Genomic DNA, 72,089 nt, shown 5'->3' with positions numbered 1-72,089 from the left:
AGTGGGAAACTAGCACTTCTGTTCACCTGAACAAAGAGGTTCAGAGGCCGTACGCGTGCGCGAGGGAGGCTGCGCGTGCTCATCGAACTTCGTTCTTTTTTACAGGTTTTCCCGGGAGGGTAAGTCTGCAGAATTTAGAAATGTAAAAAGCAGGCATTAGGCCTGCTTTTTACAAGTTAAGTGGTTAATTAATTAAAATTAAAGTATTTGTTCCACAGGTTTATTATTTGTAAATACTTTAAAGCAAGGCAAATTGATTTGTAGCCCCGTTAGAAAATAACATTATTTTTTTCAAAAATTTAAATTATTGTTTAATATAGTTATTTCATGTAATATATAGTTCATTTAAAAAATTTGATTTTTTTGTAAATTTATTTGAAGATTTATTGATATTTTGGGGCGGTAGTATTTATAAGTCTTGACAGCACTTCCTGTCAGACTTACGAATGGAGCATTCCCTGTCCATGGCTGCCCATGACGCACTTGATCCCAGGGGACGTATCAAACTAACTGCACCCCTGGGATACGCAAGCACTGTGCGCTGGCAGCTGGACTAGGCGACGGATCGGAATTCCACGGGAGCCCACAGCTCAATGGCCGGTGCACTAGGTAAGTGCAGATCGGGGTCTTGCACCCAGGGGAAGCCCCCGACCTGAATTTCTGGGCCAATATTTACATGATGATCGAATACATTTGGACTCCCTTTTATGTTACCTGCAAGTCTATTCTTATTTTCTCTCTTTGCTCCTCTTATTTCTTTTTTCACTTCCCCTCTGAAAGTTCTGTATTCAGTCTGGATTTCACTTGTTTTCTCAAATTGACGTCGGTCATACACGCACTTTTTCTGCTTCATCTTACTCTCTATATCTTTTGTCATTCAGGGTGTTCTGGCTTTGCTTTACCCACCATTTCCCCTCGTGAGAATGAACATCGACTGTGCCTGAAACATCTCCTCTTTAATGGCAGCCCATTGCTCGATTACAGTTTTGCTGCCAATCTTTGATTCCAATTTACCTGGGCTAGATCTGTTATCAACCTAGAGAAATTGGCCGTCCTCCAATAAAGTATTTTTAACACTAGATTGCTCCTTGTCCTTCTCAATACCTAATCTAAACCTTATGTTACTATAATCACTGCTCCTCAAATGTTACTCGACTGACACTTGCTCAACTTGACCCACCTCATTCCACAGAACCAGATCCAGCAATGCCTCCTCCCTCAATGGGCAGAAAACGTACTGATCAAGAAAGTTCTCCTGAACACATTTCAGAAATTATTTCCCCTCTCTGCCATCTCCACTATTACTATCCCAGTCTATATTAGGATAATCGATGGCCCCCGTTATCACTACTCGATAGTTATTGCACCTCTCTGTAATTTCACTTCAAATTTGCTCCTCTATATCCTTCCCAGTAGTTGGCGGTCTATAGATTACTCCTAGTAGTATAATGGCACATCTATTGTTTAAGAACTGTAACTAAATATATTCTGTCATTGACCCCCTCCAGGACATCTTCTCTCTCTCTGTAGCACTGTATTGTTCTCCTTATTCATTACTGCCACCCCGCCTCCTTTCTTTTTTCCCCCTGTGACGAGTGGCACTGGGTGAACCCAACTGCAGGAAGGCAAACTGAGGCAGAGGATAGGCTGCAAACACAAAGATAGACTTAACTAGAAACAAACAAAATAACAACAGCACAGATATAGGCTAGCAGGCCGGCAAGAGGATCACAAGGCAATGTGAAACTCAAGACTGAGCACCGGATATAAAACTAAGCACCACTTAAATAGCAGGCATATAACTATGCACAGGTGAATACGATTAGGAAGAAAGAAGGAAACAATTAAGAGTTCATGGTGCTCTCTGGTGGCGAGGTGAGGCAGTAACTGGGCCATTCCTGACAGGACATCCCCATAGGAAAGACCCCCGACATGCCCCCAGACGGTCCATGGCGACGACAAAGAAAGTCCTGCACCAAGTCACGAACCAGGATGTTCCAGTCCGGGACACAGGAGCGTTCCTCCAGACCATATCCCTCCAAGTCCACCAGGAACTGGAGACCCCCGCGAACCCGGCAAGAGTCCAGCAGGCGACGGACTGTGTAGGCAGGCTGGCTGTCAATGATGCGGGCAGCAGGGGGAGGCCTTGTGGTGGGCGCCAGGGAACTGATGACCACTGGCTGGAACCAGGAGACCTGGAAGGTGGGATGAATCCGCATGGAGCGAGGCAGCTGGCGATGGTAGGACACTGTGTTGACCTTCCTCAACACCGTGAAGGGACCAATGAAACAGGGCACTAGCTTGTGGGACTCTACCCGCAGTGGGAGATCCTGAGTAGAAAGCCAGACCCTCTGACCAGGATGGAATGAAGGAGCCAGTCTGCACCGGTTGTTGGCCTGGATCCGTCGTTGCCGAGAAGCTCGTTGTAAAGCCAGCTGCACTCTCCTCCAGGTCCGTCGACAGCGCTGGACAAACTTCTCCGCAGAGGGTATCCCCACCTCGAGCTGCTGCTCCTGGAACATTGGAGGCTGAAACCCGAACTGGCACTCGAATGGCGATATTCCTGTGGAGGAGCAGCGCAAGGTGTTGTGCGTGTACTCAGCCCAGACAATGTGATGGCTCCAGGTTGCAGGTATAGTGGACACGAGACACCTCAGGGTTATCTCCAGCTATTGATTAACCTGTTCCATTTGACCGTTAGACTGAGGGTGGAAACCCGAGGAAAGGCTGACAGTAGCTCCAATGAGCTTATAGAAAGCTCTCCAAATGCGGGGGGCGAATTGTGGACCACAGTCAGAGACGATGTCAAGAGGCAAACTGAACAGCCTGAAAACATGTTGGACTATGAGCTCGGCTGTCTCTTGTGCTGAGGGTAGCTTGGGCAAGGGCAGAAAGCGACAGGCTTTGGAGAAGCGATCCACGATGACCAGAATGACAGTGTTGCCTTGAGATGGTGGAAGGCCTATGATGAAATCCACAGAGAGGTGTGACCAGGGGCGGGTGGGAATGGGGAGAGGATGCAGCAAACCCTGGGGGCGGGATCGAGGGTACTTGTTTCGTGCACAAGTAGCACAAGCTGCCAGGAATGCCTTTACGTCCCTCTCCATGGTGGGCCACCAAAACCTTCTGCGAAGAAACTCCAGCATCCTGGATGTGCCTGGATGACCAGTAGTCGAGACGAATGCCCGCACTGCAGAACTTGTGAGCGTGCCGTGTTGGGAACAAAAAAGCGACCTGGTCGGCCGTTGCCACAGTCTGCCTCCCTCTGTTGCAACTTTCTGACCAGCGTCTCGATCCCCCGGCGAACCGGTGCTTCAATTTGAGAAGTTGGAAGAATAGGTTCCGGTTGTCTCTCCCACTCAGGTGGATCAAATTGCCTGGAGAAAGCATCAGGTTTGAGATTTTTGGATCCTGGACGATATGACAGGACAAAGTCGAAATGATTGAAAAACAGTGCCCAGCGAGCTTGATGGGAGTTAAGCCATTTGACTCCTGGATATAGGCCAGATTCTTATGGTCTGTCCAGACAATGAACGGGTGTTTAGACCCCTCCAGCCAATGTCTCCACTCCTCCAGTGCCAACTTAACTGCTTGTAGTTCCCTGTTTCCAATATCATACTTTCGCTCTGCAGGAGTGAGTCGGCGAGAAAAGAAGGCGCAAGGGTGCAGTTTGTTGTCGTTAGACCGCTGGGACAAAATGGCACCCACTCCTATATCAGAGGCATCCACTTCGACAATGAAGGGGAGTGAGGGTTCCGGAATCATGAGGACAGGAACGGATGTGAAGCACCGCTTGAGATCCTTGAAAGCCTGTGCAGCCTCAGCGGACCAATTGAACCGGGTGGAAGCGGTTTTGGTGAGGGCGTTGAGAGGGGCAGCAATGGTGCCGAAGTTCCTGATGAATCTCCGATAGAAATTAGGAAACCCCAAGAAACGTTGCACCTGTTTGAGAGAGGTGGGTGTTGGCCAATCTCGGACAGCTTGGATCTTGCCAGGGTCCATTTGGATATTGCCGCTAAAAATAATGAAGTTCAGGAATGAAACCATGGAAGCGTGAAACTCACACTTCTCAGCCTTGACAAACAAAAGGTTGTTAAGCAGATGTTGCAGGACTTGCCTTACATGCTGGACATGATCGTGAAAAGTTTTGGAGAAAATGAGAATGTCATCCAGGTAGACAAAGACAAAGCGATTCAGCATGTCTCGGAGGATGTCGTTGATGAGCGCCTGGAACACAGCAGGGGCGTTGGTCAACCCAAAGGGCATGACCAGGTTCTCATAGTGCCCAGTGGGTGTGTTGAATGCCGTCTTCCTCTCGTCCCCTTCGCGGACACAGATGAGGTTGTAGGCATTGCGGAGATCCAGTTTTGTGAAGACTGTGGCTCCCTGTAGTAGCTCGAAGGCCGTCGACATGAGCGGAAGAGGATAACGGTTCTTTATAGTAATCTTGTTAAGGCCACGGTAGTCGATGCAGGGGCGGAGACCTCCATCTTTATTGCTCACAAAGAAAAAACCGGCACCAGCAGGAGAGATGGATGGACAGATGAAGCCAGCGGCGAGGGCGTCACGGATGTAATCCTCCATGGCGGCGGTCTCTGGAGCAGAAAGAGAGAAGATCCTACCCCTAGGTGGGCATGTCCCAGTCAGGAGGTCAATGGCACAGTCATATGGCCTATGAGGGGGAAGTTATGTGGCTCGAACCTTACTAAAAACCTCCCTTAAATCCTCATACTCGGGAGGCACTAGGGACAATTCAGAGTGAGATGGGGGCTCCTGGGGCTGGGAAGGAGGCTTGGAGCGAAGACAGGTGGTGTGGCGAGCAGAGCCCCATTCCGTAAGCCGGCCAGCGGCCCAATCTATGCGTGGATTATGGCAGGCCAACCAAGGGTAACCCAGAACTAAAGGAAACTCGGGAGAGTGGATAAGGGAGAATTGGATGGTCTCGAAATGTTGTCCTTCCACGCCCAAACACAGGGGGGCAGTAAGATGGTGAATAGTTCTGGAGCCCAGGGGTCCTCCATCCAGGGCGATAACAGTCAAAGGGTGAGCTCGATGGGTCAGGGGAATCTTAAGCTGTTTAGCTAAACCCAGATCCATGAAGTTACCATCGGCCCCAGAATCCACCAGGGCCTTAAGATCATGTTGTTGATTGCCCCATAAAAGAGAAGATGCCAGCAGGACCCTAGAAACAGTGGGGCCGGGAGGGACATTTACGCTCATCTCAGGGCCCTCCATCCTGGATGAGCCCTGGCTTTTCCCACCAAATCTGGACAAGAGGAGCGAATGTGGCCCGGTTCCCCACAATAGAGGCAAGATCCCTCTCTCATTCGGCGATCACGTTCAGGCTGCGAGAGACGAGCTACTCCCAACTGCATGGACTCCTCTGGAGCAGTCAAAGATGGACTTGGGATGGCTCGGAGGCTCTCGGATGGCCTCGAAGCAGGGAAGGCTCTTGTTTCCGGAAGTGCAGTGAAAAAGGAGCTGCGTTCTCTTCGCCTCTCACAGAGATGATTATCCACTCGAATGGACATATCAAAGAGAGACTCCAAATCACTCACCGAATCTCTGGAAGCCAGTTCATCCTTGATTTCATCCATGAGACCGTGGCGAAAAGTGACGATGAGCACCTCCGAATTCCATTGGCTCTCCGCCACGATAGTGCGAAACTCAATGGCGAAGTCCGGAACGCTACGAGCCCCCTGGCGAAGCCGAAGCAGTTTGTTAGATGCCTCTCTCCCACTGACAGGATGATCAACGGCCTTTCTCATTTCCTCAGTGAAAAGTTGGTAGTTTGAACATGCCGAAGTTTGCTGTTCCCAGACGGCCATAGCCCAGGTAAGTGCTTTGCCAGTGAGTAGCGAAACGATGTAGGCAACTCGGGAACGGTCAGTGGGAAACAATGAACCTTGCAGCTTGAAAGCCAGGGAAAACTGGGTTAGAAAGCTTCGACATCCTCCCGGGTTACCGTCTTAGCGCTCAGGTGCAGGTAATCGCGGTTCTTTCAGGGGGGAAGCGAAACCGAAGGAGCGGGTAATGGTCCTGGAGTAGCTTAGGTTGCCTGACTCTGGCTCTGATGGAAAGCAATGACGAGGGCCTCCAGCTGTTTCTGGCTTCGGGAGAATGACGTGGCGAAACACCGCAGTTCATCCAAGATCAGTTGTAGATGTTCAAAACTCGTTTTGGCCATTGGTGCCTCTCTGCTGGGTCCATGTTTGGCTCAGTCTTGCTGTGACGAGTGGCACTGAGTGAACCCAAGTGCAGGAAGGCAAACTCAGGCAGAGGATAGGTTGCAAACACAAAGATAGACCTTATTGAAACTAACAAAATAACAACAGCAAAGATACAGGCTAGCAGGCCGGCAAGAGGATCACAAGGCAGTGTGAAACTCAAGACTGAGCACCGGACATAAAAATAAGCACCACTTAAATAGCAGGCATATAACCATGCACAGGTGAGTACGATTAGGAAGAAAGAAGGAAAACATTAAGAGTTCATGGTGCCCTCTGGTGGCGAGGTGAGGCAGAACCTGAGTCATTCCTGACACTATCCTTTCTGAACACTATATTTACGAGATAACACTGCCCTATTTTGAGCCACGGCATCATGTTATAATGGGGTATTTGCAGCTGCAGCACACCAACCCTATTCTCCACACTTCGTGCTTTCGCAACCATGTGCTATAAACCTATCTTAGACCTTCTTGTAATCTCTCTTATTCTGACCCTTCCTGATACCGTACTGTCTCTTACTCTAGTGCTATCCGTCTTCCATAGCCGTTGTGCACCTTCTTTCTCCTTTCTAATGCTACTTCCTGTTGTCCACCCCCCTGCCAAATTAGTTTAAACTCTCCTCTCGTTAGTTGATTAATTGTCCTCCACTATTAACGAATGGATTGGGCACAACTGCAGATCCTTGATCTGATATGTTGGTTGTGTGATCGCTTAGCTGTCTATAGCCTGCTGCTTCTGATGGTTAGCATGCAAGCAGTCTTGTGTTGTTGCTTCACCAGGTTGGCACCTCATTTCAGGTAAGTCTGTTACTGTTCCTGGCAGGATCTTCTGCACTGCTCATTGAACCTGGCTTCATGTTAATGGTAGAGTTGGTGACATGCCCGCCATAAGCATACAGATTGTGGTTTAATATCATTCTGCTGCTGCTGATGGCTCACGGCGCCTCACGGATGCCCAGTTTTGAGCTGCTGCATGTGTTCTGAATCTAATATAAAAGCAGTACATTCTGGAAATACTCAGCATCCGTGGAGAGAAATCGAGGTATCGTTCCAGGTCGATAACCGTTCATCAGTACTGAAACAAATTGAAGAGATATAATAAGTTTTAAGCAAGTACAGAACCAGGGAAGTGGAGGAGAAGAAGAACGAAACGGAAGCTGTATGATAGGTTGGAAGGCACCAGTTATCTGAATCCATCCCAGTTAGCACGGTGTTATTGCCACACAACTCATTGGAGGGTGATCTTAATGTGAGGACGGGGCTACAGCTCCACAAGGACTGTGCAGTGGTCACTTTTGCCTCTCCTACTCCTCATTAACAAGTGCATCTGAGACAGGTCGATGTGTGAAGATGTGTTCAAGCAGTTGTTTTAACCTCCTGTTGGTTCTCACCTCACCTGCCGCAAGCCCGGTCTGTCAATTACGTCCTTCAGGACTCGGCCAGCAGTGATGCGGCCGAGCCAATCTTTATGATGGATATTGAATTCCCCACCTAAATTTCATTCTGTGCCCTTGCTACCCTTTGCGCTTCTTCAACATGGAAATGCACTAATTCATCAGCTGAGGAACGGCGGTAGGTGGAAATTAAATGGAACTTTTCTTGATCATATTTTACCTGATTCCATGAGTCTCAGAAGCAAAGCTTTGGATTCCCAGGACAACTCCCTCCCGACTGTATATACTGTGCCGCCAGCTCTGTGGTTCTGTCCTGCTGGTGGGGCAGGACATACCCAAGTATACTGATGGAGAAGTTGGAGAATGATTCTGTCAGGATGTTGCTTGTCTTGTCTTTGCAGCAGCTCTCCCAATTTTGCTATAATGCCCTAACTGCTGGTGAGGAGGCACTTTCAGTGCCGACTGGGGTGGCTGTGCTCTTGTTGTGGCTGAATACCATGCATCGTTCAATGATGGGTTATCTGTCCGGTATTCTTCTTCTTGTACATTGTTTGCAGCAGCTCGCTAGGCCATTTCTAAGGGAATTTAAGAGACAATGGCGTTGCTGTTGGTCTGGAGTCATACAAAGGACAGACCAGCTAAGGATGGTTTTTGCACCATTCATGGTCACCACTACTGACACTAGCCTTTTAATCCAGGTTCATGTTTGGGATTTGAATTTACGTTTCTGGATCATTGTCGATGCCTTTGGATTACTATACCATTAGCATAACCATAATACTACCGACCCGTGTCCATATACTAACATTGCTGGTGGTGATCTCAATAGTAGCATTACTGGTGGTGATCTCAATGCTAACATTACTGGTGATGATTTCAATACAAACATTACTGGTAGTGCTCCCTATACAATCATTACTGCTGGTGATCTCAATAATAACATTGCTGGTGGGGATCTCAATACTAATATTACTGTTGGTGATGTAAATAATAACATTGCTGGTGCTGATCTCAATGCTAATATTACTAGCGGTGATCTCAATAAACGTAGAAACATAGAAACATAGAAGATAGGAGCATAGAAACATAGAAACATAGAAGATAGGAGCAGGAGTAGGCCATTCGGCCCTTCGAGCCTGCTCCGCCATTCAATGTGATCATGGCTGATCATCCAAACTCAGTACCCTGTCCCCGCCTTTTCCCCATATCCCTTGATCCCTTCAGCCTCAAGAAACATATCCAACTCTTTCTTGAATATATTTAATGAACTGGCCTCCACCGCCCTCTGTGGCAGAGAATTCCACAGGTTCACCACTCTCTAGGTGAAGAAATTCCTCCTCATTTCAGTCCTAAATAGCTTAACCCTTATCCTTAGACTATGACCCCTGGTTCTGGACTCCCCAGCCATCAGAATCATCCTTCCTGCATCCAGTCTGTCCAGACCTGATAGAATTTTATAGGTTTTTATGAGATCCCCTCTCAATCTTCTAAACTCCAGTGAGTATAAGCCCAATCGACACAGTCTCTCCTCATACGTCATTCCTGCCATCCCAGGTATCAGCCTGGTGAATCTTCGCTGCACTCCCTCCATGGCAAGAACGTCCTTCCTCAGGTATGGTGACCAAAACTGCACACAATACTCAAGGTGCGGTCTCACCAAGGCCCTGTACAACTGTAGCAAGACATCTTTGTTCCTGTACTAGAACCCTCTTGCTACGAAGGCCAACATACCATTTGCCTTCTTAACCGCCTGCTGCACCTGCATGCTTACCTTCAGCGACTGGTGCACAAGGACACCCAAGTCTCTTTGCACTTCCCCTTCTCCCAATCTATTGCCATTCGGCCCCTCGAGCCTGCTCCACCATTCTATGTGATCATGGCTGATTATCCAAATTCAGTATCCGATCCCTGCTTTCTCCCCATACCCCTTGATCCCTTTGGCATTAAGAAATATATCAAACTCCTTCTTGAATATATATAATGTGTTGGCATCTACTGCCTTCTGTGGTAGAGAATTCCACAGGTTCACCACTCTCATGTGAAGAAATTCCTCCTCATTTCTGTCCTAAATAACTACCCCTTAGCCTTTGATGCTCACGGTGATCACATTTGCAGTAAGTGTTGGCTGCTCGAGGAATTCCGGCTCTGTGTTGAAGAGCTGGAGTCCGAGCTTCAAGCACTGAGACACACCAGGGAGGGGGAGAGTTACCTGGACTCTGTGTCTCAGCAGGTAGTCACATCAATTAGATTAATTAATTCAGATGTAGTCTATGGCCAGGGTCAGGATGGTGTGACTAGAAGTGAGGCAGGTACGGGAATCCAGGAGGTAGTGTTGGAGGAGACGCATCCCTTGCTCTTGTCAAACAGGTTTGAGGCTCTTACTCCATGTGAGGATGGGAACGGAAACTGTGGGGAGGATGAGCAACCCGGCCACAGCACCGTGGAGCGGGGGGCCATTCAAGTGGAGGGAGATAAAAGAAATGATGTAGTGGCAGGGGATAGTATCGTTAGGGGGATAGATAGTGTTCTTTCCAGCCGAGAGCGAGAGTCCCGAAGGCTGTGTTGCCTGCCCAGTACCAGGGTTAAGGACATCTCCTCTGGGCTGGAGAGAAATTTGGAGTGGGAGGGGGAGGATCCAGTTGTCGTGGTCCATGTTGGTACCAACGACATAGATAGGACAAGGAAGGTGGTTCTGCTGAGGGAGTTTGAGCAGCTAGGGGCCAAATTAAAAAGCAGAACCACAAGGGTAATAATCTCTGGATTACTACCTGAGCCACGTGCAAACTTGGCTAGGGTAAATAAAATTAGAGAATTAAATGCGTGGCTCAAAGTCTGGTGTGGGAGAAATGGATTTTGCTTCCTGGGACACCGGCATCAGTATTGGGACAGGAGAGAGCTGTTCCATTGGGACGGACTTCACTTGGCCAGTGCTGGGATTAGAGGCCTGCCGAATCGAATAAATAGGGCTGTAGAGAGGGCTTTAAACTAATTAGTGGGGGGGAGGTTTTAAGAGAGCAAAAAATAAAAATGACAGCAGAGAAGGCAATAGAGCAAGGTAGCAGTGGGGGAATTAAAAACCAGAGAGTGTCAGGAAGGGAAAGAATGTATAATGATAAAGGTAAAGTAGTAAAATTGGTAAAAGCAGGAATAAATTGTCAGAAAACATATTTGAATGTTCTTTATCTGAATGCGCGCAGCATTCGTAAGAAAATTGACGAGTTGACGGTACAAATAACTACACATGGGTATGATCTGGTGGCCATTACGGAACCATGGCTGCAAGATAATCATGACTGGGAACTAAACATACAAGTGTATTTGCCAATTAGGAAGGACAGACAGGAAGGAAGGGGAGGTGGGGTTGCTATATTAATCAAGGGTGGAATCACTGCAATAGTCAGAAATGATATTGGGTCAACGGATCAGGATAGTGAAAAAGTTTGGGTGGAGATAAGGAATTATAAGGGGAAAAAGTCACTAGTGGGCATAGTATATAGGCCTCCTAACAGTTGCAACTCTGTTGGTCGGAGTATAAATCAGGGAATAGTTGGGGCTTGTAATAAGGGAACAGCTATAATCATGGGGGATTTTAACTTTCATATTGACTGGACTAATCAAATTGGGCATGGCAGCCTTGAGGAAGAGTTCATAGAGTGTATTAGGGACGGGTTCCTTGAGCAGTATGTAACTGAACCAACCAGGAGGCAGGCAATCTTAGATCTGGTTCTGTGTAATGAGACAGGATTAATAAAACAATATCCTAGTAGAGGATCCCCTTGGAATGAGTGACCATAATATGGTTGAAAATCAAATTCAATTTGAGGATGAGAGAGTTGGATCTCAAACCAGCGTACTGAGCTAAAATAAAGGAGACTCTGAAGGTATGAGAGTAGAATTGACTAAAGTGGACTGGGAAAACAGATTAAAGTGTAAGACAGTACAAGAGCAGTGGTCTACATTCAAGGAGATATTTCACATTTTTCAAGATAAATATATTCCACTGAGGAAAAAGGAGAATAAAAGAAAAGACAGCCATCCGTGGCTTAGTAAAGTAATAAAGGATAGTATCCGACTGAAAACAAGGGCATATAAAGTAGCCAAATCTAGTGGGAGGATAGAAGATTGGAAGGCATTTAAAAGCCAGCAAACAATAACTAAAAGATTAATTAAGAAAGGGAAGATAGATTATGAAAGTAAACTGGCAAAACATATAAAAACAGATAGCAAGAGTTTCTACAGCTATATAAAAAGAAAAAGGGTGGCTCAAGTGAACGTTGGTCCCTTAGAGGATGGGACCGGGAAACTAGTGGTGGGGAACATGGAGATGGCAAAGACGCTGAACAAATATTTTGTATCAGTCTTTACAGTAGAGGACACTAAAAATATCCCAACACTGGACAAACAGGGGGCAATGGGGGGGGGGAGGAGCTAAACACGATTAAAATCTCTAAGGAGATGGTACTCAGTAAATTAATGGGACTTAAGGCAGATAAAACCTCGGACCTGATGGCCTACATCCTAGGGTCTTGACAAAAGTGGCGGTAGGGATTGTGGATGCATTGGTGATTATTTTCCAGAACTCCCTGGACTCAGGAAAGGTCCCGGCAGATTGGAAAACTGCTAATGTAACACCCTTATTTAAGAAGGGAAGTAGACAAAAAGCTGGAAACTATAGACCAGTTAGCCTAACATCTGTGGTTGGCAAAATGTTGGAGTCCATTATTAAGGAAACAGTAACAGAGCATTTGGATAAACATAATTTAATAGGACAGAGTCAGCATGGTTTTATGAAGGGGAAGTCATGTTTGACAAATTTGCTCGAATTCTTTGAGGATGTAACATACAGGGTGGATAAAGGGGAACCAGTGGATGTAGTGTATTTGGACTTCCAAAAGGAATTTGACAAGGTTCCACACAAATGATTACTGATCAAGATAAGAAATCACGGGATTGGGGGTAATATATTGGCATGGGTGGAAGATTGGCTATCTAACAGAAAACAAAGAGTTGGGATAAATGGTTCATTCTCGGGCTGGCAATCAGTAACTAGTGATGTTCTGCAGGGGTCAGTGCTGGAACTCCAACACTTTACAATCTATATTAACGATTTGGAGGAAGGGACTGAGTGCAACATATCCAAGTTTGCCGACGATACAAAGATGGGAGGGAAAGCAGTGAGTGAGGAGGACATAAAAAACCTGCAAAAGGACATAGGCAGCCTAAGTGAGTGGGCAGAGATTTGGCAGATGCAATATAATGTTGGAAAGTGTGAGGTTATGTACTTTGGCAGAAAAAATCAAACAGCAAGTTATTATCTAAATGGAGAGAAACTGCAAAGTGCTACAGTAAAAAGGGATCTGGGGGTCCTGGTGCATGAAACACATAAAGTAAGTATGCAGGTGCAGCAGGTGATCAGGAAGGCCAATGGAATCTTGGCTTTTATTGCAAGGGGGATGGAGTATAAAAACAGGGAAGTCTTGCTGCAGTTATACAGGGTATTGGTGAGGCCACACCTGGAATACTGCCAGTTTTGTTTTCCATATTTAAGAAAAAATATGCTTGCTCTCGAGGCGGTTCAGAGAAGGTTCACTCAGTTGATTCCGGAGATGAGGGGGTTGATGTATGAGGAAAGGTTGAGTAGGTTTGGACTCTACTCATTGGAGTTCAGAAGAATAAGAGGCGATGTTATCGAAACATATAAGATTGTGAGGGGGCTTGATCGGCTGGATGCGGTGAGGATGTTTCCACTGATGGGTGAGACTAGAACTGGGGGGCATGATCTAAGAATAAGGGGCTGCCCTTTCAAAACTGAGATGAGGAGAATCTTCTTCACTCAGAGGGTAGAAAATCTATGGAATTTGCTACCCCAGAGAGCTGCGGAAGCGGCAACATTAAATAAATTTAAAATGGAGATAGACTGTTTCCTAGCAGATATGGGAATTAGGGGTTACGGGGAGAGGGCAGTGAAGTGGACGTGAGTCTAGATTCGGATCAGCCATGATCCTATTGAATGGCGGAGCAGTCCCGAGGGGCCGTATGGCCGACTCCTGCTCCAACTTCTTATAGAGTCATAGAGTCATAGAGTTTTACAGCACAGAAAGAGGCCCTTCGGCCCATCGTGTCTGCGCCGCCCATCCATCCCTGTCCAGTCTAATCCCATTTTCCAGCATTTGGTCCATAGCCTTGTATGCAATGGCATTTCAAGTGCTCATCCAAATGCTTCTTGAATGTTGTGAGGGTTCCTGCCTCTACCACCCTTTCAGGCATTGAGTTCCACATTCCAACCACCCTCTGGGTGAAAAAGTTCCTCCTCAAATCCCCTTCTAAATCTCCTGCCCCTTACCCTGAATCTATGCCCCCTTGTTATTGACCCCCCTACTAAGGGGAAAAGTTCCTCTTTGTCTACCCTATCTATGCCCCTCATCATTTTGTACACCTCAATCAGGTCCCCCCTCAGCCTTCTTTGCTCCAAGGAAAACAACCCCAGCCTGTCCAGCCTCTCTTCATAGCTGAGGCGCTCCATCCCAGGTAACATCCTGGTGAATCTTCTCTGCACCCTCTCCAAAGCAATCACATCCTTCCTATAGTGAGGCGACCAGAACTGCACACAGTACTCCAGCTGTGGCCTCACCAGCGTTTTGTACAGCTCCATCATAACCTCCCTGCTCTTATATTCTATGCCTCGGCTAATGAAGGCAAGTATCCCATATGCCTTTTTAACCACCTTATCTACCTGTTCCGCTGCCTTCAGGGATCTATGTACATGTACACCAAGGTCCCTCTGACCCTCTGTACTTCCTAGGGTCCTACCACTCATTGTGTATTCCCTTGCCTTATTTGTCCGTCCAAAATGCATCACCTCGCACTTTTCAGGGTTAAATTCCATTTGCCACTTTTCCGCCCATCTGACCAACCCGTTTATATCGTCCTGTAGCCTGAGGCTTTCCTCCTCACAATTTACCACCCCACCAATTTTCGTGTCATCTGCGAACTTACTGATCATACCTTTTACATTCTCATCCAAATCATTTATGTAGATCACAAACAACAAGGGACCCAGCACCGATCCCTGAGGTACCCCACTGGACACAGGCTTCCAGTCACAAAAGCAACCTTCGACCATCACCCTCTGCCTCCTGCCACTCAGCCAGTTTATGATCCAACGCGCCAAGGCACCCTAGATCCCATGGGCTCTTACCTTCTTGACCAGTCTCCTATGCGGGACTTTGTCAAAAGCTTTACTGAAGTCCATGTAAACCACATCCACAGCATTTCCCTCATCCACCCCCCTAGTCACCCCCTCGAAAAATTCAATCAGATTTGTCAGACATGATTTACCCTTGACAAAGCCATGCTGACTATCCCCGATTAATCCTTGCCTCTCCAAGTGGAGACTAATTTTGTCCCTCAGAATTTTTTCCAATAATTTCCCTACCACAGATGTTAGGCTCACTGGACTGTAATTCCCTGGTTTATCCCTGCTACCCTTCTTGAATAATGGTACTACGTTAGCTGTTCTCCAGTCCTCTGGTACATCCCCTGTGGCCAGAGAGGTTCTGAAAATTTGTGTCAGAGCCCCTGCAATCTCCTCCTTTGCCTCCCACAGCAGCCTGGGATACATCTCGTCTGGGCCTGGGGATTTATCCACTTTTTGGCCTGCTAAAACCGCTAGCACCTCCTCCCTCTCGATGCTAATATGTTCAAGTACGTCACAGCCCCCTTGCCCGATTTCTATGTCTGCATCGTCTTTCTCCATAGTGAACACAGATGCAAAAAATTCATTTAAAACCCCGCCTACATCATCTGGCTCTACACACAGATTGCCACTTTGGTCTGTAATGGGCCCTACCCTTTCCCTGGTTATCCTCTTGCCCTTAATATACTTATAAAACATCTTAGGATTTTCCTTTATTTTGCTCGCCAGTGTTATTTCATGGCCCCTCCTCGCCCTCCTAATTTCTTTTTTAAGTATGCCCCTGCATTTTTTATACTCCTCTAGGGCTTCTTCCGTCTTTAGTCTTTTGTAACTGCCAAAAGCCCCCCTTTTATTTCTAATGCATTTTTGTATGTCCCTTGTCATCCAAGGTTCCCTTTGCTTGTTGGTCCCACCCTTGACCTTTACAGGAACATGTTGGCGTTGTACTCTCTCTATTTCCCTTCTGAAAGTCTCCCACTGTTTTGATGCGGATTTTCCTACAAGTAGCTGCTCCCAGTCCAATTCTTATGTTCTTTTGTTCTTAGACTGTGTCCCCTGGTTCTGGAATCCCCGACCATCGGGAAAATCCTTCCAGCATCTAGTCTGTCCAGTCCTGTCAGAATTTTATAAGTTTCAATGAGATCCCCTCTCATTCTTCTAAACTTCAGTGAGTACAAGCCCAATCGACCCAATCTCTCCTCATGCGTCATTCCTGCCATCCCAGGTATCAGCTTGGTGAATCTTCGCTGAACTCCTTCCATGGCAAGAACATCCTTCCTCAGATAAGGCGACCAAAACTGCACAGAATACTCAAGATGTGGTCTCCCCAAGGCCCTGTATAACTGCAGCAAGACATCCTTGCTCCTGTACTCAAACCCTCTCGCTATGAAGGCTAACATGCCATTTGCCTTCTTAACCGCCTGCTGCAACTGCATGCATACCTTCAGCGACTGGTGCACAAGGACACCCAGGTCTCGTTGCACTTCCCCTTCTCCCAATCTATTGCCATTCAGATAATAATCTGCCTTCTTGTTTTTGCCACCAAAGTGGATAACCTCGCATTTATCCACGTTATATTGCATCTGCCATGGTTTTGCCCAATCACCAACCTGTCCAAATCATCCTGGAATTTCTCACAGCACACACGACCACCCAGCTTTGTGTCATCTGCATATTTGGAGATATTACATCTAGTTCCCTTGTCTAGATCATTAATATATGTTATGAGTGGCTGGGGACAAAGAGCGGTCCTGCGGTACCCCACTAGTCATTGGCTGCCACTCAGAAAAAGACCCATTTATTCCAACTCTTTGCTTTCAGTCTGCCAACCTGTTCCCTATCCAGGTCAATACTGTGCCTGCAATCCCATGTGCCTTAACTTTACATGCTCATCTCTTATGCGGGACCTATTCGAAAGCTTTATGAAAGTCCAAATACACCACATCCACTGGTTCTCCCTTATTTATTTTACCAGTTACATCCACAAAAAATTCCAGTAGATTAGTCAAGCACGATTTACCTTTTGTAAATCCATGTTGACTTTGTCCGATCCTGTCACTGTTTTCGAAGTGCTCTGCTACTACATCTTTTATAATGGACTCTAGCATTTTCCCCACTATCAACGTCAGGCTTACTGGTCTGTAATTCCCTGTTTTCTCTCGGACACCTTTTTTGAATAGTGGGGTAACATTAGCTACCTTCCAATCCATGGGTACTGTTCCAGATTCCACCGAATGCTGGAAGATGATCAGCAAAGCATCAACTATTTCTAGGGCCACTTCCTTAAGTACCCTGGGGATTTATCGGCCTTCAATCCCATCAATGTCCCTAACACCATTTCCCTACAAATACTGATTTCTTTCAGTTCCTCCCTTTCATCAGACCCTATGTTCCCCAACATATCTGGGACGTTATTTGTGTCCTCCTTTGTGAAGACAGAACCAAAATATGTATTTAATTGGTCAGCCAGTTCTTTGTTCCCCATTATAATTTCCCCTGATTCTGACTGCAAGGGACCTATGCTTGACTTCACCAATCTTTTTCTCTTCACATATCTGTAAAAGCTTTTCCAGTCAGTTTTTATGTTCCCTGAAAGCTTACTCTCATATTCTATTTTCCCCTTCTTAATGAATCCCTTTGTCCTCCTTTGTTGAATTCTAAACTGCTCCCAGTCCTCAGGTTTACTGCTTTTTCTGGCCAATTTATATATCCTCTCCTTGGACCTTATGCTATCCCTAATTTCCCTTGTTAGCCATGGTTGAGTTACGTTTTTGTTTTATTTTTATGCCAAACTGGGATGAACAAATTCTGTAGTTGATCCATGCGGTCTATGAATGTTTGCCATTGCCTATCCACCATCAACCCATTGAGTGATATTCCCCAATCAACCCTACCCAACTCACACCTTAGACCATCGTAGTTCCTTGAATTAAATTCAGGACCCTAGACTCCGAGTCGACTATTTCATTCTCCATCTTAATGAAGAATTCGATCATATTATGATTGCTCTGACCCAAGCGGCCTTGTACAACAAGATTGTTAATTAATCCTTTCTCGTTACATAATTCGCAGTCTAAGATGGACTGATCTCTGGTTGGTTCTTCGGCATATTGGTCCAGTAAACCATCCCTTAAACACTCATGGAATTCCTCCTCCACAGCATTGTTTCTAATTTATTTAGCCCATTCTATATGTAGATTAAAGTCACCCATGAAGACTGCTGTGGCCTTATTGCACGCTTCTCTAATTTCCCTTTTAATGCCATACCCAACCTTTGCATTACTGTTTGGATGTCTATACACCACTCCCACTAACGTTTGCTGCCCCTTGGTATTTCTCAGTTCTACCCATTCAGATTCCACATCATCAGAGCTAATATCCTTCCTTACAATTGTGTTAATCCCTTCTTTAACCAGCAATGCTACCCCACCTCCCTTTCCGTTTTGCCTATCTTTCCTGAATATTGAATACCCCTGGATGTTGAGTTGCCAGCCTTGGCCACCCTGGAGCCATGTTTCCGTGATCCCAATCAAATCATATTTGTTTACCTTCATGCTTGTTTTCTTAACGCTCTTACACCTATTAGAATTATTATTTACTGTGGCCATGTTTGATTAAACCCTTGATTTCTCTGACAGTCACTTTTGTTTTTCTCCTTCCCATCTTTTGCTTTTATCCTTGCTTCCCTTTCCTCTGTCCCCTTGCTCAGGTTCCCAACCCCTTGCCAGCTTAGTTTAAACCCTCCCCCAGAGCACTAGCAAACACTCCCCCTAGTACATCGGTCCTGGCCCTGCCCAGGTGCAAACCTTCCTGTATGAACTGGTCCCACTTCCCCCAGAACCGCTTCCATATCCCAGGAATTTGAATCCTCCCCCTTGCACCATTCCTCTAGCCACATATTCATCTGAAATATGCTTCTATTTCTACTCTGACTGGCACGTGGCACTGGTAGCAATCCTGAGGTTACTATTTTTGGTGTCCTATTTTTTAATTTAGCTCCTAACTCCCTATATTCCACTTTTGGACCTCATCCCGCTTTTTAACTATATCGTTGGTACCTATATGAACCACGACAACTGGCTGTTCACCCTCACCTTCCAAGATGTTCTGCAGCCGCTCTGAGACATCCTTGACCCTTTCACCAGGGAGGCAACACACCATCCTGGAGTCTCATTTACGGCCGCAGAAACACCTATCTATTCCCCTTACAATAGAATCCCCTATTACTATAGCTCTACCCCTCTTTATCCTCCCGTCCTGTGCAGCAGAGCCACCCCTGGTGGCAGGAAGTTGGCTGCTGCTGCCTTCCTCTTGTATGCCATCCTCCCCAACAGTACTCAAAGTGGTGTATCTGTTTGAGAGGTGTATGTCCACAGGGGACCCCTGCACTACCTGCCTGTGCCTAGTACTCTGTCTGTTGGTCACCCATTCCCTTTCTGGCTGTCCAAACCTTGCCTGCGGTGTGACAAACTGATCAAACGTGCTATTCTCGAAGTTCTCAGCCTCGCAAATGGTCCAGAATGAATCCAATCGCAGCTCCAGCGCCGCAATGCGGTCTGCCAGTAGCTGCAGCTGGACACACTTTGTGCACACTTAGTTGTCAGGGACACAGGAAGTGTCCCCAAGTTCCCAAATAGCGCAGGAGGAGCATGTCACGGCCCCGGGCTGTCCTGCCATGACTTACCCTTTATTTAATTGAAATTAAATTAAATCAAATGAATCCCACAAATTACATTACAGTTAAATAGTTTATTTAAGGGCCCTGGTTTATAAACAGTCCCCGCTACACAAGAGACTTTTGAAACTATAAACCACAGAGTTAAAGTTTAAAAAGAGAGAAATACTCACCAACCAATCACTTACTTGCTTTCTGGTGACGTCACACCTCGATTACTTTTTACTTCTCTCCTTCCCTCTGAGTTCTGAGTTCGGAGAGTGGTAAACCATCCAGGGTCTCTGGAGCCTTTTATAGCCCCTCTGCTGCCGCTGACATTCCCGCCGACGCACTGAGGCCTACCTGGGTCTCTGGAGCCACTGACATTCCCGCCGATGCACTGAGTCCTACCTGGTCTCTGGAGCCTTTTATAGCCCCATTGCCACCGCTGAAATTCCTGCCAACACACATTGCTGGTGGTGATCTCAATACTAACAGTACTGATAGTGATCTCAATACTAACATTACTTGTGCTGATTTCAATACTATCATTGCTGGTGGTGATCTCAATACTAACATTTCTGGTGGTGATCACTATACTTACATTACTGGTGGTGATCCCAATACTAACATTACTGGTGGCGATCACAATACTAATATTACTGGTGGTGATCTGAATACTAACATTACTGGTGGCGATCACAATACTATCATTACTGGTAGTGATCCAATACTAACATTACTGGTGGCGATCACAATACTAACATTACTGGTGGTGATGCCATTCTAACATTATATATGGGTGTGGAGTCACATAAAGGCCAGATCGAAAAAGGCATCATGTTTCCTTCTCTGAAGGACATTACTGAACCAGTTAGTTTTATACAAAAATCCGATAGCTTCATGGTCACCATAAATGATATATTCCGCCCCCCCCCCAGATTTATTTAATTAACTGAATTTAAATTCACAGACTGAAATCTGTGGAATTTGAACTCACGTCCCTGCATAATGAGCCCAGGCTTCTGGATTACTCTGTCAGAAACATAACCCTATTCTAACGTAATCTGCTGCTGTTCCTGAAAACATTGATATTTATAATCCTTGACTAGACTCATCCATTTATCTATCCCAGTCCATTCATTTTCCCATTACATTTATATATCCCAGTCGATTGATTGTCCCAATCCATTTATATATCCCAGTCTATTGACTTTCCAAATCCATTTATATTTTCCAGTCGATTCATTTCCGCATGTATATATTTATATTCCATGTATCATGAATATATCCCAGTCCATTGACAGATCCTAGTCCATTGACTTTATCAATCCTTATATGCCCCAATGCATGGAACTTTCTCAATCTTCTGATCTTTCAATAGGCCTTTTATAAGCTACCACATAATTGACTGGTGACTAAGTTCAGAGCTTGTGGAGTCAGGGTACAAATAGCAGAATGGACTGCACGCTGGCTATAAAACAGAAAACAGAGTGGAGGTTACTCAGACTGGTGGCAGATGGAAAGTGGTGCTGGCCAAGGATTGGTGCTGGGACCACTGTTGTTCACCATTTACACAAATTGGTTGGACTCAGGATTCTGAAGTATAATATCAAAACTTGAGATATTAAAACATTGGGAGGTATAGTTAATACAGAGAAAGATTGTGATAAAATGCAATCAGATGGTAACAAACCTGTAGAATGGGAGTGTAAATGGCAAATTAATTTCATATAAATTGTGTGAGGTGTTTCATTTTGATAGGAGGAATAAGGAGGCCACATAATCCGATAGAGAAATTATATTAAGCTTGTATAGAACCTTGTTTAGACCACAAATGAGGTATAGTGCACAGTTTGATCTCAATGTTACAAAAAATGACATGGAGGCAATGAGGAATGTGCAAAAAGACTGGGCTTGCGGCAGATAGTGAGAGACCCACCACGTGGGACACCTTAATTTAGTGACAGGTTAAAACTATCAGCAACCACTCTTGAAAATATAAATCTGAAGGGCGACTTAATAGAGGTTACACAAATTATTAAGCGCTAGACGTAGAGAAAATGTTTCTGAATGTTTGGGTATCCAAAATAGGGGTGATAAATATAAGAGAGTCACTAACACATCCGAATTTAGCCAGAGAGTGTTTAGCCACCACATGGAGTGCGTTGAGGCGAATGGCATAGATGCATTTTAAGGGAATCTATAAAAGTAACGACTGCCAATCAGAACACCAGATCGGTGTGGGGGAAGGTGAATGCAGATATTATCTTTGAAACATGTTTGACATCTGACATCTGAAGTGCAGCGTGCGGAGTCACGGACGGAACGTGGAGGTGTTCCGGTGATCCAGCAGTAAGTAGACAGTGTTATAAAACACAGAGAGCGGGTTCATCCCCCGCCCGTGCCTCTGTTATATTTAAATGTTTGATGCGATGTTTAAGCTGCATCCCCTGCAAGGTGAATATATCATTCCTGGGGTGTAGTTCCATAAACCACACTCCAGGTGGGGTATAATCAAAGCTCGATACAAATGAAGAATTACTTGCTCCCCTTTGTATTCCAGCCCGCTGGAGATAAAGGGCAACCTTCCTTTAGAAACAGGGGACGGAGCATCCTAACCACATCAGATTGAATTTGACATGTTACTGTAATAGTTAACTTATTCGTGCCTTTGCTCGCTGTTTTACATGTTGATTCTGGATCATGTAGTTGATTACACATCGCCTTCTCACAATTCCAGCTTGATGCATATAATTCATGCATAGTACTTAAATGTACACTTAAAAGGAATAAATTAGAGCCACACCTGATGATGGCTGCATGGTGATCCAAGCATGTCGCCGTGCTGAGCTTATTACCTTAGGCTTTTACCAAACCGAATCTTCATTAACACGATAGGTTTTTATAGATTTTGCTCAATCCCTGCACTTGACAATCCAGATAATTTTGCATTGCAGAACTATATCAAAGTTAATATAAACTCTCTATAAAGATAATTTAATTGATTTATCTGATCGGTAGTTTAATTGTTGGCCATTCAATTGCGATTGTACCAAGTGAATCCTTTAACAGTAGGATTTTTGTGTTTCTGTATCTATTGTACAATTTGAAAATGATGTTGGATGCCCAGATATTTTCCTTTGCAGAACTAAATCTCTTCCCAAACTGTTACCAAAGGATGAAACTTCCCTGAAGTTGATGAATCTGTTTGCAATGTCATGAGTTTAATTACATCGCATGTTACTTCATCCCGAACTGAATATTTTTGTAGGGTCAGCCCTGCCCCAATAACCCAGTGGTACTTTAAATAGACTTGTACTTCCCTGCTTAACAGGACAAGGCTACAGGTTAACATTACAACAATATAAAGATAACCACAACAGTACCATATTACCATATGTTAGGATAACCTGATTAACCCTTTCCTTACAGTGCCCACTTTGTTGATGTTGGAGTATTTAAGGTCAACACTGAACAATAACTCCTCAGCATCATATGTCTATCTTGGCCTATTCTATTGCGCAGATCTCCAAAAAAATTTACACATGTTCTCACTCGCCAGAGCCACATTAACCATTTCATGTCGTGGAGTTGTCCGCGCGAGTGTCCATGCTTTGGATCGGTTCATCAGAGTATATTCACCGCACATATATCATGCAAGTTGCTTCATGTACAACGCGTCACTTCTGCAAACACAGTGATATCCCAAGATCTTACAGTGCCAGACATCCGATACAAGCCATTCCAGCCCCTTCTGGCTATCTATCAATGGATCGGAGGCAGGTGGGTGTTTGATGAGATTCGCCCTTGCATGGTCCCGGTATTTGATTTCCTTCTTCAGCTAAATCAAGGACACAACCAGCTTCAAGTGAAAACTAGCAATTAACCATCTTAACAACACTTCCCTGTCTTTCACTATAGTGTGCACTGATCGCGGAATCATATCTTTTGCTGAGTCCTACCCAGGTGGTTTACATTAAGAAGGGATGGGGCAGGATAAATGGAAGCGAAACCTTCCGTTAGTTGAAGGATGAAGAACTAATGGCCAGAGATTAAAAAAATACATGTAAGAGATTTAGAACTAAAAGTAGGAGAAGCCTCTTTACATGGAGATTTGTGAGACTGTGGATACAACGGAGGAAAAAAATGTCAATATTGAAGAACAAATTGCATAGATGTCTAAATATGATTAGGATGAATTGAAGTTGAGTCTGGGCGGGTAAGATCATTGGAACTATTTGCTCAGGTGGAGAGTGAATGTCGACAAGTACTGAGTGGCTCAAATGGACTGTTATAACATTGCAACATTGTGATGACCAGTTGAAATTTTCAGTAAATATCTGGAAACAATTAGTCTAATGTCAAATGGACGAGGCAAGTTCCTACTGTCTCCATATTAGACACTGACAGGAGACAGGGCCCCGTTCTATTGCTCCAGTAGACAATGGGAGGCGGAGTCGGATGGGGAGACCAGTGCCTGCAACATTCACACCAAGATTACAGAATTATAGATATCCACCATTGTAGCACATTGTTTCTACATTAAAGGAAATTTTATTTATTATCTAAACTGTGTGTCTCATTTCAATAACTGCAGTGTGAGGCAGTAAGCACTGACACCCACATGTTCTACTCCACGGTTGAAGCTCAATCGTGACTGTTCTCTTTGTATCTTGAGAGGTAAGTCCACTGTTTTAGCGGGGTAAAATAAATTAAAAAACTTGCATTCATGTAGCTCCATTCACGACCAGCGGATGGCCCCACGTGCTTTATAGCCATGAAGTACTTTTTGAAGTGCATTCACTGCTGTAATGTAGGAAACGCGGCAGCCAATTTTCACACAGCAAGCTCCCACAAACAGCAATGTGATAATTACCAGATAATCTGTTTTTTAGTGATGTTGATTGGGGGATAACTTTTGGCTGGGGCATCCGGGATTACTCCCTGCTCTTCTTCGAAATAGTGCAAAGGATCTTTTACGTCCACCTGAGAGGGCTGATGGAGTCTCGGTTTAACGACTCATTCGAAAGACGGCACCTTCGACAGTGCAGCACTCCCACAGCCCTGCATTGGAGTGTCAGCCTAGATTATGGTAGATTATTGAGTCTCTGGAGTTGGACTTGAAGCCACAAACTTCTCACGAGGTTGCTACCAGCTGAGCCGTGGCTGACCCAGGGAAAACAGCAGGCACAAAACACACGACCCAAAAAGGAAGAAAAGTTTTCTGATACCTGTTCATTTTCACAGCAACAATCGGCTTTCGTTCTAATGGGAAGACGGCCATTCTAAAGTGGAACACTGGCTGTATTTTTACTCTACATAAAGGAAGTTTTAGGTTGAATTTTCGTTTTTTTAACAAATATCTGAATCAATGTCCAAGGAGATTTCACCACCTTCTTCAGCTCTTCCCTGAATTTAGTTTGTGTAGCTGCATAAATACATGTGTTTGTACAAGAACTCAAATACATGAGCATATAACCGGTTTCAGCGCTGATGTATGCAGGAGAGGTATCATCGGGTAGGTGAATAATCGCCAGGTTGTTATCTACAGCACTCACGGCAGATATCAGCCACAACAATCCAAAGCTGGCCGATACACTGAACAGTAAAATGATGGATTTGCTTCGGCTCTCCATCTCTGGATTGCTCTGATTCCCACTGCTGTGACCCCAGAGTCCCCTGCGGGATCGACTGGCCACTAAAGTATGTCTGAATGTCAAACAATTAAATAGCAATATCAATACAAAAAGATATGTAATTAAAAGATTTTCTAATTAGGAGAAGGGTACACCTGTAGGCGATGAATAAAAGCCGACAATGTGGTGGACACCCCAGGGACATTTTTGATTATTCATTTGTGTTAAAAGGGAAACAAATAGGGAATGTCCTCCAAATAATCCAGGATAGAGATCGTTGTTACAATCGCGTCCACAGTTCTCACTATGCAATACTGCATTTTAAATTCATGACAACATATATTTACGTATCAGTCAAATGTGAAGGAGACGGTAAACCACACTGACATATCCAGTCTGACACAATCAATGTACACCATGAACTTACAAGCGGCAGTGTAGGGCAGGAATGAATATGAGAAGTGTTTACTGAATAAATGAAATACGATTACATTGATGATCATGACCAGTAGATCTGCTGTGGCCATGGCCACCATATGTACGGAGACACATTTGGAATGCCCGCATTTTCATCTGGAGAGAATCACCATTGTCAGTAGTTTCGCTGTAAGAAAGATGGACAAGAGGTCAATAACTGGGACACTCAGATAAACCTCACAGCAAATGGGTACACCATCACCTCTGTGTTCCCCTCCAAGTCACACACTATCCTGACTTAGAAAAATATCGCTGTTCCTGGGTCGAATGCCTGGAAATCCCTCCCTAACAGAACCATGGGACCTGCTTCACCACATGGACTGCAGCGATTCAAGAAGGCAGCTCGCCACCTCCTTCTCAAGGGCAACTTGTTCATTTTTGATAGTCAATAAAGAAGCGGATTCCTTACATACATCCAAGCACATATTTCATTGCAGTGTGGAGCGCTGAAACCATCCTGCCATGAGGCTGGAACCAGGTGATGCACTGAGCCAAATTGATGAGTTACTACAGCGGCCCCAGGGAGCAATCGATGGAATTTTCCATTTATTCTCATCAGTTTGATTGGCAAGGGGGATCTCGGGAGCGGCATCAGATGTCAGCTGTATTCAATATAATTTACAAACAATTAGTGGAAAGATATGAATTTAAACATAACATTCAACTGAGACGAAAATTTTCAATTTAGGTTGAAACTCTGCGCTTTTGCTATTTATACTCGCCGTGAGGGAGCTGCTCGGTAACAGAGCGGGAGCTGGTGGATCCTGAGCGGCAACAGTTGCTCCAAATATCTTTCACTGTCCTCTGATGGTTGGAGGTGGCTGCAGTACAAGTAATTACCAACTTAAAGTGGACAGGGAACAACGGGACAGATGAAATGATTACCATGGTCACGAAGCAACACATTCTTTGGTGATATTCATCGACTGATCCCTGTGGATAAATGACTCTGCAATGAGACATTCTGGGAATCTGTTACATAATCAGAAACATTGAGATAGTCAACAGCTATTAGACAACAGGATACATTGATTTACCGGGCGCACCAAAGGCTGCTGAGAATAGGGTAGTGAAATCCCTGATTCTGTAGATTGTTGCCCGCTCCATTTTTTTAGAAGCATGTATAAATTGTGCCCAGCTTTAAGGATACCACTAGAATGTACCTGAGATCCGTAAATGCTCCCCTTTGTAGAATAATCGGTGCCCCGGTAAGGAAAACAAGCTAAACAATAAGTGACGATAGTTACAGTCACTTAACAAACAAGGGGCGATTTTCCACTTCAGAGTGCCTGGGCCGCCAGTGGGGAAATTGTATGGAATGTAATTCCAGAGGGAATGTGACCTGTGCATGGCCCATAAATGCTGAATGGAACATCCCTCCCGGACAAGGCATTAGGTTACTGAGGCCTCGTAGAAAACTTCACTCACCCATTGCATAACTTTCCTTTTTACTATAATGATATCCAGAAATGACGCCTCTCTAACATTACTGGCGATGCATCCTCTCAAATATTAATGCTGATGAACCTACTCCAACAATACTGGTTTTGATCCTACTCTAACATCGCTGGTGGTGACCGTACAATAACATTACTGGTGGTTACTCTACTCTAACATTATTGGTGCTGACCCTACTCTACCATTATTGGGGATGAACCTACTCCATCTTTACTGGTGATGACTCCGCTCTATCTTTACTGCTGGTGACCCTACTGTAAAACTAATGGTGGTAAAGCAAATCTAACATTATTGCTGGTGAGCTTACTCTAACATAACTGGTGTTGACTCAACTTTAACATTACTGGTGGTGAACTTACCCTAACATTACTGGTGTTGACACAACTCTAACATTAGCAGTGGTGACCCTACTCTAACAGTACTGGTGTTGATCCCACAGTAACATTACTGGTGGTAACTTTACTCTAACTTCACTGCTGGTGACCCTACTCCAAAATTATTGATGGCGACTCCACTCTTATATTACTGGTGGTGACACTACTCAAACATTTCTGGTATTGACTCTACTCTAACATTACTGGTGGTGACTCTACTCTAACATTACTGGTGGTGACCCAACTCTAACATTACTGGTAGTGACTGTACTCTACCATTACTGGTGTTGAAAGTACGCTAACATTACTGGAGGCGACCCTACTCTAACATTACTGCTGGTGACTCCACTCTAACATTACTGGTGGTGACTACTCTCACATTACTTGTGGTGACACTATCCTAACATTACTGGTGGTGACCATATTCTGTAATTGCTAGTGGTGACCCTATTCTAATACAACTGTGGTGACCCTACTCCAACATTAATGGTGTTGACCTTAATGTAGCATTATTGGAGGTAACCCTACTGTAAAATTGCTGGTGTGCCCTCTACTCTCACAGGAATGTAGATGGCCATCCACTGACTTCAGCTTTGAAGACTCTACTCCAGCATTGCTGATAGTTCTCCTACATTTCTGGTGACGCTAATGCTCTAGCATTACTGGCATTGACCCAACTCTAACATTGCTGCTGGACCATGTATTCTAATCCCATTGGTGTTGACCTTAATCTAACTTTGCTTTTGGTGACCGAACTGTAACCTTACCGAAGGCGTATCTACACTATCATTACTGGTGATCATTCCATTCTAATATATTTGGCGGAAACCCTATTCTAACATTATTCATTGTGACTGTACACTAACATTAGTGGTAATGACGACATTTTAACTTTTCTGATGGAAACCCTACTCTACATAAGAACATAAGAATTAGGAGCAGGAGTAGGCCATACTCAAGCCTACACCGCCATTCAATAAGGTAATGCCTGATCTTCAACCTCAACTCCCCTTTCCCGCCCATTCCCCATATCCCTACGGGGAAAAGCCGGGGACTGAGATTAATGGGATAACTCTACCAAACAGTGGCACAGGCAGGATGGGCCGAATTATCTCCTTCTGTGCTGTATAAATATATCATTATATGATTCAATTCAAACGGAACCGGAGGGAATGATCTGATTCAGGAGATTAGGGGAAGACAATCAAGGAGCTCCTTCAGAACGATAATGACTACATATTTATTTCCTCTGTAATTACTGTGGTTTCGATCAGTGAAGTCTCTGTAAAAGGCAACGGAGGAGAAGGATTAGAGGTTTAAGTGTGGGACAAAAGTGATATTTTTTGAAGTCATTGAGCCTTCCAACATTAATGGAGGACCAGGATGAGTGGAACTGTCATTGGCCTCTGTGGGGAAATTCAGGCACTTTGAAGCTAAGCACTATGAGTCAGGATAGCGGAGCATTCTAAAGTTGCAGCCCCCTTTCGTAGCCGTGGGTTCGAATCACACTTCTGACATACAGATCGTTTAATTTCTCCGTGCAGTTGTATTATTTGAAATTAGCTGCAACCGCTTCTTCGGCACAGTTGATTTGTTCCTATCAGAAAACTAACCCTAGGATTGTTCTCCTTCGAGCAGAGAAGTTTATGAAAAGAACTAATGATGGTACTCAAAATTGGATGGGATTTTGATAGAGCAAGCAGAGAGAAATTGTTTCCTCTGGCCAGTTGAGCGACAACCAGAGGTTATAGATTTAAAATAATTGGCAAAAGAAATAAAGGGGCCTTTACGAGAATGTTTTCACATAGAGGGTTGTTACGATCTGGAATATATCACCTGAAAATATGGTGGAATCAGATTCCACAGGAAATGTCAAAAGCTAATTAGTCATGTATTTGAATAGAACCAGTTAGCAGGGTTATGGGGTAAATGCTGGGGTGTGGGACTAAAGTGAACAGTTCTTTGAAATGTCGACACAGGCAGGATGGGCCGAATGGCCTCATTCTGTGCTGTAAGATCCGAAGATTCTATGAATCAGGCCTCTTGAGCATCCTCCTTTTTCATCACACTACAAGTAGCCTGCCATAACATGTCCTCATTTGGAATTTTCTCCACCAACCCTTCCATCTCAATTAAGACGTTCCTTAAAACCTTAAGCCTTGAAGAGAATTATGGTCACACGCCTTAATAGCTCCTTCTTGGGATTGGGCTTCCATATATTTGATCACACCTCTATGAGGCGAATTGGGAGATTCCCTAGAAGTGGGGAGGGGGCCACGGATTATTAAGCTGTGTTGAAAAATTTACTGAATACGTGTGTTTGTGTCTGTTTGTTACATTAACTAAATGAGGGCACCTGGCGCTTCTCTCCCAGAAATAAATTTATCGTGAAGAAGTTTCGAAAACGGTGTTACTTGCATTTGTGTCTTTCTTTGTTCTATTTATGAATATTTCTTCCGTCTGACTCCCAGTAAGTCTCTTCTTCCTCTATTGAATGAGAAAGGAGGGTTTTAACATTGGCCAGACCCGCACTGTGCCTGATATTTGTGAGCTCATCGTTTATATTTAGTGGTTTCTGCTCCTTTAAACATCGTCAGCTTTAGCTCAGCGGTTACTTTTGCAGTATTACCTTTCTAAGGATTTTAGAATCTTGCATGGCTAACTCTGTTACATGAAATGTTGTTGGATCGAGCCCACCCAGGGACGAAGGCTTTTGCCCTTTATGATTCATTGCTGCACAGTTTCAGGTTGTCAATGTGTGCTTTGGCTACAAGGAAATATACTGCAAACATTACCAGCTGTGCTGTTATCCATTAAGTTCCCACCCAAATACTTTCATGAATATTCATTTTTTAAAAGGATAAAAATATAGATGGGTCATATTCCTCCATTCAATACATTAGAAATAAATGAAGTTTTTGTTATCCAAGGAACCGATGGAAATTGATTCTCAATCTGCATATATAGAACTGGAACATGCCATCGCACCATGTGAGGCTACATTTAATTTGTGGCTATTGTACAGCTGATATTAAGGAAAATAATTCAGAGCATTTTGGACCATTTTAGTGCTTTTTAACAGCATGCAATAACTGTTTGTAAAGTTTTGTAAAACACTGCTGTCCGGTAGAAGACAGATATTAAAATGATACAATAATTTTGTAGACGTCATGTGTGGAATTCCCTGCCTAAACACCTCCCCCATTACCCATCGCTCACCTCCTTTCAGTCCCTCGTTGAAACCGAAAGCTTTCAGCAGATTTGGTCTTCCCACTAACGAGCCCCTTCTTTGGGATTGGCATCCATGTCTTTGTTTACACATCTATGAAGCGCTTTGGGATATCCCCTAGAAACACCCGAGAGAAATAGCTAGTGCCAATCAGCAGACGATGAAAGCATAAATTTGCCAATCTCATGCCTCCTTACTGCAACACTTGCCCTTAAAATAGTAACATTCCCCTGGAGAGGACTGCACCCGTAAATGCTGGTAAAAACACCAATCAACATTTGACCTCGTTTGCACAAAAAAGAGAAAGAAGCTATAAACACGTGTAACTTTGCAGTGACAGTCCCGGGATATCCCTGTCCAGAGGTGCTAGTCCCTGGGTATCTCTGTCCAGCTGTGCTAGTCCCTGGGTATTCCAATGCCGCTGTGTTTTGCTCGGTTGATCCCTGTCTAGCTGTGCTGGTCGCTGGGTCTCTCTGTCCAGCTCTGCTTGGCCTGGGCGATCCTTGTCCAGCTGTGCTAGTCAGTGCCGAAACATGTTGAATTATTACCTCAAGTCCCATCGTGGAAACGTGATATTGAGAATAATCAGTTGTGAACGTGTCCAAGCAAAACTCGCCACAGTCACTGAATTAGAATGTCCATTTCCGGGAGGCAGAGACCAGCCGGTTTCCATCCAAATGGATGCTAACTGGAGTGATCCGATTCAGAGGATTCAAAGAAGTACATTCGGGATCTCCTTCGGGAGTTTAATGACTTTGTAATGGATATTTTTCCCGTGTGACTTGTGTCTTTCCGAGTGGTGAAATGTGTTTTAAAGATAGTCAGGTTTTCCCCTTCTCCCTCAACACTGTCTCAGACCTGAGGTCAAAAAGTTAGATGTTTACGTAGTGTAGCGGTTATCAACGTCGCCTCACATGGGAAAGGCCCCTGGTCACTCGGTTAACATTTCCTTCCGTGTCCAAGAGAATCCTGTAGGTTTATTCATTGTGATGGAAACAACTATCCTTCCTCTGATGGATTAACTGTTTTGTAAAAATTGCTGCACTACAGGAGAACTGAATGAGGTGCGGACGATGAGAGCACCGAATCCTAAACAGTAGACTGCCAGGGAATGCTGCATGCAAACATTACCCTCTTTGCAATCCGTGGACTAATTCGTTCTCGAAGGAGAACAACCCCAGCTGCTCCAGGCTATCCACATTACTGTAATCCCTCATTCCTCAATTATTTGTTTTTCTTTCGATTGAAGACGTGGAAAGCCGAGAAATGCCACGTGACAGTAGTCATTTTCGAATGATTTAAAGAAGCCATCTAAAAATCACCGAGCGCTAATTTAATATCACGTTTACAGTTTGTTTCAGTGTAAAAGGAGTGGATTGAAAATAACACTAAAATGCCAGGCAGCACCCGCGGTGAGATAGATTTGGTCTCCTGATGAAGTTGGTGCTGCGAAGTAACCGCTGAACTAAAGCTGACCCTGATCAAAGGGGAGAAAATATCAAATATAAAGGTTGAGCTCACAAATATCAGGCTCATTGCGAGTCTGGTCAACGTCAAACCTTTCGTTTCTCATTCATAGACTCATAGAATTCAAGCTTGGTTACAGCAAAGAATGAGGTCATTCGGCCCGTCGAGTCCATGCCGGCTCTCTGCAAGAGCACTTCAGCTAGTCCCACTCCCTCGACCTTATCCCGTGGCCCTGCGTGTATTTCCCTTCAGCTACTTAGCCAATTCCCTTTTGAAAGCCTCGATTGAATACGCCTCCAGCACTCTTTCAGGCAGTGCATCCCAGATCATAACCAGTCGCTGCATAAAAATATTTTTCCCACTGTCCCCTTTGGACTTTCTGCTAATCCCCTAAAATCTGTGTCCTCTGGTTCTAGTCCCTTACGCCTATGGGAACAGTTTCCCTCCATCTACTCTGTCTGGACCGCTGATAATTTATAATTCCTGTTTTGAGGAGTTGTAAGCAGTTAAATCCCACTCCAAATGATGGTTTGCAGAGGGCAGATTTCACACATAAACCAGCATATAAAATATTAACCAATAGCTGCCGTAAAATGAACCGGTTTCAGCGCAGTGACACTCCCGCTGGAATTCAGACCTGGGGGTCACTGTAAAAACAACAGAACAGGTTAAAAAGATATTCATCCAAAATAGGGCTTGAACCAGCAATGCTGAAACGAAGAGGCTGATGCTCTACCGACTCAACTAGCCGGGCCCCGGTAACATGTGCGTCATTGTCGCTTATTGCAACAAGGCGGCTGTTGGCTCTGATTCATGGGTTCAAACTGTTCGACAAATCGGGAACCAAGCCCTCCTGAATTCCAAGTTGCATAAGGAAGTCAGCCATCAAACCATTCATTGACCAAAGGGGTTCATGCAATGTTCTGATGGCCTTTGCCAATGTCAATGTTTCTTGGCTGTTACCTGCTGTTTCCCGATTCTCTATGTATCTCTGCCTGTGTTTATTTGTGTGCGCAACCCTCAGGTTGATTTTGAACTATTACTTGTGTTTGTGTCTGTTACATTAAATAATGAGGGCCTCAGGCGCTTCTCAACATGACACTTGCGAATGAGTGAGACAGACTGAGTGTGGTTTCAACAGAGTGCTGCGTGTTGGGTGAGTCGGAGTTAGGTGAGGAGTGGAAGGAAGAGCTCCCTTGCGCCGCCGTTGTTTTTCCCAACTTTTCACCCTGTAGGAAGAGGCCGGTTTCGAGTGCAGCAGGAGAGTTGTGAGTATTTTAATTCACTTCTGCGGGCTTTTTCTCAAAGGCTGGTCAATCTCGCAGAGCGGCGGCAGCATTCCAGAGCCACGCCGTGATTCAAAAAGTGACATTTGCAAGAGGAAGCAGCCGATTGGGTGAGTACGGCCAGGTGAGTATTTAGACTAAGCTATAGTTTGACAGTTAAGGTTAGTAGTTTATAAAGTTTAGAAGGCCTTAATTTTAGCGGTTATAGTTTCTAGGGTGTCTGTTGATTATCGGGGAGTGCTGTTAACCAACGGACCTTGAGTATATCATTTAATTGTAGTGTAATTGGTGGTTTTGAATTAATTTAACTTAAATTAAATGAAGGGTCAGTCATGGCAGCACACCTCGGCCCTGTGGAATGTTCCTCCTGCACTATGTGGGAAATCAGGGACACTTGCTGTGTCCCTGACATCCATGTGTGAGGGAAGTGTATCCAGCTGCAACTACTGGCAGACCGAATTGCAGCATTGGAGTTGTGAATGGATACATACCGGAGCATTTGCGATGCTGAGGACGTCGTGGATATCACGTTTAATCAGTTAGTCACACCACAGGTAAAGGCTGCACAGGCTGGAAGGGAATGGGTGACCACCAGGCAGAGTAGTAGGCACAGGCAGGTAGTGCAGGCATCCGCTGAGCCCAGCCCCTCTCAAGCAGATATACAAATTTGGATATTGTTGAGGCAGATGTCTTATCGGGGGAAGGCAGCAGCAGCCAACATCCTGGTACCGTGGGTGGTTCTGCTGCACAGGACGGGAGGAAAAAGAGGGAGAGAGCGATAGGGTATTCTATTGTAAGGGGAATGGATAGGCATTTCTGCGTCCGCAACCACGACTCCAGGATGGTATGTTGACCAACTGGTGCAAGGTCAAGAATGTCTCGGAGCGGCTGCAAGGCATTCTGGAGGGAAAGTGTGAACAACCAGTTGTCGCGGTGCATATAGTTACCAAAAATATAGGTTAAAACCGGAATGAGATCCTAAAAGCTGAATATAGGGATTTAGGAGGTAAATTTAAAAATAGGTCCTCAAAGGTAGTAATCACAGGATAGCTACCAGTGCCACGTGCTAGTCAGAGTAGAAATAGACAGATATTTCAGATGAATACGTGGCTAGAGGAATGGGGCAAGAGGGAGGGATTCAAATTCCTGGGAAATTGGACCCAGTTCTGGGGGAGGTGGGCCCAGTACAAACTGGACGGTTTGCACTTGGAAAGGACCAGGACCGCTGTCCTAGGGGGACTGTTTGCTAGTGCTGTTGGGGGGTGTTTAAACAAAAATGGCAGGGGGATGGGAACCTATACAGGGAGACATAGGAAAGGGAAGAAAGGATAAAAGCAAAAGACATGAAGTAGAAAAAAAAATCTGGCAGTCAGAGAAATCAAGGGTTTAAATCAACATGGCCACAGTAAATAATAATTCTAAAAGATCAAAGCGTGGTGGTTCCATCGGGTGTCCATTACATATATAATGTACATAATTCAGTTTAATCTAACTGTATGTATATGACTTACCTGTTTGGCCCGTTGCCCCTTTAACTTACCTGTTTGGGCGGATGCCCCTTTAAGGTGTGCCCTAGTGTGCTGACGACATCGCGCATCACGTGATGCACCCGCGGCCGCCGCCAGCCCGGCTCGGCCTCCCATAATGGCCGCCGGCACAGCGGGCCTACCGCGCCCACGACTTCAGCCGCATCGGCCAGCTGCAGTGCCGGGTGCCTCTCGCTCCCGCGACTTTGGCTGCAACGGCCAGCCTCAGTGCTGGGTAAATGCGCTGACATATTGGCGTGGGTCACGTGACCGCATCAAGCGCGGGCGAACGCGCTGATGTCACGACACGGTCACGTGATGCCCGAAGCGTGGGAAAACACGTCCGGGCGTGATTACGTCATCACGCTATCCAGTGGAATGCGGACTGAGTCATCATGGCGTCCCCGCTGGGGAAAGACTTACTCTACGACGCTTCTGAAACCATCTCACTCACCTGCTGTATTTCGTCTGCTTCCTGCATTAAATAACTGATTTATTGTTCTCCTGAAGCCGAACTCGATTATTTAGTAGGCATTCGTCCAATACCTGCTGAGGTCAGCCTGAATTCCTACAATTGGTGACCCCGACTCGGTGGATGGTTTTCACGGAGGAACCGCACAGCCTCAACCTCACCTACAATTACTGAACCTCACCTAAAATTGGTGACCCAATGGCGTGAGTACGGGTGCTCATCAATTCCTACACTACAACTGGTGTCCCCGTAACCGGGAACAATTTTCAGAGAAGCAACGCACAGCCTGAACCTCATCTTCACAGAAGACAACTGACGGACAGCCAATGAACACCAATTCCTACATTGGCGACTCCACCTTTGCAAACGTATTCGCAAAGGAAGCGCAGCCTGGAGGTGATCCAGTTTTTCATGGACAAAACGCAGCCGGACCCCGATTTTTCGTGAACATTTTTCACAAAAGAAGCATGCCATGGAAGCACCAGCCGTTCTGCTGTCACTAACACATTTCAGGGAAAACAACCGCCCTCATGCTTTGTTATGGTAGAAGCCCTGTTCGCCGAGAACATCGATGCATCGCACACCACGCACTTGCTTACGGTCTCCATATTCGACTTTTCTACCACCACGCGGGTCATCCACCTGTACGTCCTATGCAACAGCAAGTATAAATCTCTCAAAGCACGGGGTACAGCATGTTAGGGCACACAAGATCGGAGCGCGCCCTGCGGGGATACCATGGTGACACCCCCCCGCGATTCACGAGGACTCGCTCCTCATGAACCACGAGGACGCACTCTTCATGCACCATGAGGACCCATCACTCGTGAACCACGAGGACCCATCCCTGATGAAACACGAAGACTCATGCCCCGCCGACGAAGCACCAGCCCATCAGCCTGCTGGTTGCGTTACCTACCACAATTTTCGGCGAGACAAGAAGCGTGCCACCCTCCCGGCTGTTTTCTCCTATAGAAAGAACAACTACAAGTGCTGCCGCCATCCAGGCAGAGTTTACCCCGACCGCAATCAACATCAACCCAGACTGTTGCCGCCCTTTTTCCAGTTTTCTCCTTAACAAACGCAAACATCCACTGACGCAGCAAACATCGAGGATGTGTCCAGCGGGTATCCCATGGCCGCGATCAGCCACGTGAAAGTTGCTGTCCTCACTGATCAACGCAGCAACTTTTCACCCTCCGTTGTGTTATCGTCGTAACAATATGGCACGCACCGTTCCGTGCGTTCTAGGCTCCCGAAGGTGTCGATCACCTGTCGGCGAGTTCACCGACCTCACCTGTCAAGTCCTTCTGGATCGCTCATTTGGCGTTCATGCAGAGTTCGTCAGAGCAATGATCTGTTTCAACATCAACGGAGACATCGCCTGCGCCCGCCCAACCTGCTCATCACTCTGACAAGGCGTGCTGCTTCGCACGTCTCCACGGTCCTTCACCAGACGGATACATTTTATTTGCCACGACATGCGTAAGGGTCCGCTTATTACCAGTAGCTTCAGACCTGGCCCGGCAAGTCGAGACAGCATGCCCGCCGAGACCACTAGCTCGTCAGACCATCTCATCATTGGACTTTCGTTAAAGCAAATTCTGGGGGGGCGCATGTGACGGTTCCACCGGATGTCCCTTACATATATAATGTACATAATTAACTTTAACCTAACTATGTATATTACTTACCTGTTTGGGCCATTGCCCCTTTAACTTACCTTTTTGGGCCGTTGCCCCTTTAACACGCGCCCTAGCGCACTGGTGATGTTGCGTGTCACGTGATGCACCCGCGGCAACCACCGACCTGGCTCGGCCTCCCGTAATGGCCGCCGGCACTGCAGGCCTACCACTCCCGCGACTTCAGCCGCATCGGCCAGCTGCAGTGCCGGGTGCCTCTTGCACCCGTGACTTCGGCCGCAACGGCCAGCCTCACTGCTGGGTAAATGCAATGACGTATCGGCGTCGGTCACGTGACCGCACCAAGCGCAGGCAAACTCGCTGACGTCACGACGCGGTCACGTGACGCACGAAGCGCGGGAAATCACGGCCGAGCGTGATAACGTCATCATGCTATCCAGAGGACTGTGGACTCAGTCCTCGTGGCGTCCCCGCTGGGGAAAGACCTACTCTATGGCGCTCCTGAAACCATCTCACTTACCTGCTGCATTTCGTCTGCTTCCTGCATTAAAGAACTTATTTATTGTTCTCCTGAAGTCGAACTCGATTATTTAGTAGGCATTCGTCCAAAACCTGCAGAGGTCAACCTGAATTCCTACAATTGGTGACCCCACTCCGTGGACGGTTTTCACGGAGGAACCGCACAGCCTGAACCTCACCTACAATTAATGAATCTCACCTAAAAGTGGTAACCCAACGACATGAGTACGGGAGCTCATCAATTCCTACACTACAATTGGTGTCCCTGTATCCATGAACTATTTTCATGGAAGCAACGCGCAGCCTGAAGCTCGTCTTCACAGAAGACAACCGACGAACAGCTGACAAACACCAATTCCTACATTGGCGAGCCCGCCTTTGCGAACGTATTCGCAAAGGAAGCGCAGCCTGGAGGTGATCCCATTTTTCACGGACAAAACGCAGCCGGACCACGATGTTTTGTGAAAAATTTTCACCAAAGAAGCACGCCATGGAAGCACAAGCCATTCCGCTGTCGCTAACGCAATTCAGTGGGAAACAACCACCCTCGTGCTTTGTAAAGGTAGAAGCCCTGTTCTCCGAGAACATTGATGCATCGCAGACCACGCACTTGTTTACGTTCTCCGTATTCGACTTTTCTACTGCCACGCGGGTCATCCGCCTGTACGTCCTATGCAACAGCAAGTATAAATCTCTCCAAGCATGGGGTACAGTATGATAGGGCACACAAGATCGGAGCACGCCCTGCGGGGATACCACGAGGGCTGACCCCCATGACCCACGAGGGCTCGCTCCTCACGAACCACGAGGACGCACTCCTCACGCATCATGAGGATCCATCACTCACGAACCACGAGGACCCATCCCTCATGAAACACGAAGACTCGTGCCCCGCCGACGAAGCACCAGCCCATCAGCCTGCTGGTTGCGTTACCTACCACACTTTTCAGCGAGGCAAGAAGCGTGCCGCCCTCCCGGCTGTTTACTCCAATAGCAAGAACAACTACAAGTGCTGCCGCCCTCCAGCCAGAGTTTACCCCTACCGCAATCAACATCAACCTGGACTGTTACCGCCCTTACTCCAGTTTTCTCCTTAACAAATGCAAACATCCACTGACGCAGAAAACATTGAGGACGGGTCCAGCGGGCATCCCATGGCTGCGATCAGCCAGGTGAAAGTTGCTATCCTCACCGATCACTGATCAATGCAGCAACTTTTCACCCTCCGTTATGTTATCGTCGTAACACTATGGCATGCACCGTTCTGTGCGTTCCAGTTTCCCGAAGGTGTCGATCACCTGTCGCCGAGATTACTGACTTCGCCTGTCAAGTCCTTCTGGATCGCTCGTTAGGCATTCCTGCAGAGTTCGTCAGAACAAGGACTTGTTTCAACATCAACGGAGGCATCGCCCGCGTCCGCCCAACCTGCCCATCACTCTGACAAGGCCTGCTGCTTCGCACGTCTCCATGGTCCTTCGCCTGATCGATACGTTTAATTTGCCATGACATGCGTAATGATCCGCTTATTACCAGCAGCTTCAGACCTGGCCCGCCAAGTCGAGACAGCACGCCCGCCGAGACCACTGGCTTGTCAGACCTCTCATCATTGGACATTCGTTAAAGTGAATTCTGGTGGGGCGCATGTGGCGGTTCCACCGGATGTCCCTTACATATATAATGGACATAATTCACGTTATACTAACGGTATGTATATTACTTACCTGTTTGGGCCGTTGCCCCTTTAACTTACCTGTTTGGGCCGTTGCCCCTTTAAGGCGCACCCTAGCACGCTGATGACGTCGCGCATCACGTGATGCACCCGCGGCAGCCGCCGGCCCGGCTCGGCCTCCCATAACGGCTGCCGGCACAGCAGGCCTACCGCTCCCGCGACTTCAGCCTCATCGGCCAGCTGCAGTGCCGGGTGCCTCTCGCTCCCGTGACTTCGGTCGCAACGGCCAGCCTCACTTATGGGTAAATGCGATGACGTATCGGCGTCGGTCACATGACCGCCCCAAGCGCGGGCGAATGCGCTGATGTCACGACGCGGTCACGTGATGCCCGAAGCGCGGGAAAACACGGCCGAGCGTGATAACTGCGGACTCAGTCCTCGTGGCGTCCCCACTGGGGAAAGACCTACTCTACGGCGCTCCTGCAACCATCTCACTTACCTGCTGTATTTCGTCTGCTTCCTGCATTAAAGAACGTACTTATTGTTCTCCTGAAGTCGAACTCGATTATTTAGTATGCATTCGTCCAATACCTGCTGAGGTCAACCCGAATTCCTACAAAAGCTTGTTAAGAAAACAAGCTGAAGGCTTTGTGTCTTAATGTGAGGAGCATTCGTAATAGTATGGATGAATTAGCTGCACAGATAGATGTAAACGAATATGATATAATTGGGAGTGGAGGCATGGCTCCAGGGTGACCAAGGCTTGGAATTCAACACCCAGGTGTATTCAATATTCAGGAAAGACAGGCAAAAAGGAAAAGGTAGTGTGGTAGCATTGCTGGTTAAAGAGGAGATTAACACAATAGTAAGGAAGGATATTAGCTCTGATGATGTGGAAACTGTATGGGTAGAGCTGAGAATTACCAAGGGAAAGATAACGCTAGGGGGAGTTGTATACAGACAGCCAAACAGTACTGCTGAGTTTGGGGTTGGCACTAAACGGGTAATTAGAGATGCATGCAATAAGGGCACAGCAGTTGTCATGGCTGACTTTAAGCTACATATAGATTGGGCTAAGCAAATTAGTAAAAATGCTGTGCAGGAGGAATTCCTGGAGTTTATACGGGATGGTTTCCTGGTCCAATATGCCGAGGAACCAACACAAGATCAGGCCATTTTAGACTGGGGATGATATAATGAGAAAGGATTAATTAGCAATCTTGTGCGAAGCCCCTTGGGGTGGAGCGATCGTTTAATGATAGATTTCTACATTCAGATGGAGACTGAAGTATTTGACTCAGTGACTAGGATCCTGAATTTAAATAAAGGAAACTACGATGGTATGAGGCGTGAGTTGGATAGGATGGATTGGGGAAAGTTATTTAAAAGGTTGATGGTGGATAGGCAATGGCAAACATTTAAAGATCGCATGGGTGAACTACAGAATTTGTTCATCCCTGATGGCATACAAATAAAATCAAAAAGGTGACTCAACCGTGGCAAACAGGGGAAATTAGGGACAGCATAAGATCCAAGGATAGGACATATAAATTGGACTGATAAAGCAGCAAACCTGAGGATTGGGAGCTGTTTAGGATTCAGCAAAGGAGGGCAAACGGATCAGTTAAGAGGGGGAAAATAGAGCATGAGAGTAAGCTGGCAGGGAACACAAAAACTGACTGTAAAAGCTTCTATAGGTATGTGAAGAGCAAAAGATTGGTGAAGTCAAGCGTAGGTCACTTGTAGTCAGAATCAGGGGAATTTATAATGGGGAACAACGAAATGGCAGAACAATTAAATACATACTTTGGTTCTGTCTTCACTAAGGAGGACACAAATAACCCCCACGAGATGTCGGGGAACATAGGGCCAATGAGAGGGATGAACTGAATGAAATCAGTATTTGTAGGGAAATGGAGTTAGGGAAGTTGACGGGATTGAACGCTGATAAATCCCCAGGGCATGATAATCTACGTTGTACAAAAATCAGGACAAATCCGACCCAGCCAATTACCGTCCCATCAGTCTACTCTCAATCATCAGCAAAGTGATGGACGCTGTCGTCGACAGTGCTATCAAGTGGCACTGACTCAGCAATAACCTGCTAACTGACGCCTAGTTTGGGTTCCGCCAGGGCCACTCAGCTCCTGACCTCATTACAGCCTTGGTCCAAACATGGACAAAAGAGCTGAACTGAAGAGGTGAGGTGAGACTGACTTCACTTGACATCAAGGCAGCATTTGATCGAGTGTGGCATCCAGGAGCCCTAGCAAAACTGAAGTCAATGGGAATCAAGGGGAAAATTCTCCATTGGTTGGACTCATACCTACCACAAAGGAAGTTGGCTGTGGTTGTTGGAGGTCATTCATCTCAAACACATGACATCACTGCAGGAGTTCCTCAGGGCAGTGTCCTAGGCCCAACCATCTTCAGCTGTTTCATCAATGACCTTCCCTCCATCATAAGGTCAGAAGTGGGGATGTCCGCGGATGATTGCACACTGTTCAGCACCATTTGAGACTCGTCAGATACTGCCGCAGTCCGTGTCCATATGCAGCAAGACCTGGACAATATTCAAACTTGGGCTGACAAGTGGAAAGTAACATTCGCACCACACAAGTGCCAGGCAATGACCATCTCCAACAAGCGAGACTCTAACCATCTCCCCTTGACATTCAATGGCATTACCATCGCTGAATCCCCCACTATCTTCATCCTGGGGGTTACCATTGATCAGAAACTGAACTGGACCAGCCATATAAGTACTGTGGCTACAAGAGCAGGCCAGAGGCTGGGAATTCTGCGGCGAGTGTCTCACCTCCTGCCTCTCCAAAGCCTTTCCACCATCTACAAAGCACAAGTCAGGAGTGTGATTGAATACTCTCCACTTGCCTGGATGAGTGCAGCTCCAACAACACTCAAGAAGCTGGACATCATTGAGGATAAAGCAGCCCGCTTGATTGGCACTCCAGCCACCACCTTCAACATTCACTACCTCCACCACCGGTGCACTGTGGCTGCAGTGTGTACCATCTACAAGATGCACTGCAGCAACTCGCCAAAGCTCCTTCAACAGCACCGTCCAAACCCGTGACCTCTAACACTTAGAAGGACAAGGGCAGCAGACGCATGGGAACATCACAACCTACAAGTTCCCCTCCAAGCCACACACCATCCTGACTTGAACCTTTATCACCATTCCTTCACTGTCGCTGGGCCAAAATCCTGGAACTCCCTTCCTAACAGCATTATGGGTGTACCTACACCATATGGACTGCAGCGGTTAAAGAAGGCGGCTCACCACCATCTTCTCAAGGGAAATTAGGGATGGGCACTAAATGCAAGCCTAGCCAGCAACGCCCACAACCCATCAATGAATAAAAAAAAAACTTAAGGAAGTGGCCCTAGAAATAGTAGATGCATTGCTGCTCATCTTCCAACATGCTATAGATTCTGGAACAGTTCCCATGGATTGGAGGGTAGCTAATGTAACCCCACTATTCAAAAAAGGTGGTAGAGAGGAAAGAGGGAATTATAGACCGGTAAGCCTGACATCGGTAGTGGGGAAAATGCTGAAGTCCAATATAAAATATGTAATAGCAGAGCACTTGCAAAACAGTGACAGGATCAGACAAAGTTAAAATGGATTTACAAAAGGAAAATTGTGCTTGACTAAGCTACTGGAATTTTTTGAGGATGTAACTGGCTGAATAGATAAGGGAGAACCAATGCGTATTTGGACTTTCGGAAGGCTTTCGAAAAGGTCCCGCATAATAGATTAGCGTGTAAATTTAAAGCACACGGGATTGGGGGTAAGGTATTGACTTGGATAGAGAACTGGTTGCCAGACAGGAAATAAAGAGTTGGAATAAATGGGTATTTTTCCAAGTGGCAGGCAGTGACGAATGGGGTACCGCAGTGATGGGTGCTCGGACTTCAGCTATTCACAATATATTTTAATGATCTAGACGAGGGAACTAAATGTAATATCGCCAAGTTTGCAGAGGACACACAGCTTGGTGGGCGTGTTTGCTGTGAGGAGGATGCCGAGAAACTCCTGTATGATTTGGACAGGTTGGGTGATTGGGCAGATGCATTGTAAATGCAGTTTAATGTGTTGAAATGCGGGTTTAGCCATTTTGGTGGCAAAAACAGGAAGGCAGATTATTATCTGAACGGCAATAGATTGGGAGAAGGGGAATTGCAACGTGACCTGGGTGTCCATGTGCACCAGTCTCTGAAGGTAAGCATGCAGATGCAGCAAGTGGTTAAGAAGGCAAATGGTATGTTGGCCTTCATAGTGAGAGGATTCGAGTACAGGAGCAAGGATGACTTGCAACAGCTCTACCAGGCTTGTTGAGTCCACACCATGAGTATTTTGTACAATTTGATCACCTTATCTGATGAAGGATGTTCTTGCCATGGAGGGAGTGCAGCGAAAATTCACTGGACTGAGACCTGGGAAGGCAGGAATGACGTATGAGGAGAGATTTGGTCAATTGGACTTATATTTGCTAGAGTTTAGAAGAATGAGAGGGGATCTCATTGAAACTAATAAAATTCTAACAGGACTAGACAGAGTAGATGCAGGAAGGGTGTTCCCGATGGCGGGGGAGTCCAGAACCAGGGGTCACAGACTAAAGATAATGGGCAAGCCATTTAGGACAGAGATGAGGAGGAATTTCTTCTCCCAGAGAGTGGTGAACATGTGCAATTCGCTACCACAAAAGGCAGTTGAGGCAAATTCATTAAATATATTCAAGAAGGATTTAAATATATTTCTTAAGGCTAAAGGGATGAAGGGATACGGGGAGAAACTGGGACAGGGTACTGAAGTTGGATTATCAGCCATGATCTCATTAAATGGCAGAACAGGCCCCAGGGGGCGAATGGCCTACTCCTGCTTCTATCTTCTATATTTCTATGTTTCTATGTTACAGTATGGTTCTAGCTATGTGGAAAAGCAAACAAAACATGTTTATCTGGACTGGGTTGAACACAATAAACATATTTGTAGTTACAAATAATATTTTGGTGTCGGAGTTCAACTGCTTACTACTCCTCAAACTACTAATTAATATCAGGATTATTTTACTCTGTACCTGCTGTGATCTGCGGGGATTTTCAATGTTCTGAGTTGAAAGAGGATGCAGTGTGAGGTGAGGCAGAGTCCAGGAGCCAAATCCCGCAGTGAGTTCCGCTGGTAGAGCCGGACTGTGTAACTCAGTGAGAACAGCACGTTGCCTGGAGGGGACCGGCGAGACTCCGCAGGACGTTGACAGCATTCTGGGGAGTGCCTCTCTTTGGGTTGAATTATAATGAGGCGACCAAAGCTGCAGCTCTTGTTCTAACTTTGGCCGAACCAAAACCTCGCCCAAATGCATTATTACTTGTTACTCTTGCGCTCAATGCCCCTCTATGTTAAACACGAATTCCTGCTGATTTTATGATGGATTTACTCTCTGCACCCGTACTGTCAGGAAATTAAGTCTTTAAACACCGATATCTAGCTGTTCATCCTCGCCTTTCTTTCCATTCAGACTTTGTTCCCACCCCTTCTTATTCACACTGGAATGTGAGGGTAGATCACCTGTGAACAACGAGTTACTGATTAAAAATGGTGACATGTGCTAAATGAGTTGGAACAATATGTGTCCAGGAACTAAGACGGTACTCACCAAATATGCTTTAGAAGGACCTGCAAGTGTTCAGCAGATCACCCACTTTAACACCATTTGGAAGACTGATTGAGGCCAGAATATCAATATTGTTGCTTCTGATTCTTTTGCTACAAGAACAGCCTTCATTTTTCAACAATACATTTTCATTTTCAGTAACTATCCATAAACAGGGATGCCTAACATCAATTTGACAACTCATGTTCCTCCTTCCTCCATCATTAGAGCACTTATTAGCAAACAGGGTCTGGGTTCAATTGGGACAGTGGACAATGGGATCTGATGGTGAGACCAGAGCCTGAAATATTCTAAACAAACTTCCAGAACAGTTACAAATACCTACGATTAAAAGACTCATGATTGTTGCAAATGTGAGGTCAACCACTTTGGACATAAAAAGGATAAAAAACGATAACACTTTCTAAATGATGAAAAGCTAGAAACAATGGAGTACCAAAGAGAAATGGGGATCTGGTCCATGCACAAAAATCAAAAAATAGAAATAATCTAAAAGGCTAATGGAAAGCTAGCCTTTATATCTATAAGACTAGCGTGTAGATGTCATCCTACAACTATACAAAGCCGTGGTCAACCCACACCTTAAAAGGATATGTCGGCCTTGGAGAGAGTGCAGTGATTTACCAGAAATGCATTTGTATTCCCTGGAACTTCTAACGAAAGGGCGGGGCTGTGAGTTGATGGAAGTTTTCAAGATATTAAAGGGAACGGATAACGTAGATAGAGAGAAATTTGCAGCTTAATTACATTGACCAGTTTTCAGAAGAATTAGAAGGGTAACCAATACATTTTGGTTGCAATTGACTGCTTTTGTAAATTAGATTAAGTACCAAACATCAGAAATTGAAAATTGGTTTGAGGAAAAAATGATAAAGTAGTCCATGATGGAGTAAAGAAGGAGAAAGAGAAAGATTCTGTCGCTTTTCTAGTATTAAATCTGTAAGATTTTAGTGTACTGCCTCTGTGAACAGCTTGTGTGAAGGTATTTGGTATTTTCCCCTTTTGTGTAAGAGTATTAAAAGTTGTGTTTCACAGAGGAAAACTAACTTATTATTCAGTTATTTACAATTTGTTACAGTCATTTGGAAAGTCACCTGAAGAACGAAAAAGAAAGATGTCATTCACTGTTAGCATAGGCAATTTATTTTATTTGATCTGTTCTGTATTGTATTTAGTCAATAAAATATTGGTCTGAATTAATTTGGAACTATTGAGGTTTAAATAACCTATTACATGGTGAAAGCCCGACTTTCGTTGTGACTACAGTGAAATGCTGGTCATTTTTAATTGTGTGACGGTCTCTAATCCCAGGCATGAGCCTTTCACATTGGGGAATAATGACACCCTATAGTGGAACAGAATTGATTCGCAGAATGCTTAAAGTTAATAGTGATGTTGATTCCAATTTTTGCTGCTAAAAAATGAAAAAGATAGCGTTTGGTTGTTTGGGAAAGTTTTCTTAAATTTAGGTGCGGTGACATAATGATGTCAGGCAACGCTTTGCTCCGCCTTCTTAAAAACCTACAAAGAAGTTAACCCTTTCTGCTGACTGCCGTTTTCTTAAATCATCAAAGAACCACTTCTGTAATATTGGATTTCAGTATGTCCCCACGGTGACTGAAGGAATTTATGAATTATCAGGTTAACCCCTTGGGGTCTTAAGCAGATCCACAATGGGTCCTCTCTTTCTATTGTCCTTTAGACAGAGGATCAGGGTTTCCTGGACCTTATAGAGGTTGATGGCATAGCAAGAGATATAATAGTTTCAAGAATGAATCTGCAGACATCGACTGCCACAGCGTGGTGACAAAATTGGACTTAGGACTTTAACCTATTGGGTTAAGTTCAAACTATTTATTCTGAAAGAATTTTTGGGGGATACTTTTATGTTAAAAGTAACTGACACCCCGCATCTTGTAGACTGAATTGATCTCTGGCATATTTTGGGGAATTAAAATTCCAAGAAGAGGTTCGGTTAAACAAAATAAACAAACAAAATGGGTTATAACTTGAACCAAGTGAAAACGTTTGATCAATGTTTTAAAGATATTACGATAATATTGTATTAGACAGTAAATTTCATCGGGGTGAATAAATGAAATGCTGAATACTGTATAAAATTGAAGTAGGGGAAGTGAGTGAGGATATAAAAAGTAAACAGGAAAATTACACACAAACATATGATTTTTTGGAAAATCATTTTTCTTAGGCAAATTGGCATAATGCACTTGGGCACAATCTCATACTAATGTAAATTATTGAGAAACTCGGAGAGTGTAATGAATTGATAAGCTTTCACTTGGAGATGTTTGTGTCATTTCTCACACTGAACAATAAGATAAGTGAATTTGATAGCTGGGTCACTATCCCAGATATCGGGAGCATGCAGTGCGAGATGAGCAAAGATCTCCAGACATTTCAAGATATTTTCTTAAGATCACCTGAAAGCCCGAGAATTCTTGGTTCAGATGTCAGGTCTGTTATGATATACATATTTTTTATTCGTTTATGGGATGTGGGCGTCGCTGGCAAGACCAGTATTTATTGCCTATCCCTAATTGCCCTTGAGAAGCTGGAGGTGAGCCGCCTTCTTGAACCGCTGCAATCCATGTGATGAAGGTCATTCCGCAGTGCTTTTAGGTAGGGATTTCCAGGATTTTGACCCAGCGACGATGACGGATTGGTGATATCCTTGTAAGTCAGGATGGTGTGTGACTTGGAGGGAAACTTGGAGGTGATGGTGTTCCCATCTGCCTGCTGCCCTTCTCCTTCTAGGTGGAAGAGCTCGTGGGTTTGGGACGTGCGGACAAAGAAGGCTTGGCGAGTTGCTGCAGTGCATCTTGTATATGGTACACACTGCAGCCACGATACGCCGGTGGTGGAGGGAGCAAATGTTTGAGGTGGTGGATTGGGTGCCAATCAACCGGGCTGCTTCGTCCTGGATGGTGTCGAGCTTCGTCAGTGTTGTTGGAGCTGCACTCATCCAGGCAGGTGGAGCGCATTCCATCACACTCCTTACTTGTATCTGTAGATGGTGGAAGGGTTTGCAGAGTCAGGAGGTGAGACACAGCCCGCAGAATACCTAGCCTCTGACCTGCTATTGTTGCTACATTATTTATGTGGCTCGTCCAGTTAAGTTTCTGGTCAATGGTGTTGCCCAGAATGTTGATTGTGGTGGATTCTCCTTTGGTAATTCCGTTGAATTTCAAGGGGAGGTAGTTTGACTCTCGCTTCTTGGAGAGAGTCATTTCCTGGCACTTATGTTGCGTGAATTTTACCTGCCACAAATCAGCCCAAGCCTGAACGTCATCCAGGTCTTGTTGCCTGCTGGCATGGACTGCTTCATTATCTGTGGAGTTGTGAATGGCGCAGAACAATGTGGAGTCAACAGGGAACATCCCCATTTCTGATCTTATGTTGGAGGGAAGTTCATTGATGAAGCAGCTAAAGATAATTTGGCCTAGGGCACTGCCCTGAGGAACTCCTGCAGCGATGTCCTGGGACTGTGATAATTGACCTTCAACCAGCACAAACATCTTCCTTTGTGCTAGGTATGACTCCAGTCAGTGTAAAGTTCCCCACCCCGATTCCCTTTGACTTCAGTTTTACTAGGGCTCCTTGATGCCTCACTCGCTCAAATGCTGCCTTGATGTGAAGGGCAATCACTCTCGCCTCACCTGTGGAATTCAGCGTCTTTGTCCATGTTTCGACCAATACTGTAATGAGGTTGGGAGCTGAATGGTCTTGGCCGAACCGAAACTGGGTATCAATGAGCAGGTTACTAGTGAGTAGGTGCTGCTTGGTAGCACTGTCAATGACACCTTCCATCACTTTGCTCATGATTGCGAATAGACTGATGGGGCGATAATTGGCCAAGTCGGATTTGTGCTGCTTTTTGTGGACAGGACATACGTGGGCAGTTTTCCACATTGTCTGAGAGATGCCAGTGTTGTAGCTGTACTGGAACAGCTTGGCTAGATTTGCGGGTTGTTCTGGAGCACAGGTCTTCAGCACGATAGAAGGGATGTTGTCGGGACCCATAGCCTTTCCTGTATCTGGTGCGCTCAGCCATTTCTTAATTTCACGAAAACAGTATACCAGTGTGTGGCTGAATGAATGAGTCTCACACATGCTCAGTTATCGACAACAGCACAACATGAAATATTTAATGTGGCTCAGGAGAGTGAGACACGTTCAATTTTTTTAATTCATTCACGGCTTGTGGTTGACTCTGAAATGCCCCCTGAAATGGTCCATCAATTCAATCAATTTTCAAGAAGAGTTGTTCTAGGTCTGGAGTCACATATAGGCCAGACCGAGTAAGAACAGTCAATTTCCTTCCCTAAAGGACATGAGTGAACCAGATGGTTCTTTAGAATTTGATACGAGCTATGACGCATTCTCCATTGTGAATCCAACTTTGAAATAATCAAAATAGAGGTAAACACACTGCTTCCTGTCAGATGCATTAAAATTAAAAGTAAAGAGAATGCTGATCAATTAATATGTCCTTACATCTAGAATGGTCGTCAATTGTAAGGCCTCCACTAAGTACTAAACAAAGAAGGCTGATAGGGAGAATAAACAAGCAAAAAAATCATGGAGGTCGAGGCCTGTCTGTCTGGACAAGGTTGAATGCAAATCAGCTACAAGCTGAAGGAGGGAGACAAGGTTCCATAACAACGTATAGATCCAAGTGAGAGGCGACCTCCACGCGGAAGCAAAAGACCTCAAAAGGGGTAAGTTTGGAATCCGTGCTAAAACGAGGTACAGCCTCTCAGAAGCATAATTTCGGCGGTACTAGAGAAATAACCTTAAGGTGGGCTCCTTGGGAAGATTGGGAGTCCCGTATGCGGGATACCAGGAAGACTACCCTGAACCAGGTTGTATTGGACACTTCCTGATGCCAAACACTGAATTGGTCACGGTATAAATAGGGTTCTGTTAAAGAGTTCGTATCACACTAGGGCAAAAGGTGATTCAAGCACAATGTAAAAGACTTCAATATAAACTTAAAAGGTAATGACAACCGGTTATTTTAAATTAAGAAAAGCCTTATATTAATAATGTTAACTATTGGTTTGCCAAGTACAAATGCTGATGGTGATCGTCATCACACTAAAACATATGTGGGACTAAAAAAAAGACATCCCACCTCGCAAATAAAACTTTAACTTTCTGATCCAGGAAAAGGACCCAAATGTTAATGGACTAGAAATAATTGAATAATGAAATTTATTAAATAACGATGTGCGTTTTGAAATTGTTAATTTAAATTGAAAGTGTTAAAAAGAGCTTGGATCTGTCAAGTAGATTATGTGGAGGGCGATATTCACAATGAATAGACAACATGGTAGGAGAATTAGCAAAGGATGTGTCAGTAAAGAATAGAGAACAGGAACCAAGGGCTGAGTAAGATAGGGAACCTAAGGCGAATCAGTTTAAATCGAAAATAAAGCGAAAGCTGACAGGATAGCTAGGAAAGGGAGCCATGGCAAGCTTAACAGGAGTAAACAGAATAGATATAGAAATATGTGGGAACACGAAGAGGTAATGAAGAGGCAATTAAAAAGATTATTGGCAAACAATAAGGCCGACCAGAATCAAGGCCTTACTAGAGGCATCATGTGTAGCCTCTGTGTGTCATTTGTGATGAATGTGGTACAGAAGGGATTGGTCAACATAACGGGTAATCAAATCCCTTTGTTTATGCATGAGAATAACTGAGAAAATGGTTTAAATGAACCACGGCATAGTCTATGATGTCATACAACAAATGGGAATGGCGTTTTTTCCCCTAGGATGGGGAAGAAAGTGAAGAAATTATGCCAGTGCGATTGGTCTTGCCTGTGTTAAGAAAAATGGAAATGAAATAAAACCTTGGAAGGTCTATAGGGTAGAATCGATTGGAATTTACGAAGACTCGGAGTTAGTTCCGATCCATAAACAGTATGAGGAATATCGAAGATATCAGATTAAGAAGGGAGGAACTTGGATAGTAATGTTGTACGCTGAAAGGGATCACATGGGTTTGTAGATGTGACATACTCCATCAACATGCTGTTCCACGTTTTGGGTTCACCCTCGCAAAGAATCACCAAAATGCCAGATTGAAATAAGTAAATGGGGTGAAGACAAAACTTAAATGGTGTATAAAGCAAAATGATTATATTGTGTGACTACTACGTCCACTTATATGACTGTGGGTTCTCGCAAATTCCCCATACTAGAACACCAGTTTTGTTTGATTCCAATGAGAAATACGCATACAGGTGCTAAAACGTTGGTACCGGTACATCATTATAAAGTTAGTAACCTACAGATGTAACTGCCTCTGGAGGAGAGAATCATAGAACCATAGAGATACTCAGCACAGAAAGAGGCCCTTTGGCCCATCGTGTCCATGCCGGCTATCATGCACTATCACAGCGGCAGCGGCGGCAGCGGGAAACGCAAGCGGCGAGGCTATAAAAGGCCTCAGAGACTCAGGAAGGCCTCAGAGCTACAGCAGCGGGAAACGCGAGTGGCGAGGATATAAAACGCCCCCAAGACTCAGGTAGACCTCAGAGCGGCAGTGGCGGCTGCGGGAAATGCGAGCGGCGAGGCTATAAAAGGCCCCAGAGACTCAGATAGGCCTCAGAGCGGCAGTGGCAGCGGCGGGAAACATGAGCGGCGAGGCTATAAATGGCCCCAGAGACACAGGTAGGCCTCAGAGCGGCAGTGGCGGCGGCGGGAAACGCGAGCGGCGAGGCTATAAATGGCCCCAGATACCAGGTAGGCCTCAGAGCGGCAGCGGGGGTGGCGGGAAATGCGAGCAGCGAGGCTATAAAAGGCCCCAGAGACTCAGATAGGCATCAGAGCGTCAGCGGCGGTGGCGGGAAACGCGAGCGGCGAGGCTATAAAAGGCCCCAGAGACTCAGGTAGGCCTCACATTTACTAATCTCCAATCTCAGAGAGGGAGAGAAGTAAAACGTAATCGAAGTGTGACGTCACCAGAAAGAGGGAAGTGATTGGCTGGTGAGTATTTCACGCTTTTTTTTAAAACTTTAACTCTGTGGTCTGTTGTTAAACCAGGGCCCTTAAATATATCATTTATCTGTAGCGTAATTGGTATGACTCATTTGATTAATTTAATTTCAATTAATTAAAGGGTAAGTCATAGCAGGACAGCCCGGTGCTGTGGTATGCTCCTCCTGCGCTATGTGGGAACTCAGGAACACTTCCTGTGTCCCTGACAACTATGTGTGCAGGAAGTGTGTCCAGCTGCAGCTACTGGCAGACCGCATTGCGGCGCTGGAGCAGCGATTGGATACATACTGGAACATTTGCGATGCTGAGGATGTCGTGAATAGCATGTTTAATCAGTTGGTCACACGGCAGATATGCGCAGGCAGGTAGTGCAGGGGTCCCCTCTCGACATCCCCCTCTCAAACAGATATATCAGTTTGGATACTGATGGGGGGGATGGCTTACCAGGGGAAGGCAGCAGCAGCCAACTTCCTGGCACCAGGGGTGGCTCTGCTGCACAGGACGGGAGGAAAAAGAGGGGGAGTGCTATAGTAATAGGGGATTCTATTGCAAGGGGAATAGATAGGCATTTCTGCGGCCGCAAGCGAGACTCCAAGTTGGTGTGTTGCCTCCCTGGTGCAAGGGTCAAGGATGTCTCAGAGCGACTGCAGAACATTTTGGAAGGGGAGGGTGAACAGCCAGTTGTAGTGGTGCATATAGGTGCCAACGATAGAGGTAAAAACCGGGATGAGGTCCTAAAAGCTGAATATAGGGAGTTAGGAGGTAAATTAAAAAGTAGGACCTCAAAGGTAGTAATTTCAGAATTGCTGCCAGTGCCACGTGCTAGTCAGAGTAGAAATAGAAAGATATTTCAGATGAATGCGTGGCTAGAGGAATGGTGCAAGTGGGAGGGAATCAAATTCCTGGGACATTGGAACCGGGTCTGGGAGAGGTGGGACCAGTTCAAACCGGAAGATTTGTACCTGGGCAGGGCCGGGACCGATGTCCTAGGGGGAGTGTTTGCTCGTGCTCTGGGGGAGTGTTTAATCTAAAATGGCAGGGGGTTGGGAACCTGATCAGGGGGACAGAGGAAAGGGAAACAAGGATTAAAGCAAAAGATAGGAAGGAGAAAAACAAAAGGGACAGGCAGAGAAATCAAGGGTTTAAATCAAATATGTCCACATCAAACTATAATTCTCAAATATCTAAGAGCGTTAAAAAACAAGCCTGAAGGCTTTGTGTCTTATTGCGAGGAGCATTCCTAATAAGGTGGATGAATCAGCTGTGCAAGTAGAGGTAAACAAATATGATATGATTGGGATGACAGAAACATGGCTCCAGGGTGGCCAAGGCTGGGCACTCAACATCCAGGGGTATTCAATATTCAGGAATGATTGGCAAAAAGGAAAGTGAGGTGGGGTAGCATTGCTGGTTAAAGAGGGGATTAATACAATTGAAAGGAGAGATATTAGCTCTGATGATGTGGGATCTGTATGGGTAGAAATGAGAAATACCAAGGGGCAGGAAACGTTAGTGGGAGTGGTATATAGACCTCCAAAGAGTAATGAGGAGGTCGGGGATGGCATTATACAGGAAATTAGATAAGCGTGCAAAATAGAGCACAGCAGTTATCATGGTTGACTTTAATCTACATATAGATTGAGCTAACCAAATTAGTAACAATACTGTGGAGGAGGAATTTCTGGAGTTTATAAGGGATGGTTTCCTGGACCAATATGTCGAGGAACCAACCAGAGATCAGGCCATCTTAGACTGGGTAAATTGTAATGAGAAAGGATTAATTAGCAATCTTGCGCAAAGCCCCTTGGGTCGGAGCGTTCATAATATGATAGAATTCTTCATTAAGATGGAGAGTGAAATAGTTGACTTAGAGACTCGCGTCCTGAATTTAAATAAAGGCGACTATGATGGTATGAGGTGCGAGTTGGGTAGGATTGATTGGGAAATGTCACTCAAAGCGTTGACGGTGGATGGGCAATGGCAAACATTCAAAGATGGCATGAATGAACTACAGAATTTGTTCCCCCAGTTTGGCATAAAAATAAAACAAAAAATGTGACTCAACCGTGGCTAACAAGGGAAATTAGGGATACCATAAGATCCAAGGAGAGGACATATAAATTGGCCAGAAAAAGCAGTAAACCTGAGGATTGGGAGCAGTTTAGAATCCAACAAAAGAGGACAAAGGGATTAATAAGAGGGGGAAAATAGAGTATGAGAGTAAGCTTGCAGGGAACATAAAAAGTGACTGTAAAATTGTTTATAGATATGTGAAGAAAAAAAGATTGGGGAAGTCAAACGTAGGTCCCTTGCAGTCAGAATCGGGGGTATTTTTAATGGGGAACAAAGAAATGGCAGACCAATTAAATACATGCTTTGGTTCTGCCTTCACAAAGGAGGACACAAATAACCTCCCAAAGATGTCGGGGAACATAGGGTCTAATGAAAGGGAGGAACTGATAGAAATCAGTATTTGTAGGGAAATGGTGTTAGGGTAATTGATGGGATTGAGGTCCGATAAATCCCATGGGCCTGGTAATCTACATCCTAGGGTACTTAAGGAAGTTGCGCTAGAAATAGTAGATGCAATGCTGGTCATCTTCCAAAATTCGATAGATTATGGAACAGTACCCATGGATTGGCGGGTAGCTAATGTTCCCCCACTGTTCAAAAAGGGTGGTAGAGAGAAAACGGGGAATTACAGACCGGGAAGCTTGACATCGGTAGTGGAGAAAATGCTAGAGTCCATTATAAAGGATTTAATAGCAGAACACTTGGAATAATGTGACCAGATCGGACAAAGTCAACATGGACTAACAAAAGGTAAATCGTGGTTGACTAATCTACTGGAAATTTTTGAGGATGTAACTGGCAGAATAGATAAGAGAGAACCAGTCGATGTGGTGCATTTGGATTTTCAAAAGGCTTTTGATAAGGTCCCGCATAAGAGATTAGCGTGTACAATTAAGGCACATGGTATTGGGGGCAAGGTATTGACTTGGATAGAGAACTGGTTATCAGACAAAAAGCAAAGAGTTGGAACAAACGGCTCTTTTTCCAAGCGGCAGGCAGTGACTAGTGGGGTACCGCAGGGATTGGTCCTTAGACCCCCGCTATTCACAATATATATTAATGATCTGGACGAGGGAACTAGATGTAATATCTCCAAGTTTGCAGACAACACAAAGCTGGGTGGGCGTGTGTGCTGTGAGGAGGATGCCGAGAAACTCCAATATGACTTGTACAGGTTGGGTGATTGGGCAGAAGCATGGCAGGTGCAATATAACGTGGATAAATGCGAGGTTATCCAATTTGGTGTCAAAAACAGGAAGGCAGATTATTATCTGAATGTCAATAGATTGGGAGAAGGGGAAGTGCAATGAGACCTGGGTGTCCTTGTGCACCAGTCGCTAAAAGTAAGCATGCAGTTGCAGCAGGCGTTTAAGAAGGCAAATGGCATGTTGGCATTCGTAGCGAGAGGGTTTGAGTACAGGAACAAGGATGTCTTGCTGCAGTTGTACAGGGCGTTGGTGAGACCACATCTTGGTATTGTGTGCAGTTTTGGTAGCCTTATCTGAGGAAGGTTATTCTTGTCATGGAAGTAGTGCAGCGAAAATTCACCAGGCTGATACCTGGGATGGCAGGAATGACAAATGAGGAGAGACTGGGTCGATTGGGCTTGTACTCGCTGCAGTTTAGAAGAATGAGAGGGGGTCTCATCGAAACTTATCAAATTCTAACAGGACTAGACAGATTAGATGCTGGAAGGATGTTCCAGATGGTCGGGAATCCAGAACCAGGGGTCACAGTCTAAGGATAAGGGGTAAGCCATTTTATACAGAGATGAGGAGGAATTTCTTCACCCACAGAGTGGTGAACCTGTGGAATTCTCTGCCAAAGAAGGCAGCAGAGGCCAATTCATTAAATATATTCAAGAAGGAGTTAGATATATTTCATAAGGCTAAAGGGATCAAGGATATGGAGAGAAGGCAGGAACAGGGTCCTGAATTTGGATGATCAGCCATGATCTTATTGAATGGCGGAGCAGGCTCGAGGGGCCGAATGGCCTACTCCTGCTCCTATCTTCTATGTTTCTATGTTTATTTTATTCCCATTTTCCAGCACTTGGTCCGTAGCCTTGTATGCTATTGCGTTTCAAGCGCTCATCTAAATGCTTCTTGAATTTTGTAAGGCTTCCTGCCTCTACCACCCTTTCAGGCAGTGAGTTCCAGATTCCAACCACCCTCTGGGTGAAAACATTTTTTCCTCAAATCCCATCTAAACCTCCTTCCCCTTACCTTGAAACTATGCCCCCTGGTTATTGACCCTGCTACTAACGGGAAATATTCATTTCTATCTACCCAATATATGCCCCTCATAATTTTGCACACCTCAATCGGGTCCCCCCTCAGCCTTCTCTGCTCTAAGGAAAACAACCCCAGCCTGTCCAGTCCCACTTCATAGTTGAAGCGCTCCAGCCCAGGTAACATCCTGCTGAATCTCCTCTGCACCCTCTCCAATGCAATCACATCCTTCCTAAAGTGTGGCTACCTTAACTGCACTCAGTATTCCAGCTGTGGCTTAAGTAGCGTTTTGTACAGCTCCATCATAACCTCCCTGCTCTTATAGACTATGCCTCGGCTAATGAAGGCAAGTATCCCATATGCCTTTTTACCCACCTTATCTACCTGTCTTGCTGCATTCAGGGACCAATGAAAATGCACACCAAGGTCCCGCTGATCCTTTGTCCTTCCTAGGGTCCTACAATTCGTTGTGTATTCCCTTGCATCGTTAGTGCTCCCAAAATGCATCCAGCTCACACTTTTCAGGGTTATATTCCATTTGCCACTGAGCTGCCCATCTAACCAACCTGTCTACATCGTCCTGTAGCCTGAGGCTTCCCTCCTCGCTATTTAAGACTCCACCAATTTTCGTGTCATCTGCGAACTTACTGATCATACCTCCTACATTGATATGGAAATCATTAACGTACACTACAAACGTCAAAGTTCCCAGCACCGACCCCTGCGATACACCACTGGACACAGGCTTCCAGTCACAAAAACAACCTTTCGACCATCACCATCTGACTCCTGCCACGAAGCCAATTTTGGATCCAAAGTGCCAAATTGCCCTGGATCCTATGGGCTCTTAAATTCTTGAACAGCCTCCCATGCGGGACTTTGTCAAAAGCCTTACTGAAGTCCACGTAGACCACATCAACTGCACTACCCTCATCCACACACCTAGCCACCCCCTCGAAAAATTCAAACAAATTAGTTAGACATGATCTCCCCTGGACAAAGCCATGCTGACTATTCTTGTTTAATCATTGCCTCTACAAGTGGAGACTAATTCTGTCCCTCGTAATTTTTTCCAATAATTTCCCTACCACTGATGTTAGGCTCACTGGCCTGTAATTCCCTGGTTTATCCCTACTACCCTGCTTGAATAATGGTACTACCTTATATGTTCTCCAGTACTATGGCACCTCCCCTGTAGAGCCCCTGCGATCTCCTCCATTGCCTCACACATCAGCCTGGGATACATCTCGTCTGGGCCTGGGGATGTATCCAATTTTAATCCCACTAAAACCGCTAGTACATCCTCCTCATCAACACTAATTTGTTCAAGTATATCACAATCCCCCTGCATGATTTCTATGCCTACATCGTCCTTCTCCATAGTGAACACAGATACAAAATATTAATTAAAACTTCTCCTAAATCTTCTGGCTCTACACACAGAAGATGAAAATCATTAACGTACACTACAAACGTCAAAGTTCCCAGCACCGACCCCTGCGATACACCACTGGACCCATTACACCCTAATGGGCCCTACTCTTTCCTTGGTTATCCTCTTGCCCTTAATGTAATTATAAAACACCTTGGGGTTTTCCTTTTTTTTGCCCGCCAGTGTATTTTCATGCCCCTTTTTCGCTCTCCTAATTTATTTTTTAAGTACCCCCCTGCACATTCTATACTCCTCTAGGGCTTCCACTGTTTTCAGTGCTGTGTATCTGCCAAAAGCCTCCCTTTTTTCCTAATGCATTCTTGTATATCCCTTGAGATCCAGAATTCCCTGGGCTTGTTGGTCCCACCCTTGACCTTTACGGGAAGATGTTGCTGTTGTACTCTCTCTATTTCCTTTCAGAAAGACTCCCACTGCTCTGCTGTGGATTTTCCTACAAGTAGCTGATCCCCATCCACTTTGCCAGATCCTGCCTTGTCATATTAAAATCGAATATTTATTTCCGGTCCATCTTTGTCCTTTTCCATGACTACTTTAAATCCCACCGAATTATGGTCACTGTCACCAAAATGCTCTCCTACTGACACTTTTACAACTTGCCCGGCTACATTCCCTAGAATGATCTAGTACCGCCCCTCTCTTGTAGGACTTTCTAGATGCTGGCTCAAACAGCCTTCCTGGATGCACTTTAAGAATTCTGCACCATCTTAGTCTTTCACACTCTCACTATCCCAGTTATTATTGGCGAAGTTGAAATCCCCTACTATTATTACACTATTATTTCTGCACTTCTCTGAGATTTGCCTATATACCAGTTCCTCTATCTCCCCCTGACAGTTTGGGTGCCTATGGTACCCTCCCAGCAAAGTGCTTGCCCCTTTTTGTTCTTAAGTTCTACCCATAAGGCCTCATTAGAGGAACCTGCTAAGGTAGCATCCCTCCTTACAGCAGTCATTGACACCTTGATTAATATTGCGACACACCCTCCTATTTTACACACCCCTCTGTCTCGCCTGAAGATTCTATACCCCGGAATATTGAGCTGCCGGTCCTGCCCCTCCCTCAGCCATGTCTCTGTGAGAGCAACAATATCGTACTCCCAAATGTTCATCAACACCTTTACTTCGTCTGCCTTACTCGCAAGACTCCTTGGGCCAGTAATACCGGTCCCAACGCGTGAGTACGGACGGGGTACTCACGCGTTGGTCCGCTGGAAGTGCCGGATTTCAGCATGCACAGCGCATGCGCGGGAAACTGGCATTCCCTCCAAGGGGTTCAGAGGTCCAACGCGTGCATGCAGGGCTCTGCGCGCATGCATTGAACTTCCTTTTTGACAGGTTTGCCCGTGTGTAAGGGCCTGAACTATTTAGACATATAAAAAGGAGGCGTAAGGACTTGATTCTTTAAGGTAAGTGGTCTATTATTTAAAATTATTAAATTTTTTCCACAGTTTTATTGTTTTTAAGGACTTTACAGTAAGGTAAGTTTATTTTTAGACCCGATTTCTTAAAAAATTATTTTTTTCAAAAGTTTGATTAATTGATTAAAATAGTTTTTTAAAGATATTTATAGTTTATTTAATTTTTGGGATGTTTTTAAAAATTTTATTTAAAGTTAAACTAGTCTTTTGGGTGCCCGTACTTTTCATGAGTTTGACAGTTCTTACTATCAAACTCATGAATGAAGTTTCCCCTCCCCTGATTGGCTGCACAGTGCTCACCTGATTCCAGCCGGCACATCGCACTAACTATGCCGCTGGATTAGGCAAGCACAGCGCGCCAACATCTGAACCGGGCCAGTGACAGGAATTCCAAGCAGGCCCAGGGTTCAGATGTCGGCGCGCCGGGTGAGTGCACATCAGGGGCTTGCACACGCGGCAAGCCCCCAAACCTAATTTCTGGGCCAATGTGTTACATTAAATGCCTTCCAGCCTTGCCATACGCCCTTGTGCCGTTACATATTTGCTCTGCCTTCCAGGCTGAATTGCTTTCCCTCTATATTTGGCTGTGCATCACCCCCTACTATAGCTCCACTCCGTAACCCATCCCCATGCCAAATCAGTTTAGCCCCACAACAGCACTAGCAAACCTTCCCGCAAGTATGTTGGTGCTGTTCCGGTTCAGGTGCAGCCCGTCCGTCTTGTACAGGTCCCACCTTCCCCAGAAGCAGACCCAGTGATCCAGGAAACTAAAGCCCTCCCTCCTGCACCAACTCTTTAGCCACTCATTCATCTGCTCTATCCTCCCACTCCTATACTCATTAGCACGTGGCTAAAGGATGAAGCCATTCGAACCATTCCTCATGTGAGACCCTTCCTACCTCCTCTGTCTCTGGCTTTAAATGGCATAATTCAATGAACTAGGATATCCCAGAAACACATAGTGCAAATGATAAAGACAAATAGAGAGACAGTGCAATCCCGATACTGGGAATCATGAATGGTGGGAAGTAGTATCTAGCGTGGAACTATATCCTTGGGCTAGATTATTCCAGATGGGATTGGTGATAGCACAGACAAAAGCTTTTGGGATTCTGGTCATTGCATTGTGCTGTGTAAGGGAGTTGATAATGGACATAGGAAATGCTGAAAGGTAAGAAGATAGCAAGGGCACTAAGAGGAGGCCAGGATTAGTAAAGACAAAGAATGATATAAAACACTTTGCCAAGAGGTAAAATAACCCATACAAAAGTGGGACATGTTGGCATATGGACCCCGGTTAATTCAGTTTCTGAAAGGAACTCATGTTCAATTAATTTGTTAAAGGGAAAAATGTGTTTCATATTTTTAGAGAGAGAGAGAGCGACAAAGAGACGGAAAGACAGATTTCACTTAGCAACAGCTGGAGTTTTGCAACCAACCAGCCTTCGATATACATATTGGGGCAGAAATTCGGGTCGGGGGCTTGCCGTGCGTGCAAGCCCCCGATCTGCACTTACCCGACGCGCCGGCCGTTGAGCTTCAGGGACGCCTGGAATTCCTGGTTTAAAATGTTGACTCCCGGGCAGCGTCTGACGTCACGCCGCCCAGGAGTGCAGCCAGCGTGAAGCCTGGAGCGCGCCGTGCAAGTGAGACACGCCCCTTGAGGTCTCATTTTAAAAGGACACGCCCCCAATGTTTCTCACAAGCTGCAAAGCATTTTTACATGTAGAGCAGCATTTTAAATAGGTTTTTGGTATTTTTAAGAAGCTTTTGGTAACTTTTATAAAAGTTTACATTATTTTGAAGAATCTGAAGTAGTTTTGAACAGAATTAAAGCGATTTAAAGACTTTTGAAAGCATTTCTTTCATTCCATTTATTTAATTAGCAACGTCATCGTCGTACATGTCTTCGCACTGTTCCCTTTGGGGAACTGTATGAAGTGGTGGAAGGATTTCTGGCCGTGATTAATGCTCCTTCTGTGACCATAACCATCTTTGTACCAGCCATTAGGGTGGTTAGTCCTATGGCAGGAGGGTTTTACAGGCTCCCACAATCTATACGGGGGGGAGGGGCCACGCACACCCACGGACGCAAATATCCCACTGGATGTCTACCCAGGATTTAGAGCCGGAGCTCCGACTCCACTTGCCAGGACTGTCTGGAGCGGGGTTAGAAACCCTACGCCGTGTGGTCCAGTGGTGGGGATGCTACCGCTACGCCAAAGGCCCACTCAGATTAGCAACGTGAAATGGCTGGAATGAGCACAATTCACGGCATTCAAAGAACTAGCAATTGAACTGATGATGACCTCAGCAATCTCCTCAATGAGGTGGAGGTGCAGCACCTGCTCATCATTGGCAATGAGAAGTCCAAGGCGCCGCAAAAACGACAGAAAATAGCTTGGTCTTTCAAGTGGCAGCATAGGGCTCCAGTCACGGGGAGGAAAAAGGCGCAGGAAACGTATGGGTGTCACCTTTTGCGCGGAGTGGGCCTTTTGAGTAGCGGTAAGCATCCCCGCCACTGGGCCAGAAGGAGTAGGGTTTCGAGCCCCGCTCCAGACAGCCCCGGCAAGTGGAGTCGGAGCTCCAACTATAAATTCTGGGTGGACATCCAGCGGGATACTTGCGTCTGCGTGTGTGGGTGCCCCCCCCCCCTCAGATGGGTTGTGGGAGCCCGTAAAACCCTCACGCCATAGGACTAACCACCCTAATGGCTGGTATGAAGATGGTTATGGTCACGGAAGGAGCATTAACGTGGCCAGAAAACCTTCCACCACTTCATACAGTTCCCGAAGGGGAACAGTGTGAGGATATGTACGACGATGACCTCTTGCGCAATGCACCTCCTTGGACCCTCAGTTGCAGATGCGAGGGGGCAAATCATGCAATTGTTAAATTTTTCATTTTATTGACATGTAAAGTGTTAGCCCAGTCATTCCGTTCCAAAGGCGTGAGTACGGTCGGGGTACTCACGCGTCTGGCCGGAGGAAATGCCGGTTTTCAGCATGCACAGCGCATGCGGGGAAAACCGGCATTTCCTGTCCTCTGAATGAAGGGGTTCAGAGGCAGAACGCATGCGACTGCACAGGCAGCACGTGCGCAGTAAAATTCGCCAGTTTCATTCATGCTTTCAATGAGGTTAAGTCCTTACAACTTACACATGAAAAAAGCATGAGTACAGTTGCTCCAGAGGCTGCGGAGGAAGATATATTTTATCGTGGAGCTTCTGAAAGGCAATATTTTTGTTTGGGAAAGGGAGTAAAGTTATTTTAAGAAAAGCTGAGGTAGGTTTTAAAGTTTATTTTTGTTTTTTAAAACGGGTTTTCAGTACTGTAGGTAGAAGGAGCAATTGTGGCTATGTGAATTGAATTTGCTGTGTTTATTAAATGTGAAAATGACTCCAACATTTTTAAGAAAGAAACTTTTCATCAGTAACATATTCTTTTAAGTAATTATGTATGTATGTCTGTATATATTCCTTTGCGTATATGTATGTATATATTCCTTTACTTATGTATATGAATGTATGTATTTAATTATGACTTTCAGAGAAAGTAACTTATTGGAAAATCATAATTAAATACATACATTCATACACATAAGTAAAGGAATATATACATATATGTAAAGGAATATATATGGACATACATACATAATTACTTAAAAGAATATATTACTGATGAAGTTTCTTTCTTAAAAATGTTGGAAATTTTACATTACTCATTTTAGAACAGTCATTTAACACAGCAAATTCAATTCACACAGCCACAATTGCTCCTTCTACCTACAGTACTGGAAACCCGTTTAAAAAAAAAAAAGTAACTTTAAAACTTACCTCATCATTTCTTAAAATAACTTTCCTCCCTTTCCCAAACAAAAATATTGTCTTGCAGAAGCTCCACGATAAAATATATCTTCCTCCGCAGCCTCTGGAGCAACTTTACACATGCTTTTTTCACGTGTAAGTTGTAAGGACTTAACCTCACTGAATCCATGAATGAAATCGACGAAGTTCACTGCGTACGCGCTGCCTGTGCAGTCGCACGCGCTGTGCCACCCCTTCGTTCAGAGGACAGGGAATGCCGGTTTTCCCCGCATGCGCTGTGCATGCTGAAAACCGGCATTTCCTCCGGCCAGACGCGTGAGTACCCCGACCATACTCACGCGTTTGGAATGGAATTACTGGGCCAATAGAATGTTTAGATTAGAAATAATATGTTAGGATAAGGAAAGTCCCGAACGAGTGTTTATGCTCACCATAGCAAGGCCAAGATGTTTATCTGTGTGTTATTGATGTAGATTGCATCTTTTGACTATACATTAGCCAGAGATATCCATATTTGGCAATGCCTGTAGAGGTTTGATAAGAAAACAGTGTATAAATGTAAGCTTTTTCCCTTGTATGGGAGCATGGACGTACCCATGCCTAGGGACGCGTGCTCTATCTGTTACTAGACTCTGCTTGTAAACTGCTTTCTATGCTGAAGTTAAAGAATGAAATGAATATAAGCAGAAGACTGAATTCGTTAAAACCCAAGTGAGCAGACTGAAGGGAACAGGATCTACCCTTACCCTATTCGGCTACATTGGGCTGAACAAACTATTACAGTATTCCACCAAGCTGAAGCCACGCTCAACATATTTATATGATAGTCTAATCGTTTTGGCCTCCAACTCTCCCCATAAGCATTGTGTACTGTACTCTAATGCGTGGAGCAATCTTTATTTCTATCTTAGCAACTAGTCACATATCCAATTAATTAACAGAGGGAAAATAGAATATGAGAGTAAGCCATCCGGGAACATAAAAACTGACTGTAAAAGCTTTTATAGATATGTGAAGAGAAAAAGATTGGTGAAGTCAAGCATAGGCCCCTTACAGTCAGAATCAAGGGAATTTATAATGGGAAACAAGGAAATGGCAGACCAACTAAATACATACTTAAGTTCTGTCTTCACAAAGGAGGACACAAATAACCTCCCAGAGATGTCGGGGAACATAGGGTCTGATGAAAGGGAGGAAAAGATATCAGTATTTGTAGGGAAATGGTGTTAGGAAAATAGATGGGACTGAAGGCTGATAAATCCCCAGGGCCTGATGGTCTACATCCCAGGGTACATAAGGAAGTGGCCCTAGAGATAGTAGGTGCATTGCTGGTCATCTTCCACTTTGGTGGCAAAACAGGAAGGCAGATTATTATTTGAATGGCAATAGATTGGGAGAAGGGGAGGTGCAGAGATACCTGGGTGTTATTGTGCACCAGTCGCTGAAGGTAAGCATGCAGGTGCAGCAGGCGGTTAAGAAGGCAAATGATATGTTGGCCTTCATAGCAAGAGGGTTCGAGTACAGGAACAAGGATGTCTTGCTACTGTTGTACAGGGCCTTGGTGTGACCGCACTTTGAGTATTGTGTGCAGTATTGGTCACCTTACCTGAGGAAGGACGTTCTTGCCATGGAGGGAGTGCAGCGAAGATTCACCAGGCTGATACCTGGGATGGCAGGAATGATGTATGAGGAGAGATTGTGTAGATTGGGCTTATACTCACTGGAGTTTAGAAGATTGAGAGGGGATCTCATAGAAACCTATAAAATTCTGTCAGGTCTGGACAGTCTAGATGCAGGAAGGATGTTTCAGATGGCCGGGGAGTCCAGAACTAGGTGTCATAGCCTAAGGATAAGGGGTAAGCCATTTAGGACTGAAATGAGGAGGAAATTCTTCACCCAGAGAGTGCTGAACCTATGGAACTCTCTGCCACAGAGGGCGGTGGAGGCCAGTTCATTAAATATATTCAAGAAAGAGTTGGATATTATTCTTGAGGCTAAAGGGATCAAGGGATATGGGGAGAAGGCAGGGACAGGGTACTGAATTTGGATGATCAGCCATGATCTCATTGAATGGCGGAGCAGGCTCGAAGGGCCGAATGGCTTACTCCTGCTCCTATCTTCTATGTTTCTATCCTATCTTCTATGTTTATGGCAATCCTGGGTGTTTATGATTCTCTGTCTTTGAGTTTACAAATTGTCTTTTATTCAAACCCAGAGAAAAAATTCAACTTCCCCTTTCCTCCCATTCGACTGCAACATTTACACATCTTTAAAACGTTGTAACATTGATAACAAAATAATTTGTAGAATTGTAATATAACTGTAACTGCAAGCATGATGAACTGTTATAGTTTAATAAGAGCAGGAAGTGGATTGCAATACCGTGATGACTGCAGGCATCAGGAATGACAAAATAATAAAAGTTACAGGAGAATCCGATTGTGATACATTGATCATGATATACATGGGGAATTTTAATATTTAAAAATCTACAGGTGTACCCAATTATAATTTTGTTCACACAAACATGTGGAATTTTAATATATTAGAACTACAGGTATATCCAATAGTAATATTTATCAAAAAGACGTGGAAAATTGTAATGTCTTAAATCAACAGGTATATCCAATAGTAATATTTATCACAAAGATGTGTAAGATTGTAATATATTAATACTACCGGTAGACACAATGTAATATTGATCACCACAGTTATGGGGAATTGTAATATATGAAAAACTACAGGTATATCCAATAAAATATTGATCACTACAGACATGGGAATTGTAATATATTAATACTACAGGTATATCCAATGAAATATTGATCAAACATTCATGGAGAATTGTATTATATGAAAAACTACAGGTATATCCAATATAACATTGATCACTACAGACATGGGGAATTGTAATATATTAATACTACAGGTATAGCCAATGCAATATTGATCAAACAGACATGGGGAATTATATTATATTAAAACTTCAGGGATATCCAATTGTAATATTGATCACCACAGACATGGAAAATCGTAATGTAATAAAACTACAGGTATATCCAATTGTAATATTGATCACCCTGCTAACAAGAGCCCTGAATGAAAGGCAACAGACAAACTGAATTTATTTGACGTGTTTTCGTGAGTGAGTGAGCCTGGGGAGTTTGAAACATTCTGATACATGGCGCTGTTGGGTCGTTTTACCTTACCAGGTTACCTGTCCCGGACTAGCCCAGTTTCACTCTTGTAGATTCATAGACCCACAGCAAGGACCGGAGCACATAATCGGAAGAGACTGAGTGAGTGCTGCATTGTCGGGTGTGTCGTCTTTAAAATGACAAATGCAATCCAGGTCCTGACTGCATCTACAGGTGGAAGGGAAATAACCCACGGCTCTACTGAAGGAAGAATAGTGGTCTCCTCTCATGTCTTGGTCCACATTGAGATATCTTAAAAATGTAATACCCGATTATACTCCCTGTAGTTCTCTTTAAGAATCCATGTCTTCCTAATTTTCCCCAGCAGCCCCACAGGTCAATGCCTGTCCCAGATATTCAGAAACCTGCCTGCCCGATTAGTTCCCACGTAGACATTTACAGGTCCTTGGAGTAAAAGGAATGGATTTAAAATCACTGATCTCAGGTTACACCTGGAGATTAGTGGGGGTTCGGGTGCTGCACAGCCAGGCCAACGGAATCGCCTCTCCCGTGTATAATAACGATAACTGGTTCACGGTACCATAGTTAATGGACTAGACATCCAGAGACCTATATTAATGATCCGGAGATATGTAATCAAATCCCACCACGACAGTGGGGGAATATAAAATGAGTTAATTAAATAAATCTGGAATATTCTGTATGTACCGGATTGTCGTAACTGTCAGACTGATACCTGGGATGGCAGGAATGACGTATGAGGAGAGATTGGGTCGATTGGGCTTATACTCGCTGGAGTTTAGAAGAATGAGAGGGGATCTCATTGAAACTTATAAAATTCTAACAGGACTAAACATACTAGATGCAGGAAGGATATTCCCGATGGACGGTGAGTCCAGAACAAGGGATCACAGTCTAAGGATAAGGGGTAAGCCATTTAGGACAGAGATGAGGAGGATTTTCTTCACCCAGAGAGTGGTGAAACTGTGGAATTCTCTACCACAGACGGCAGTGGATACCAATTCATTAAATATATTCAAGAAGGAGTTAGATATATTTCATAAGGCTAAAGGGGTCAAGGGTTATGGGGAGAAGGCAGGGACAGGGTACTGAATTTCGATGATCAGCCGTGATCTCATTGAATGGCGGAGCTGGCTCGATGGGCCGAATGTCCTACTCCTGCTCCCAACTTCTATGTTTCTATGTAAAAGCCCATTTGGTTCTGTGCTGTTCTTTAGGGAAGGAAATCTGCCATCCTTACCCGGTCTGCTATATGTGACTTCAGATCCACAGCAATGTGGTTGACTCTCAACGGCCCTCTGAAATGGCCTAGCAAGCCAGTAAGTTGTACTAAACCGATGCAAAGAAGTATATTGTGGGAGTACCGTCACAACACGGACTGCGGCCGTTTAAGAAGGCGGCTCACCACTTACTACATTCTCAAGGGCAATTAGAGATGGGCATTAAACGCTGACCTTGCCAGCGATGCCCACATCGCAGGAAGGAATACAAAATAACAATTACTGTTGAATTAATTGGTTATTCAGCTATATACCGGTGAGAACTTTAAGACGAAGCGTTATTAGTTTTAAAGTAAAAATTTGTTACTTTAATTCCAATTAAATATTGTGTTTAATAACAACAAAAAATGCTGGAAACACTCAGCAGGCCAGGCAGCGTCCGTGGACATATAAACAGAGTTAACGTTTGAGGTCTGGGACCCTTCATCAGAACTGGAAAAAGCTGGAGATGTAATAGATATTAAGCAGGTTCCAGCATCAGCAGTATTTTGCTATTATATAAATATTGTGTGTGTTGAGTCAGAATGAAGGCTCTCGGTGCTCTGCTGATCCAATTCCCTGCCTCGGCCGAGAGTTCATTTTATTAAACTGAGAGCAGTGTTTCTCCCCATAATCTCTGGATTTATTACCCAGCTCGTTCAACAGAGTCACCTGATTATTGCGGGGACCTGCTTTTAACAGGACATAAAAATACAGTGTTTCAGCACTTTAATGAGGAACTGGAGTTTCATGAAATGATGTTTCTATTGAAATGTTATAAAAGTTCTTATGTATAAAGAAGGTGATTATCAGATGTTTTGCCATCGAATTCAATATTTTAGCTGCAATTTAATTGGTCACTGTTAGCAGTTGCACATTTAAATGGTTTAAGACAATCAGATTTACTGATGTGACGGGGTCTATTTCTAACAATGTGACTATTTTATCGATGTATTTCTGTAGATGCGGCGCTGTTTAATGTTCCTTACAACTGGAACTGACGGTGGATACAGTAAATCCGCAGTTCCAGGCCTGGTGGTGTAAAAATCCATTATTGGAATCGTAGCTGCATGGTTATAAACACTGCCTGAATGTTTAGGGTTAATGTTCTGAAGTAAACTCAGAACATGTGAAGTTGGTTTTGTTACTTCCGTTATTTAATTTTCGCTAAGTGATTTCCTCTATTGCCAGGGTAACAAACTGTCAGCTCTCAGTAGAAGAGGCCTTGGCTCCAATTTATATCTGAAAGATTGTGAAACAGTCAGTGTAAACTCCTGTCTGTGCAGTCGGCAGTCCAGGAGTAGGAACATCTTCTGAATAGTTTAGTACAATGCTAACAATATTAAAAATAGTTATAATGCTGTTGTGTAAAAGCAGTAGGTTTTATAGGTACATATAATTCACAAAACGTCCTCTTGCCAGGGCTAAATAACCATTTTATATTAATAATAAAGCCTGCTTCAACCTGGTGCTCGCACATATTCTAACATTGCCACATGTCCGCCTGCCATTCTGGCCTCTGCCTACAGATGCTGTGAAAATATATTCCATTTCATCAGTTTGAGATTGAGCAATGACGTTGAGATTCAACAGTAATTAATTAATTATTGTTTGTAAAGCACACTTCCTGTAAGATTCTCAATTACCGTTGGCCCAACTCATCTATCACATTCATGTCATGTTACACCTCAGATATCACAGTTCTAGTGAAACCTTTCATTCGTTCCAAATGGAAGTGGATCTGCAAGTTCTAATTGCATGAAACACGTTTAGTCATCTTACAACTGTTTAGGGAGAGCCTTTATGTGATGGGTCGTTAATATTGGTTCCAGGTAATTAACATATGATAGAAATATGGGACAGTACAAGACCATAGACAGATAGGAACAATTGGATTCAAATCAGGCCCTCGATCCTGTTCCGCCAATAACTTAATGAGAGCAGGCAAAGTAGCCTGGCTCTGATACGCAGGCACAGTCCAGCACCTTTGCTCTCATTCAGGTGCAGTGTTGCTCGCTGCCATTATTTGGGGTTTTCCCAGTCACGGGTCAGATTTCTGCTTGTGCTGGGAGGTGTGGGGTGATCTGTGAGAGAGGGTAAGGAGCAGGATCATTCTCCGGGATACACGGGTATAATTGCCGTTAGTGCAGGGAAGTCCAGTGGGCGGGGTTGGCTCTGTGCCGGGTGGCGCAGGCCGGTCTGTGGGTGACGGTAAAAAGACGGATTGTTCCCCGGGTTACAGGGGCCACGCTCTGTGACTGAGAGAACTCGGCTCAATTCAGCACATGGCCAGACAGTGCGGATGCTCAGCCCAGAGTATAGATCACAGCGAGGAAACAAACAGGGGATGGTCCGGGATACAACCTGCAGAGAATGGAATGAACTGGGTCATAGTACAGGGGGTGGTCCGCGATATAGACACCAGAGAATGGATTTAACTGGGTCATAATACAGGGGGTGCTCCGCGATTTAAACCTGAGGGACTGTACTGGACCAGGCCAGATTACAGGGGATGGTCTGGGATATAAACCCTAGGGAATGGACTGAGCTGGGTCACAATACATGGGATGCTCCTGGATATAAGCCACATGGAATGCACTGAAAAGGGCCAAAAACGGTGGATGGTCCGGGGATGGAGGATGGGCCGAGTGAGATTTGAAAGTGTCAGCAATGTGCAGGGGAAAGGCGCATTTCGGTCTGGTTGAGTGGAAATGTGGAACTCTCAGGCGGCCGGACTTTCACTCTGAGGATAAATAGCAAACAAAACACACAGCCTCGGGGCTGAGGGTTTGGAGAGTTGTGCAAAGTAGAAAACAACTGCAAGTAATGTCAGACAGTGTGTTACATGCGAAGGATTGGCCCAGTGAGATCAGACAGTGTGTAACCGGGGGAGGATGGGCGCAGTGAGATCAGACAGTGTGTAAACAGGGGAGGATGGGCCCAGTGAGATCAGACAGTGTGTAACCCGGGGAGGATGGGCGCAGTGAGATCAGACAGTGTGTAACCCGGGGAGGATGGGCCCAGTGAGATCAGACAGTGTGTAACCCGGGGAGGATGGGCCCAGTGAGATCAGACAGTGTGTAACCCGGGGAGGAGGGGCCCAGTGAGATAAGACAGTGTGTAACTCGTTGAGGATGGGCCCAGTGAGAGTAGACAGTGTGTAACCCGGGGAGGATGGTCCCTGTGAGATCAGACAGCGTGTAACCTGGGGAGGATGGGCCCAGGGAGGTCAGACAGTGTGTAACCCGAGGAGGATGGGCCCAGTGAGATCAGACATTGTGAAGCCGTGGAGGATGGGCCCAGTGAAATCAGACAGTGTGTAACCCGAGGAGGATGGATCCAGTGAGATCAGACAGGATGTAACCCGGGGTGGATGGGCCCAGTACGATCAGACGGTGCACAACCCGGGGAGGATGAGCCCAGTGAGATCAGACAGCGTGTAACCCGGGGAGGATGAGTCCAGTGAGAGTAGACACTGTGTAACCCGGGGAAGATGGGCCCAGTGAGATCAGACAGTGTGTAACCTGGGGAGGATGGGCCCAGTGAGATCATACATTGTGTAGCCATGGAGGATGGGCCCAGTGAGATCAGACAGTGTGTAACCAGGGGAGGATGAGCCCAGTGAGATCAGACAGCGTGTAACCCGGGGATAATGGGTCCAGTGAGATTAGACCGTGTGTAACCCCGGGAACATGGGCCCAGTGATATGAGACAGTGTGTAACCCGGGGAGGATGGACACAGTGAGATCAGACAGTGTGTAACACGGGGAGGATGGGCCCAGTGAGATCAGACAGTGTGTAACCCGGGGAGGATGAGCCCAGTGAGATCAGACAGAGTGTTACCCGGTCAGGATGGGTCCAGTGTGATTAGACAGTGTGTAACCCGGGCAGGATGGGCCAAGTGAGGTCAGTCGGTGTGTAAACCGGGAGGATGGGCCCAGTGAGATCAGACAGTGTGTTACCGGGGGAGGATGGGCCCATTGATATCAGACAGTGTGTAACAGGGAAGGATTGTCCCAGTGAGATCAAAAAGTGTGTAACACAGGCAGGATGGATCTACTGAGATGAGACGGTGTGTAACCCGGGGAGGATGGGCCCAGTGAGATCAGACAGTGTGTTACCCGTGTAGGATGGGCCCAGTGAGATCAGACAGTGTGTAACCGGGGGAGGATGGGCCCAGTGAGATCAGACAGTATGTAACCCGGGGAGGATGGATCCAGTGAGATCAGACACTGTTTAACCCGAGGAGGATGGGCCCAGTGAGATCAGGCAGTATGTAACCCGGGGAGGATGGTCCCATTGAGATCAGAGAGCGTGTAACCTGGGGACGATGGGTCAAGTGAGATTAGACAGTGTGTAACCCGGGGAAGATGGGCCCAGTGAGATCAGACAGTGTGTAACCCGGGGAGGATGGTCCTTGTGAGATCAGACAGTGTGTAATCCGCGGAAGATGGGCGCAGTGAGATCAGACAGTGTGTAACCCGGGAGGATGGGCCCAGTGAGATCAGACACTGTGTAACCCGGGGAGGATGGGCCCAGTGAGATCAGACCGTGTGTAATCCGGGGAGGATGGGCCCACTGAGATCAGTCAGAGTGTTACCCGGTCAGGATGAGACCGTTGTGATTAGTCAGTGTGTAACCAGGGCAGGATGGGCCAAGTGAGATCAGACAGTGTGTAACCCGGGGAGGATGGGC

The 72,089-nt window shown here is 45.3% G+C and overlaps 1 long non-coding RNA gene across 2 annotated transcripts; it reads right to left on the bottom strand.

Annotated features, from left to right (window-relative positions):
* Nucleotides 1–25,555: 25,555 nt before the first annotated feature.
* LOC147092422 (uncharacterized) lies at nt 25,556–60,789 on the bottom strand. Of its 2 annotated transcripts, none has more exons than XR_015075039.1 (2): nt 60,648–60,789; nt 25,556–25,715 (listed from the first exon to the last, which is right to left on the bottom strand). It is a non-coding gene; the product is annotated as an uncharacterized LOC147092422 (long non-coding RNA). The 2 variants fall into 2 exon arrangements; XR_015075040.1 differs by lacking the exon at nt 60,648–60,789 and adding an exon at nt 26,474–31,085.
* Between the last annotated feature and the right edge of the window lie 11,300 nt (nt 60,790–72,089).

Source organism: Somniosus microcephalus, unplaced genomic scaffold (assembly GCF_052327205.1).
Source record: "Somniosus microcephalus isolate GS21.2 unplaced genomic scaffold, FLI_Smic_1.0 unresolved_chr2, whole genome shotgun sequence".
In the NCBI taxonomy this organism is placed as follows: Eukaryota; Metazoa; Chordata; class Chondrichthyes; order Squaliformes; family Somniosidae; genus Somniosus; species Somniosus microcephalus.
This window is presented reverse-complemented; position numbering and strand designations above follow the sequence as displayed.